This window comes from Pogona vitticeps, chromosome 6, assembly GCF_051106095.1.
Source record: "Pogona vitticeps strain Pit_001003342236 chromosome 6, PviZW2.1, whole genome shotgun sequence".
NCBI lineage: Eukaryota > Metazoa > Chordata > Lepidosauria > Squamata > Agamidae > Pogona > Pogona vitticeps.
Genome location: NC_135788.1, coordinates 54,453,383 through 54,525,471, shown reverse-complemented (window position 1 = coordinate 54,525,471; position 72,089 = coordinate 54,453,383). Strand labels below are relative to the sequence as shown.

The window sequence follows — 72,089 nt, the reverse complement described above, 5'->3', positions numbered from 1 at the left end:
CCATTTTAGCGTGTGCAAACTCCTGATTACTCTCTGTCCAGGCTTACGCAGATGTTTTCGAACGCCGTGTTTGCTTACACTGAGTTCAATGGAACCCACTTTCAGACATGCCTCATGAACCTGACCGTGAGATTCTATTAGTAGATTGTTTGGGGTAACTATGTTTTTAAAAATTCAGAGTACAGTGATACTTTATCCTAGGACCAGTGAAATGTTACAAAAACGCTGCAAAGGTGGCACAAGCGATGAAGCATGATGCCAAAAAAATTTAGGGGATTTGGAAAAAATAAATTGTTCACAAATTTAGCATGATGCACTGGTACTGTTGCGTTTCTGTACCTGCAAGATGATGAATGGAGGCTCTGTGAAAAGTAAAGGTACAGAAAAATAACTTTTGCAGCTTGTGGGGATGCAAACTGTCAATCTCACACTGAACAGACTGGCTGGGAGCTTCATGAGACAAGACACTGATCCTTTATCTATAAGCAGTACTCCATCAAGTGGTAAAAGACATCCGATTATAAAAGCATGTTAAAAGAAGCAGGAGATTGGTCATTGGAATGTTAATACTGGCCCCCTTGCCAGTCTAATTGCTGAAATACCCATAACAAAGGAGATGACACTGCTGGAAGGAAAAACTTTAAAAAGCAGGAAAAGCAACTTTTGCTGAACATGTGCTTTTACTCTGCGAAAAGGAACTGCCCATTGTCTTCTTCAAAGCCACAAGCATCAGGTTAGACTTAGAAAAGCTGCATAGAAAATATTATTTGTAAATCAATTGAGCTGGAGATTAAATTTCAGTGTTACACTGGATTGTTTTAAAAACATTACCTTGTCACCTAAAGATTGTTGGATCGCTCACAATTGTGCAAACCCCCTTGGTTGCTGATCTTCCTTACCCTGAGTGTACATTTCTTTTCAGTCCAAATAATAGAGAAAAGAGATGGAAGCAGGGACTTGCGTGAGTGCGCGCACAAACACATGCACACATATACACACACATCCCTCCATGAGACATTATGCATTTTTCTGTCTATGCCTGTGTGCTCTTACAATCAATTCTTGCACATCAAAATGTACTATGTGTGTGTTCTGTGCTGTCAAGTTAGAACTGACCTATAGTGACCCTAATAGGGTTTTCAAGCTAAGTGAGATATTTAAGGAATAGTTTTACCAGTTCCACACCCCCAGTGAGTTTCCATAGCCAAACAAGATTCAGACCTTGTTCTCCAGAGTCCTAGTCCATCACTCTATCCACTACACCACACTGGGAATCACAACATTTACTACGCCACTGTCATTTTCACCTCTAAAAAAATGAAGGAACTACACTGACCTCTCCGCCATTTTGCGAAGTCATCATGGTGAGGAGGCTTTGCTCTCCCACCCAGAAAGTGGTGTCACGGTTGAATGATACCACTTTCTGTGTGGGAGGAGGGAGAGAACCTTTAATAAGGCATGTTCCCATCCATCAGCTGTTTCTTCAGCATCGAATTTTGGTCACATATTGGTGTGACCCAGTGTCATGTTCCCGGGGTTACAATAGCCGAAGTCCGATAAACCAGTCCAGGGTCAGAGATATCAAGAATGCAAAGCCAAAGTCCAGAAACCAACTTACAGAATGAAGTCCAATGTCAAAGTCCAGGGTCCGATACACAGTGTAGTTCAGGGTCAGAGTCCAGAGTCCAATACTAGCATAGTCCAGGGCCAAAGTCCAGAGTCCAATACCAGCGCAGTCCAGGGTCAAAGTCCGCGGTTCAGAGACAGGTTCGATGCAAGAAACGTGGATGCAAGCCAAGGTTTTGACTCCTTGCTTTCACGAAGTTTCTGGCTTCACTGGAAGCTTGTTTTATAATGAAACAGCTCCTTGAGCTGCTGGAAAGCTTTCTATTCTGCTAATACTCAGGACTAGATGAACGTAGGTCTCTGTGGAAAGCCTTTGAGCGATCCTCTGATCTTCTTGTCCTAAGTCTTTCCCGAAGCCTGCCCCGAAGCCTGTCTGCTGTGGAGGGAGAATCTGGAGGCGGTTCAGATGTTTCTGATCTCTCCACATTCTCCTCAGCCACAGTTAACCCTTCTGGGTCCAGGTCTTCGGAAGCACTCATGACACTATCCCCCTCCCCAGGACTCCCGCTTTCAGATGGGCCGGGATGATCGGGGTAGGTAGCATGGAACTGCTGTATTAATTCAGGGCCGTGTAAATTACTGGTTGGTTCCCACGATCGATCCTCAGGACCATAACCCTTCCAATCCACAAAATACTGCAGACCCCCTCGGTGGATTCGGGAGTCTAGGACCTGATGGACCTCATATTCTTCCTCGCCATCGACCAAAACAGGTGAAGGTGGAGCTGGGGTGAAGGTCGAGCAGTGTCTGGGGCTGAGACAGGTTCAAGGAGGGATCGATGGAAAACCGGGTGGACACGGAGAGTATCTGGAAGTCGTAGCCAGAAAGCAACAGGGTTGATTTGTTCCGTGATCTCATAGGGTCCTATAAACAGAGGGTCCAACTTACGGGTTCGGCCAGGTCGGTGAAGGTGACAGGTAGAAAGCCAGACCTGGTCTCCTGGTTTGAGAGGTGGCCTGTCTTGTCGCTTCCGGTCGGCCGCTGTTTTATAAGCTTCTTTAGCCTGCTGAAGCTGTTCTCGGAGCAAGTCTTGAAGGACCTGCAACTCGTGTATGTGGGCATTGGCAGCAGGAACCATGTTCGAGGGTAGAGTAGCCAGAAAAAAACGAGAATGGTACCCATAGTTGGCTTTGAAGGGTGTCTGTTCAGTAGATGTATGTATCGCATTATTGTAAGCAAATTCCGCCAGAGGTAACAGGGTAGCCCAATTATCTTGCTGGTAACAGGTGTAACAATGAAGATACTGTTCCAGGGTGGCATTGGTAAGCTCAGTCTGTCCATCTGTTTGAGGGTGATAGGCTGACGACAAGTGCACATGGGTGCCCAAACTGGAGTGCAGGGCTTTCCAGAACCGGAAAGTGAACTGGGAACCACGATCAGAGATTAGGTGCATCGGGAGACCATGTAAACGGAAAACATGCTGGAGATAGAGTTGAGTGGTGTCAGGAGCTGTGGGAGGTTTGGAACATGGGACAGAATGAGCCATCTTGGTAAACAGGTCCACAATCACTAAGATACAGGTATACCCTTGTGACCGCGGGAGATCTGTGATGAAATCCAAGGATACTGTGTCCCAAGGGCCGGCCGGTACAGGTAAAGGTTGCAGCAGACCTGAAGGTTTAGCTGGTATGTCCTTGGCTCGACGGCAAACCTCACAGGATCCAACATATTGGGCGACATCAGCTCGAACCTGGGGCCACCAGAACTCTCGTGTGAGCAAGTGCAGGGTTTTGTATTGACCAAAATGTCCTGCTGGAGGGGAGTCATGGGTCAGATGGAGGACCTGAGCTCGGAGGGGTCCCAGAGGGATATATACACGTCCACGATGTAATAGGAGGCCCTGGTGGTTGGTAAAGTAATTGTCTGAGCCCTCTTGAAGTTCCTGCAGACGTTGCTTGGCCCAGGAATCTCGAGCTTGGCTGGCTCGAATCTCGTCGGCCAGGGAGCGAGTGGTTACGGCTGCAAAGACTGAGGGAGGCAGGATTGGTGAAATCGGGGTTTCTTCAGAAGCCGGAACAGCGTATTCTGGTTTGCGGGACAAGGCGTCAGCTTTCCGATTCTGGGTATGCGGGACATAAGTAATATGGAAGTCAAACCGGGAGAAGAAGAGACTCCATCAGATTTGGCGTTGGTTAAGGCGTCGGGCTGTTTGTAATTGTTCCAGGTTTCAATGATCCGTCAAAACTTGGACTGGGTGATGGGCCCCTTCGAGGTAATGCCTCCAAACCTCAAACGCCGTTTTGATGGCCAAAAGTTCTCGCTCCCAGATGGTGTAGTTACGCTCCGAGGGCGTGAACTGCCGGGAGTAGAACGCACAGGGCTGTAGTGGCTGTGAGGGGTCCTCCCGCTGGGACAGTATCGCCCCCAGGGCAACACTGGAGGCATGTTTCCACGGTAAATGGAAGCCGGGGATCCGGATAGCGTAGGATGGGCTCAGTGGTAAAACGAGTCTTTAGGGTGGTAAAGGCATGATCTGCCTCCAGAGTCCAAAGGAACGGCTCCTTGGGCCGGAGGGGACGGGACAATGGCGTGGTTACATCCGCGTAAGATGGTATAAACTGACGATAATAATTTGCAAAGCCAAGAAACCGTTGCACATCCTTACAATTCCGAGGTTTCTGCCAGTTTAATACCGTCTCAATCTTCTTTGGGTCCATCTGGATTCCTTGGGGAGACACAATGTGACCCAGGAACTCGACTTCTCGCAGGTTAAATTCACATTTCTCCAGCTTGGCGTAGAGTTGATGTTCCCGTAATCGCTGTAAAACCTGGCGAACATGTTCCATATGCCGAGCGGGGTCTCGGGAATAAATCGGAATGTCGTCCAGGTAAACAATTACTAAGCGATCGAGCAAGTCCCGAAAGATGACATTCATGAATCGCTGGAACACCACTGGAGCGTTAGTTAATCCAAAAGGCATGACTAGATATTCATACTGGCCATAACGTGTTCCAAAAGCCGTCTTCCACTCGTCACCATCACGAATTTGTACCAGATTATAGGTGCCATGAAGATCCAACTTGGTATAGACTTGGGCCCCTTTAAGGCGATCCAGAAGCTCACCAATCAAGGGTAAAGGGTAGCGGTCTCTAACAGTTATCTTATTCAAAGCCCTGTAGTCATTGCAGGGGTGGAGCTCCCCACCATTCTTTTTAACAAAGATGACAGGGGCAGACAGAGGTGACGTGGTTGGCCGGATGAATCCCCGTTTCAGGTTTTTATCCAGAAAGGCCCTCAAGGCTGCGAGTTTGGGTTCCGACATGGGGTAGATCCGTGCCACAGGAAGGGGTGCCCCAGACACCAAATTAATAGCACAGTCAAAGGGTCGGTGTGGAGGTAGTTGGTCAGCCCTCTTCTCCTCAAAGACATCAGCAAACTCCTCATACTCCGAGGGTATTGCGGACTTATCTGCTGACCCTGCTGCGGCCAAGGTAGCTGGTGGATCCAGATGCGGACACGGATCCCTGAAGCTTAACTCTCCTGGTGTCCAGTCTATTAGGGGATTATGGGTTCTGAGCCAGGTAAAGGTAAAGGTAAAGGTTCCCCTTGACAATTTTGTCCAGTCGTGTTCGACTCTAGGGGGCGGTGCTCATCCCCGTTTCCAAGCCATAGAGCCAGCGTTTTGTCCAAAGACAATCTTCCGTGATCACATGGCCAGTGCGACTTAGACACGGAACGCTGTTACCTTCCCACCAAGGTGGTCCCTATTAATCTACTCGCATTTGCATGCTTTCGAACTGCTAGGTTGGTGGGAGCTGGGACAAAGTGACGGGAGCTCACTCCGTCGCGTGGATTCGATCTTGCGACTGCTGGTCTTCTGACCCTGCAGCACAGGCTTCTGCGGTTTAGCCCGCAGCGCCACCACATCCCTACAGGAAAGTCCCAAAATAAGTTGAAAATGGGGCAAACGGGCAATGTTGAATTGTAGCTGTTCCTGATGTTGTTGAACCTGGAGGATGACCAGTTGGGTTTCTTGGGTCACAGGACCGGAACGGAGGAGACATCCATCTATGGATTTGACTAGGGTCGGAGTTTCTTTAACTTGTACCGGGATCCAGTGCTGTTTCACAAAAGCGGTGTCGATAAAACAGCGATCCGCCCCAGAATCAACCATGGTGTGAACGAACAACCAACGTCCATCTGGCAGGCAGAGTTTAACGGGTACAAGGAATGGTCCTGGGATGTTAAGGTATGGTTCAGGGGACCCGGCTAAGTGCCCCACATCTGAGAGCCCATTCAGACATGAGGCAATTCTTTTAACGGTTTCACAGAGTCAAGGTTATGCCGCTTAACCAGACAGCCCGAAGCAAAGTGTCCTGCTCCCCCACAGTACAGACAAAGATTCTGGGAGCGGCGTCGTGTCTTTTCCTCAGGGCTGAGGCGGGGCCAAGCTCCTCCCAATTGCATAGGTTCAGAGTCCTCTGGTCTGTTATTGGAAGCTAGCAAGGGTGACTGCAGGAGATGGGGACCACCCTGTGCTAAGCGTCGGCTCTCCAAGCGGCCATCAATGCGTAAGCATAGAGTAATTAGCTCTTGCAACGTGTTGGGTCGATCTACACGTGCCAGCTCATCCAGGATCCTATCAGCTAACTCCTCCATATATTGGTCCATAAGAGCTGTCTCATTCCAGAGTAAGTCTTGAGCCAGGAGTCTGAACTCGGTAGAATACTGAGAAACTGAAGCCTTTCCCTGCTTCAGGGCCCGAATCTTTCTGTTAGCTGTGGCAGCTTGCAAGGGATTAGCAAAAGCGGCTGAGATATATTCCAGAAAACCCTGGTAATTAGTTAACAGGGGTGAAGGAGCAAGAAGCAAAGGAGTAGCCCATTTTGCTGCCTGACCCTTGAGTAACCTGATTATAAAGCATACCTTGGTTTTGTCTGTGGGAAAGTCTCTGGTGCGCAGCTCAATGTACAGCTTACACTGTGCCAAGAATGCTGGAAACTCCTCCACATTGCCTCCAAATTTTTCAGGAGGAAACACAGGACATTTAGCCTGAGAAGCGGCATCAGTTTGTAATTGTATTTGTTGCTGTTGAAGCTGGCCGACTGCCTGAGTAAGGAACTGCACCTGAGCAAGCACAGCATTCAGCGGACCTGAGTCTTTGTTTGCTTTTCCCTCCATGTTGGGAAAAGTGTGGGGGTGGAAGCAATCTGTCATGTTCCCGGGGGTTACAATAGCCGAAGTCTGATAAACCAGTCCAGGGTCAGAGATATCAAGAATGCAAAGCCAAAGTCCAGAAACCAACTTACAGAATGAAGTCCAATGTCAAAGTCCAGGGTCCGATACACAGTGTAGTTCAGGGTCAGAGTCCAGAGTCCAATACCAGCGCAGTCCAGGGTCAAAGTCCGGGGTTCAGAGACAGGAACACGATGCAAGAAACGTGGATGCAAGCCAAGGTTTTGACTCCTTGCTTTCACGAAGTTTCTGGCTTCACTGGAAGCTTGTTTTATAATGAAACAGCTCCTTGAGCTGCTGGAAAGCTTTCTATTCTGCTAATACTCAGGACTAGATGAACGTAGGTCTCTGAGGAAAGCCTTTGAGCGATCCTCTGATCTTCTTGTCCTAAGTCTTTCCCGAAGCCTGCCCCGAAGCCTGTCTGCTGTGGAGGGAGAATCTGGAGGCGGTTCAGGTGTTTCTGATCTCTCCACATTCTCCTCAGCCACAGTTAACCCTTCTGGGTCCAGGTCTTCGGAAGCACTCATGACACCCAGCTGGTTTCCTCTTTATTAATTTGCTCAGAAAGAGCTTTCTTTTTAAATTACTTATAATTGTTGCTGTGTAGCTAATTATAATTAAGGGTTTTTTTGTGGATGATTGCTCCCCTTTCCCTCCCCCGGTTTATCCATTTGCCTTTGGTTATTCTGTGGTGTCGGGAGTTTACTGGTGGGGATGGGTTCATATTGAAAGCTTAGGGCAATTTTGGTTATATATGTTTTGCTGTGTTTTCTTTGTCAACTGGATTGTTTGCTTGAATTATTATAAGCAATAGTAATTTATATAAAAATAGAAACCCTAGCAACTTTAATTAATAATAGTACTTGTGGATTAACAGGGTTTATCAACGCTAGGTTGGGTGCTGATTTTTTTTATAATTTGGTTTCCTGTTACCCCCCCCCATGCCTATCCTCCCTCTTTTAAAAAAAAGAGAGAGGGAAGAGGGAACTGGAACATTGGTGGTTCGCCATCTGCTAGTGGCCAATTGGACATAGACAGACAGACAGACAGACAGACAGACAAGTGAACTCATAGGCTGCAACTGCGCCACCTGCTGGGCTGCATTTTGGTACAAAAACAGCACATAGGGGAGAAAGGAAATTAGTTATTGTGTGGGCTGTTGGGTATCAACTCACAAAATTTTTTGAAAAGAGAATAATAAGAAAAGTAAAAGAGTTTCTACTTAAATTTGAAATTTAAAAAAAGAGAAAAAAAGAAGAGTCATATTTAGATACATATATAACGCCAATATATAACGGTAGGGTCAGTGCCCCCCCTTTTTTGCTTTTTTGGGGAGTGGGTTGGTATTAAAAAAAGAGATAGGAAATATATGAGAAAAGGAAGAAATTAATTAGGTGAATAATTCAGAATAATTACTGAAGGAATATAACCCAGTTCATACAGCTGTTTCTATTCCATTTGGTGAGATACCATTATTGTTATGGGGCCTAAGAAGGGCCAGGGTGCTAAGAAGGGCAAGCAGCCTGAAAAGCATAAGGTTCCAGCTAGGGTACAGCCTTCAATTTTGTCTTCAGATGAGGAGTGGCCAGATTACAGTTCAATACTGAACTTGATCAGAAAAGGGCCATGGCTAGACAGGCTTCTGATGCTGCTACTCCAAGATGGTCAAACAGAGAATCAAAAGCACATAGGCTGGCAGAGTTGAAGCAGCTTGGTGATGTTATGATGCCACAAATTGCTCATTTATAGGAGTGCTCTGCAGCTACAGGGGCAGTGTCTAGTGCCACGGTTGAGGTGTGCCACCAGCCAATTCCTGTCAAGGCGGAGACTGAGGAACTGCAAGAGCCTTGGAGAGATCCAACCGGTGATGCAGGACTTCAGATGGAGGATCAATCATCTCATATGGGAGCAGCCTTTTTGGCTGGAGGGCAATCGGGTCCTTACTTCGCTTCTACCAGTTCCAGCCAGCAAAGGACTGAGATGCATTGGGCCAGCTCAGCACTGCTGACGCTGATGGCTCCAGGTGAATCTGCATCCACACACAACATGCAACCCAGGGCACGCACATGGCCTTGGGGGGAGATCAATCCCCCAGTTTTTTCTCCTCCTTCCCCAATTTAATGCCCAATAATTATGGCATTAGCTCCCCAATTCAAATTGGTCCCAGACCAGCTTCAAAGCCTTGGATGGCACCATGCCTGCAGTGGTCTTCTCCTAGTCAGATGCCAGAGTTCATGGAAGATTTGCAACAGCATAACTATAAGCAGGATGGATGAAAGAATCAATGAAACAAACACAAAGCTGATTTATCTGGAAGACAATTCCAGAAAGTCCAAGATTAAAATAATGAATTTTCAATTGCAACATGGACAAGACAATGGGTACACAACACTTGGAGGTACAGGACATAGAAAGAGCTTATCTTGTTGGTATTCCTAAAAGCCTAAGAACAAGACCAGTGGTGGTGAAGTTTTTTAATTATACAAAGAAAGAACTGACCTCCAAATGGGACACAAGGTCTACAGAAAACCCACCCACACAGACAGGTACCTACACAAAACCTCCAACCACCACCCACAGTAAAAAGAGGCATAATCAAAACAGTGGTAGACAATGCAAATCGGAACTGTGACGCTCAGTTTCTCAGCACTGCACTCAACCACCGGAAATGGGCCCTACAGGCAAATGGCTACTCCAAAAATGAAATCACAAGAGCCATCAAACCAAGAAAACAACACCAAACTGAAGAAGAAAAACAGCCACCCACAAATAAAGTATTTCTACCATACATCAAAGGGGTCACGGACTGCATGGGGAAACTTTTGAAAAAACACAATCTACAAACAGTATTCAAGCCCACCACAAAAATACAATAAATGTTACGGTCAGCAAAGGACAGAAGGGACCCCCCTCATCACTGCAGGAGTATACCGGATACCTTGCAGTTGTGGCCAGGTATATATTGGAACCACAAAATGAAGCATCCACACCAGAATCAAAGAACATGAGAGACACTGCAGACTAAAACAACCAGAAAAACCTGCAGTAGCTGAACATGCCCTAAAACAAACTGGACATGAAATTCTATTTCAAAATACTGAAATACTGGAGAACACCAGCAATCACTACGTCATACTGCACAGGGAAGCCATTGAAATCCACAAGCACCAGCAGAACAACAAAAAAAGAGGAACGTTTGAAACTCAACAAAACTTGGCTCCCAGCTCTCAAAAATACAGCATGCAAAAGGTCAACGAACTCTACCCAGCCACAAGGACAGGGGATCACTACACACAAAAGACCAGCTAATGACACCCATCAATCACAGTGACAGATAATCTCTTCTCCTTAGCACAGCAATACACCCACAACAAGACACACTAATTACCCATCTCCAGAAAAGGACAAAAGCCTATCTCACAGCCATAAATACTGCACTCCCAAGCCAACTACACCAGAGCACAGAGTGCTGTCCTCTGAAGATGCCGGCCACAGAGACTGGCGAAACGTTAGAAAGAACATCCTTCAGAACACGGCCAAAGAGCCTGAAAAACCCACAATAACCAAAAGAAAGAACAATTTATAAGAGAACTTAAACAAAAACAAGACCAACTGGTCTACAGGGGCACTAAGCTACAGATTTTCCAAGATTTAAGCAGTGATTCTTTGAATTGGAGAAAATCTATGAAGTCTGTTACAGCAGTATTGATCAAAAATAGCCTCAAATACCAATAGGGTCATCCTGTTTTTTTGAAAATTTGGAAAAACCAGGTTCTGTTTCAAATCTACTCTTGTGAAGAAGGTAAAGACCTGTTGAAGGCGTGGAAACTCTGGCAGGAGGAAGAGGGAGGTCAGGAGTTAACCCTGACATCAAGCAAAAAACAGAGGGTTGAAGCAGAAAGGACCAGATTGCTCAAGGGCTAAAAGATGGTCCAACTGTTGTCTCCCCACTTCCAAATCTTATAATTCTCTTTACTTTTACTTTTCTTCTCTCCTTCCTTTATTCATTCATAGCGATTTCTTTCTTTCTAGTTTTTAGCAATAATTATACTAATTATATTAATAGTACAGTAATAATAAAACTAAAATTATTAATAATTCTGGATTTTAATTGTTTCTTTACTTATAATTACAGGGTGGAGAGGGTGGAGAAGGGGGCTTCAGGGTTAACAAATATTAAGAAGAAATGAGAAAATGTAATAAAAAGAGCAGAGGCGAGGTTCTGATTGCAGTACTGCTGGATGGTGGTGCCATCCCCTCCACCTTGTGCCCTCACTAGTAGTTATGGTGGGGAAATATGGTGGGGTGGTGTGAGGAGGAGAATAGAGAGACCACTAAGAGTGAGCCGTCCCCTCAGGTAATTGAGGTAGAATCAGAAAAACCAAAGAAACCCGAGGCAAAAAGACAAGCAGAAGAGGTAGAGGAAAGTCGCGAGACGAAAGTAGAAAGAGCTCGAGAGGAAGGAGCGCGCGCAAAAGAAAAGCAGTTGAGACCGTTAGATAGACCAGAGGGAGGAGACAGGAGACCGGTTCATGGTGAAAGGGAGAAGAAACCAGTAGAAAGACCTGAGGTGTTAAAAGAGAGAGAGAAGATAGATGTATTCTTAACAACTGAAGAAGGAAGCGTTTCTAAAGAGATGGAGAAAGTGTCTGTCTTTAGAGAGAGCGAATCCGGGAAAACAGAGAGAGATGTCCAAGTCTTTTCAGTTCCAGTTAAAAAACCCTCAGTGAATCTAACGAGTGAAGAGGAAGAAAACCGAGCTAGCAGTGAGATAAGACCCATCATCCCTGGTTTGAGTCTGGAGGAATGGAAGGTGCTGGTGTACCCAATGAAACAAGGTCCAGCACGTCTGGTACATCATATCCCACCAGAATTAGAGGAAAGAGTCCAGAGAGAGGGAGATTGGGCCCGCCACCCTTGTTGCGGGACCCTGTGTGCAGTACGAAACAACTTCATGAGGCAACCAACGGAGGAGGAGGAAAAAGCAAGAATTTACTATTAAAAGATTTGAATGAAGAAAAATCCATGTTATGGTTTTGGGAGAGTTCTCCTCCGCAGTTATCAGTTCAAAGTTCTGTTGTTTGTAACCAAGAAGAAGAAGTGAACCCAATAGTGAACCCAATTGTTAATAAAAAATACTTTAATTTTCAATTCTGACTCCTCTTTTGTCTCCCCGGGAAGAATTACTCCTCAAGGAAATAGAGAACCCACTCACAGGTGGGAAAAAAGATAAACGTTCACTGGGTTGTTAGGGGTAAAGTATTGTATGTTTGGGTTATGTTGAGTTTAAGTTTTGGTGTATTTTTGTTAGTTCATTGGGGAAGGGGTTGCACACGGGGCCTGTTAGGAGGAGAGATCGTGAACTCAAATGGGCAAGAGAATAAGACTAGCCACTTTAAACGTGAAAGGCCTGGGATCAATAGTGAAAAGAAGAATACGTTGAAGCATTATTGAAAAAAAATAAGGTGGACATTGCCTTTTTGCAAAAGACATCAGTCAGAAGATGGAGTCAATGAACTTAAGATGAATAATATAGACATTTATGAAAAAATTTTAGAACGTCTAAATCTAGAGGTGAGGCAATCATAATTTTTAAAAATTGTGAATTTATAGTGAAACAGGTAGTAAAAGACTGTAATGGTAGATTTATAATACTACAGGGTAAAATGGGTTTGGAAGAATATACTTTAATGCACCTAATAATAAACAAGGACATTTTTATGACATAGTTATTAAAGAAATGGAGAAGGTAAAGAAGGGTTATGTTATTATGGCAGGGGATTTTAATATGGTTATGGATAAGATAAAGGATAAAACTTTTTATGATCAGAATGATGTTCTTCAAAGAATATTGAGCAGGAAGGTAAAAATAATCACTTGAAGGATATTTGGAGGGTAATGAAAAGTGATGAAAGAAATACTTATTTTTCAGCAGTATACAATAGTTACTCAAGAATAGATTTTATATTCACATCTCAAGATTTAATTCCTAAAATAATTAATACTGAGATTACGAGGGGGTGCTGATAAGTATTGAGCCTTTCCCAGACAAAAATTGAGTTAAGAAGCTATAAATTGCAGGATGTATTGGCCAATTTGTCTGTGTTCAATGGTGCAAAATCAACTACCTATGATTTTAACTTATCTTTCACGGTCAGGTCCAAAGTGAACATGGCAGCATCTCCAGAAAAGTTCAATGTGGAAGAGCATAAGACCATAATCAAGTTCCTTTTTCTCCAAGGGAAAGGTGCAAAGCAGATCCATGATGAAATGTCATAAAGTATGGGTGACAGTGGCCCTTCATATGCAACAGTTAAACGTTGGGTTGTCAATTTTAAAACTGGCCATTTTAGTGTTGAAAATGAGAAACCCAGTGGAAGGCCTATTTCTGTCCCTGTGCCTGCAAATGTGAAATCCATCCATGACATGATCATGGAGGACCGCCGAATATCAGCCAAAAGTATTGCTATATATCTGGGAATATCACGTGAGAGACTTGGTGCCATTATCCACAACAACTTGGAAATGTGAAAGCTGGCAGCAAAGTGGATCCCCAAACTTTTGACAACCAAACAAAAGAGGAAATGTGTGGAGTCATCGGTGGCTATTTTGGAACATTTTGCAAGAAATGAGTCATATTTCCTGGGCAAACTGGTAACTGGTGATGAGACATGGATCTACTGTTATGATCCTGAGATAAAGGAACAGTCTAAGGAATAGAGGCAGTGGTTCCCCCAGGCCAAAGAAGTTCCGAGTGCAAAGGTTGGTGCAGAAGCAAATGGCAACAGTTTTTTGGGATAAGAAGGGGGTTCTGTTGGTAGACTACCTCCAACAGGGTGCAATCATCAATGCAAAATATTACTGTGCTTTATTGATGAAGTTGAGGCAAAACATCAAGGAAAAACGTCGATGAAAGCTCTCCAAAGGTGTCATCCTGTTGTATGACAACACCTCGTCACACACTGCAGGTGAAACAATGGCAAAACTGACGTCTTTAAGCTTTCAAGTGATGCCCCTAAAAGGTGGAGAATGGATATTAATATTTTCAGGGTTATACTGGGGTTCACCCCTTCCTTCCCAATACTGTAATTCAGGTTTTTCATTGGGCTTTTCCCTGATGGCATACAAAGCAAAATTTTCCTCCTATAATATGGCTTAAACATATTTATGTGCACAACCTTTTTGCCTTCTTCTCCCTCCTCTTGAAGTACATAATTCACGTCACTCATTTTAGAGATCACTCTAAATGGACGTGACCATGCTAATTGGAGTTTATTTCCTTTAATGGGTCTCAGCATTAACACTTCGTCTCCAGGATTAAATACTCTTTCCCTGGCCCTCTTGTCATACCAATGTTTTTGCTTTCCCTGATTGCTCTTTAAGTTCTCTGCTGCTAACTCCAGAGACTGTTGCAAGGAGTTCATCAGTTCATCAATGTATTGGACAACTGACTCAGGATCATCCGCTCTATGTTCCTCCCAGTTTTGATGGAGTAGATCTAGGGGTCCCCTAGCTTTCCTTCCAAACAATAATTCAAAAAGGCTAAATCCTGTACTTTCCTGGGGTACAGATCTATAGGTGTATAACAATGGTAATCTATGGTACCAGTCATTTGGATTCTCAGCTGTATATGCTCGAATCATCCTCATTAGGGTACCATTGAATTTCTCAACGAAACCATTGGTCTGGAGATGATAAGGGGATGACATGACGTGAGTAATGCCACAGACTTGCCACGATCTTTTCATTAATTTGGAAGTAAATGAAGTCCCCAAATTGGTAATTATCTTGGAAATGAAGCCCATGCGACACGTATCATTTATTAGTGCATCTGCCACTGTCTCTGTTTCAGTATTCAGCAAAGGTACAACTTCCAGATACATTGTGGCATAATCAATTATTGATAAAATAAATCTATTCCCATGCTTGGTAACTTTGGGTAGGGGTCCCACTATGTCTAGGTCTATTCGTTGAAAAGGGGTCGAGATCAGTGGTGGGATTCAGCCGGTTTGCACCTATCAGTTCTGCAGAACCGTTTGCTGGCCTGCTGAATTCCACCACTGAATACAGGTATAGAGATATCTTGCGGGGGGGGAGAGAGAAATAAAGGCGGCTGGGGATTACTCTTCTGCTTGTCATCCAGGCTCGCCTGCCCTCCATGTCAGTCTTTAAAGGAAAATTTCTCCTCCTGCAGAGGGAAGCCCCTGGTTGGGAAGCCCTGCCCAGCTTTGCTCGTCCACCAGCGGTGGGTACTCAAGCAGGGGTGCAGCGCCATGGTCCCCACAAGCCGCAGCCCCCCCCGCTGTTCTGCAGCTCACTGGAGCTCCATCGCCAGCCCGTGGCTTTTAGCGTGGGTCTCCCCAGCAGACGCAGCTCGGTCCAAGGCTCCGCGGAGCATCCCCCAGCACTGCCTCCAGGCGTGGACGTGGTGGCGCCTCCACTGCCACCTTCACCTTCACTTGCTGCTCCTGCTGCCACCATCAACCCATTGGGTCAAAATCTGCAGCTCCTCCGGCTCAGGATTGGCATCCCGGCATCTCTGCCTTCCCGCCTTGCCTCCGCTTCTGCAGCTCTCGCTGTGCACCCAGAGCAGGCTTGCGTGCTCGCCTACCGAGCCCAGCCTGGGCATTCCTCAACTGCGCCCTGGCGCCACGTCCCGAGCAAGTCGGAGCTCTCAGCTGAGTGACCTCGATCTCCCTGCCTCCTTCCCCCCTTCACACATGGCCCATCATCATCATCATGACCTCCCTCCCCTGCCTGGCTCACGCGCTCGCCCCAAACTGCAGCTGTTCCGAAGCTCCGGATGCTTCCTCCCAAACCCATATGGGAATGCTGAGTATTGTAGTTTTCTACATCTTTACTCTCCCACTCTTCAGAAGGAAACATTTCAATTTTTGGTAGTCTTTTGCAGACTGTGCCTCTTTCCATTTCAGCCTGGCCTGGGAACTTGCCCTGAGACTCTGAGACTTTAATAATGCCTAAAAACTTGGCGGGGGACAACTACCCACCAGAACTTGGTGTACAGCCTGAAGAAGTGGAATTATCTTTGAAAGCATGTTGGTGGTGGTTTGTTTCTTTTTCCTTTTTTTTTCTCTTGCCAGGGCACCACAGTTTAGAGGACACTGTAATTTAGGAGGGAATCTAGTGTGTGTGTGTGTGTGTGTGTGTGTGTTTCATGCCATCAAATCAGAACCTGTACTAGGGGTTTCAAGGAGTGGTTTTATCAGTTCCACTTCCTCTGGTGAATTTCCACGGCTGAGCAGGGATTTGAACCCTAGTCCACTACACACCAACACCGTGAACTCCATAGCAACTGGTGGACAGAAAACCCTAATTCTAACCCAGAAAAGAAACAACAACCTATCTGAACTCTCTTGAATTCTTTTTTGCTGGAAGGATGAAACTGCCGGATGGCTCCATGATTTAGTTATGGTTGGGAGTTCGATTCCGCAGTGTGCTTCCTTTGACGGGCTGGACTCATGGGGTCCCTTCTAGCTCTGCATTTCTAAGATGATGATGATGAAGTTTTTCTTTCTTTAGAGGTCAGGGCCATCACATTTTTCTCCTCCTTTTTCATGACAGCTCTGTTAAGATCGCACCAAAAGTGTTATTTCTGAGGATCAGGTAGTTCTCACATTGCCGGGGGGGGGGGGAACAAACCATCCACAGTGTTGTGGGCAGGATTCCACCCTTAAAGTGAGTAAAGTGGTGATCTTTTGAGCATGTCGGATAAATTAAACAGACCCACCCATTCAATAACTCCATAGGGCTGCTCATGAGGAATAGCTTGAATAACCCAGTCTTCTCCAGACTAAAACTGTTCCAATCTCTTGGACTATAAAATCCCATGATCTGAAGGTAGCTAACCTGTCTAGAAGGGTCCAGGTTCAGGCAGGCTGGAAAAAATTGGTCACATCAATGAGGGCAAGCTTTTCAAGCCAGGAAGGCGGAAAAAAATAAGAAAAAACTTTCATGGTGAGAACAAAAATAAACTTTTTATGGAGAGCCCAAGATCAGCAACACTGGAGAATCACAGAATAATTCAGCTGAAAGGGACCTACAAGGCCATCAAATCTCAATGCATAAATCCACATAAAAGCAGACCTGAGATATTTTCTTTTGAAGGCCTCCAGCGTTGGAGCGCTCACCACCTCCTGAAGTCATGGGTTCCATTGTCATACTGCTCTAACAGTTGTAAAGTTTTTTTTCTGATATTCAGCCGAAATCTGGCTTCCTGACGCTTGAGCTCATTGTTACGTGTCCTGCACTCTGGGATGATGGAGGACAGATCCTGCCCATCCTCTGCCATCTCATAGAGCGAGTTGTCACAAAAACACTCTGCAAATGCTCAGCTAAATCTAGGCCGACTAACCATGGGGCAGGAATTTGATAAGATATGGCCACCTTCCAAACTCCTGACCATCCCTTATATCTTATGGGAATTTTTACCATAGGCAACACCACTATTTCAGAACCAATCCTTTTAATAGAATGTGGGGTTCCACAGGGGTCGATCATCTCCCCAATGCTGTTTAACATCTATATGAGGCCGCTGGGTGGGGTCATCAGGGGATGTGGAGCATCGTGTCATCAATATGCTGATGACATCCAGCTCTACATCTCCTTTTTACCAACTGCAAGTGATGCCGTCCTGTCCCTCCAGCGCTGCCTGGGGGCCATACTGCAATGGATGCAGGAGAACAGGCTAAGGCTGAACCCAGACAAGACGGAAGTTCTGAGGGTGGGTGGCCCTGTGGATGGTGGCTTGGGAAACTCCCTCATGTTTGGGGGGGTGGCCCTGGCCGCAAAGAGTGGGGTCCACAGCCTGGGAGTACACCTGGACCTGACGCTCATCATGGAAACACAGGTGGCGTCGGTAGTCTGCTCCGCCTTTTTCCACCTTTGGCGGATTGCCCGGCTGTGACCTTACCTAGACACGGGGGCGCTCACTACCTTAGTACATGCACTTGTAATCTCTAGATTAGACTACTGTAACATGCTCTACGTGGGGCTCCCTTTGAAGCTGATGCGGAAACTTCAGGTGGTGCAGAATGCGGCGGCCAGACTCCTCACTGGAGTGAGAAAATGCCAACATATCTCTCCTACTCTGGCCATGCTGCATTGGCTGCCCATCCGTTTCCGCATTGGCTTCAAAGTGTTAATGCTTACATATAAGGCCCTAAACGGTTTAGGACCTCGATACTTTATGGAACGCCTGCTTCCACCTAGATCTACTTGGATCACCCGCATGAGCCAGGAGGTGAGGCTGAGGAGCCTAACGACGAGGGAGGCCCAGAAAGAAAGGACACGAAACCGGGCCTTCTCGGCGGCGGCTCCTCGCCTCTGGCACAATCTCCCTCCTGAGAGCCGCGCGGCCCCCACTTTGGACACTTTTAAAAGTCAATTAAAAACATGGCTATACATTCAGGCCTTCCCTCCAGTTAATATCTGACTTTTCTTTATTCTCTCCTTATGTATTTTCTATTCTATTGTTGTATTCTGTTTATTACAATATGATTTATGTAATTGTGTGTGTTTTTTATATTATTTCACTGTTTTTACTATATTGGAAGCCGCCTAGAGTGATCTTTCAGACGAGATGGGCGGGGTATAAATCAAATAATTAATTAATTAATTAATTAATTAATTAATTAATTAATTAATTAATTAATTAATTAATTAAATAAATAAATAAATAAATAAATAAATAAATAAATAAATAAATAAATAAATAAATAATATTTTCATATTCTAACATATTTTCCTTAGGGACTATATCCGGGTGACATATTGTAACTGTGAGCAAGAATCTTTTAGTGCAAGATACTTATTATTATCAACATAAATAACATGGTCTGAGCTACGTAGAAGATTCCGGTTGTTTAGTCATTTATTTATGTCTGACTCTTCGTGACCCCATGGACCAGAGAACATCAGACCCTCCTGTCTTCCACTGCCTCCTGGAGTTTGGTCGGATTCATATTCGTAGTTCCAAGACACCGTCCAACCATCTCATCCTCTGTCTTCTCCTTCTTCACTTGCCTTCACACGTTCCCAACATCAGGGTCTTTTGCAAAGAGTCTTCTCTTCTCATCAGATGGCCAAAGTATTGCAGCCTCAGCTTCGTCCTTCCAGTGAGCACTCAGGGTTGATTTCCTTTAGAATGGATAGGTTTGTTCTCCTTGCAGTCCAGGGGACTCTCAATAACCTCCTCCAGCACCACAATTCAAAAGCATAAATTCTTCAGCAGTCAGCTTTCTTTATGATCCATCTCTCGCTTCCATACATCCCTACTGGAAAAAACAGCTTTGATTATGTGGACCTTTGTCGGCAAGGTGATGTCTCTGCTTTTTAAGATGCTGTCGAGGTTTGTCATCGCTTTCCTCCCAAGAAGCAGGTGCCTTAATTTCGTGGCTGCTGTCACCATCTGCAGTGATCATGGAGCCCAGGAAAGTAAAAACTGTCACTTCCTCCATATCTTCCGCTTCTATTTGCCAGGAGGTAATGGGATCAGTGGCCATGATCTGTTTTTGATGTTGAGCTTCAAACCATTTTTTGCGCTCTCCTCTTTCACCCTCATTACAAGGTTCTTTAAATCCTCCTCACTTTCTGACATCAGAGTGGTATCATCTGCATATTGGAGGTTGTTGATATTTCTTCCGGCAATCTTAATTCCGGTTTGGGATTCATCCAGTCCTGCCTTTCGCATGATGTATTCTGCATAGTTAAATAAGCTGAGGGGACAATATACAGCCTTGTCGTACTCCTTTCCCAATTTTGAATAAATCAGTGTTTTTATATCCACTTCTAACTATTTCTTCCTGTCCCACGTATAGGTTTCTCAGGAGATATATATAAGGTGGTCAGGTACTCCCATGTCTTTAAGAACTTGCCATAGTTTGCTGTGGTCCACACCGTCAAAGGCTTTTGCATAGTCAGTGATGCAGAAGTAGATGTTTTTCCAGAATTCTCTGGCTTTCTCCATAATCCAGGGCATGTTGGCAATTTGGTCTCTAATTCCTCTGCCCCCTTGAAATCCAGCTTCTACTTCTGGGAGTTCTCGGCCCACATACTGCTTAAGCCTACCATGGAGGATTTTGAGCACAACCTTGCTAGCGTGTGAAATGAGTGCAATTGTATGGTAGTTGGAGCATTCTTTGACAGTGCCCTTCTTTGGGATTCTCATGTAGACTGATCATTTCCAACCCCTTGGCCACTGTTGAGTTTTCCAAACTTGCTGGCATATTGAGTGTAGCACCTTAGCAGCCTCATCTTTTAAGATTTTAAATAGTTTGACTGGAATGCCATCACCTCCACTGGCCTTCTTGTTAGACATGCTTTCTAAGGCCCACTTGACTTCACTCTCCAGGATGTCTGGCTCAAGGTCAGCAATCACAGTATCTGGGTTGTCCAGGACACCCAGATCTTTCTGGTATAATTCCTCTGTGAATTCTTGCCACCTCTTCTTGATGTCTTCTGCTTCTGTTGGGTCCCTACCATTTTTGTCCTTTATCATCTCCATCTTTGCACAAAATGTTCCTTTAATATCTCCAGTTTTATTGAACAGATCTCTGGTTTTTCCCTTTCTATTATTTTCCTCTATTTCTTTGCACTGTTCATTTAAGAAGGCCCTCTTGTCTCCCCTTGCTATTCTTTGGAAGTCTGTGTTCAGTTTTCTATAACTTTCCCTTTCTCCCTTGCATTTTGTTTCCCTTCTCTTCTCTGCTATTTGTAAGGCCTCCTTGGATAGCCACTTTGCTTACTTGCATTTCCTTTTCTTTGGGATGGTTTTTGTTGCTGCATCCCATACAATGTTACGAGCCTCCATCCAGAATTCTTCAGGCACTCTGTCTACCATCTTTGGCTGCGGAGAATATAATCAATCTGATTACGGTATTGCCCATCTGGTGATGTTGATGTGTAGTCGCCTCTTGTGTTGTTGGAAAAGAGTGTTTGTGATGACCAGCTTGTTCTCTTGATAAAACTCTATTAGCCTTTGCCCTGCTTCATTTTGAACTCCAAGGCCAAACTTACCTGTTGTTCCTTTTATCTCTTCACTCCCTACTTTAGCATTCCAGTCCCCTATAATGACAAGAACATCTTTCTTTAGTGTCAGTTCTAGAAAGTGCTGTAAGTCTTCATAGAATTGGTCAATTTCAGCCTCTTCAGCATTGGTGGTTGGTGCATAAACTTGGATTACTGTGATGTTGAAAGGTCTGCCTTGGATTCGTATTGAAATCATTCTATCATTTTTGAGATTATATCCCAGTACAGCTTTTCCCACTCTTTTGTTGACTATGAGGGATACTCCATTTCTACTACGGGATTCTTGCTCACAATAGTAGATATAATAATTCGCCCATTCCCTTTCACTTCAGTTCACTGACGTCCAGGATGTCAATGTTTATTCTTGCCATCTCCTGTTTGACTACATCCAGTTTACCAAAGTTCAGAGATCTTACATTCCAGGTTCCTATGCAATGTTTTTCTTTGCAGCGTTTTTCTTTGCAGCATCGGACTTTCCTTTCACTTCCACGCACGTCCACAGCTGAGCATTTTTCCGGCTTTGGCCCAAGCACTTCATTAGCTCTGGAGCTACTTGTACTTGTCCTCAGCTCTTCCTCAGTAGCATGTTGGATGCCTTCTGACCTGAGGGGCCATCTTCCAGCATCATATCTTTTAGCCTTTTGTTTCGAATCATGGGGTTTTCTTGGCAAAGATACTGGAGTGGCTTGCCAATGCCTGCTCCAGGTGGATCGTGTTTAGTCAGTACTCTCCACTATGACCTGTCCATCATGGGTGTCCCTGCACAACATAGCCCATAGCTTCTCTGAATTACTCAATCCCCTTTGCCACGATAAGGCAGCAATCCGTGAAGGGGAGAAGATTCTTGTTACATTCTATCAAAAAGCATTGGACGACCCTAGCCACAGGAAGCTCTTGGCTCTCTGACCTCTCTGTTACTTGTGTTGCCATGGTAACTGCTTCATTAGTTGCTCCATTATCTCTACATAAAATACCTTCTTTGGCTGACTGGAATTTCCCCCTTTTTGCTGTTTAACATTCCTAATCTTTTGGGTCTGATACACATAACATTGTTTACTGGCTCTGGGTTTGAAATACAGGGCCTTGCCAACCTTTCCCTCAGAGCTATTATGTTTCAGGTGACTCAGCTCTGTGGATTAGGGCCACACTTTCCCACCAATTTTTACCTCAGAGAACCTGGGGTTTCTAATCTCACTTATGAAATCCGCATTTTTACTTGCTTTCAGTAGATTTTTAGGATTTTTGTCTCTTACTAAATAATGCAATAGAATAAAATTGCTCCAATCCAATCACATTTTTCATTTGTTCTATAGAAGTGACATTCTCACGCTCCATCCATTTTTCCAAATAGAGACTAAGCTTAGCCCTTACTTGAGAATAAGATTCCTCATGCTTTGTAGTAATGAAATGAAATTTTTGCCTGAGGTGTTCTGCATTGATGCCAAATCTAGAACATACCAAATTTTTGTAAGCCTCAAAGTTTCTGGCCTGCTCTAGAAGCATCTGAGAATAGAGCTCAGATAAATCTCCACTTATTTGCAATCTCAGAACTATCATCCTTTCATTATCCTGAATTTTTAAGTCCCAGCATGCTCTTTCAAATGATATCAGGAAATATTCTTGGCAGTCACCTCTTCTATATTGGGGAAATTTCTTTAGATCTATTTTTGAGAATTTCCCTCATTAGCACTGTTGTTATTATTGCTATTATTGTTTTGAGCTGCCAATTCTAATCTTTCCATTTCCATTTGAAATTCCATTTGTCTTTTTTCTTGCTCCAATGCCATTTCTCTCTCTCTTTATTCTATTTGTCTGTCTTCAGCTCTCTCCTTTTCTCTAATTTCTAATTCCTTGAGTTGTAGTTCCTGAGCTTTTTCCTCAGCTCTGAGTTGTAATTCCTGAGCTTTTCCCTCAGCCCTGGCTTTTTCTCTAATTTCTAATTCTTTAAGCTTGAATTCCTGTTGTAACCTCCATTTTTCAAACTCTTGGGAGCTTAGATCACTTTCTCTCCCTGAGGCACCCTTTTGAGTCTCTTCCTGTTCCACAGATAGAGGAACTCCATTTCTCTCCACTTCCTGAGGTAAATCGTGTGCCTCTTGAGGACCAATTACCTCCATTACTAGCTTTTTACTTCTTTTAGGTGGCATACGTATGTGTATTTCTTTGGATAATAGCTGGTTTATATTGCAGAGATAGTCAGGCCTCTTTTTAAAACACTTTTTCCCCTGAGATATTATGTAGCTCTCCCTCAGCAGCTAAGGATAACTACACTTTTTCTGGCACCACGGCAGCTACAATGTTCCTTGGTCTGAGACAATCTTCTTGCCTCCAGAGACAAAACAAATTCTGACTTTTTTCAAACCTCTGTTCCTATTCCCTCAGACCTGTTTTGACCCCAGCTTACACTTTTTATCCACCAGCACTCTCTTAACTCTTGGAGCCTTGGATTCTAAGCTAGCCCACTGGGTCTGTTCAAATCCTGAGGTAACCTCAAACAAAATTTTTCCCTCAGAGTCGTTCCCTATCTTTAGTCCCCCTCAAGATCTGTGTTCAGAAACCCCACCACTAAGCTTTTCCACAAAAGCTCTAGCAAGTCACCCACTTCTTCATTACAGACTTCTGACTAAAAGGCACTCTTGATTCAGAAAAAATCACTTTAAACTTTGGCTTTACTGGAATCTTTTTGTATCCCACCGCTGGATACCAATTGTGACATTTACATGTGCCCCCTGCTTGTTTCATCAAACATAGAGCTCACTCTATGTCATCCCATCAGCTGACACCAATTGTGACGTTCACTCCTTTGATGCACCTATGCATTGTTTCTTCACAAAGGGTTCAGTCTTCTCTTGCCCTCCATGTCACCAGTGGATTTCCTTTATCCACAATATAAAAGACTTTAGACAAACACTTGTCTGGTAACTGTCAACAGAACCTATTTATTGAAGTGTATCAAATTTAACCATAATCACAGATGTTCTTCAGATATTCATTGTACACAATCAAATCACTAAAATACCATACATCTTGCCACATAACCAATCACCACCTGCCCTATCTATTTATCTTGACCAGCTTATCTCTATTAGTATCTGTTCCTTCTCTCTCTTCTCTCACTATCTCTCTGACTCTCTGCAAATTCTATCTCTCTCTTATCTTTCTCTTTTATCCACTGACTCCACCCCTCCAATCCTCTCATAGGCTCATGCAAATGAGATCCTGACTATGAGTGACAGGAGCCACATGGGGCAATTGTCACAAATGGGAATATTGAAAAATATTTGCTTAAATGTAGTAAAAAGAAATATAAGAAAGCAGGTGAACAACCCTTTTTAAAGATATTCTAAATATCTGGAACAGAAATAAAAAGAAGTTATGTCCCTTTACTTCACCACTAAAATTAGTGACTGAAATAAATTTCCAAGCAAATTTGAATGGTTTAGCTGATTTGTTTAAGGATAAAAAAGTTGCCAGATTGAAGGACTGATGATCGAAGGATCAGATTGTAGTTAAACTTCAACTAATAAACTATCATGGTATAATTATATCCAACTAGATAGTTGGACAAATGAATGGTTGAAAACTAATGGCAAATGTAGAGAATGTACTAAATAATTTCTATCATCACATGAAGACATGAAGAAAGATGCTTTGAGGAAGGGAGTAGTAACTAGAATGTATAATCTAATTTTGAAACAAGAGGGAAAAGAGACAGAAATAGAATATTTGAAATCAATTTGGGAACATGATTTAAAGAAAGAAATTAAAACTGAGGAATGGACAAAAATTTGGAAGATTAATGTTTTAAGATTAATGTGGTAAGAATAAAGGGATTTTTAAAAAAATTAGTTTAAGGTGGTATGTGAATCCAGTGAAATTGAATATAATAAATTCAAACTATTCTAAGGTCTGTTGGAAACATGATGAAGAAATTGGCACATATTATATGTGGTGGGAGTGTAAATGGATTCAGAAATTTTGGAAACTTATTTTTAAGGAAATATGTGATATATTTGGAAAAGATATAGAATTCAATTCTAAAATTGCTTTGTTCTCAGTTTTTATAAGATAGAACTTGATTATTGCTCAAAGGAATTGATTTCCAATTTAATGACAAGTGCTAGAATATTAATAGCTAGATTCTGGAAAGATAAAAATGGTATTAAATTAGAATATTGGTATAATGAAGTATGGGACATTGAATTAAATGACAAATTAACTACTGAACTTAAAATGAAAAGAGGGAAAATATGTTCAAATATTTTTATGCTATTTGGGGTAGATTTATTGAATTTGTATTAGTGAAAGGGGAAAGGAAAAGAGGTTCATATTAAAAACATTGCTCCAAAGGGTCCCGTGGGTATGGGTTTGTGGTTTAGATTGTATTAGGAAGCATTTTGTATTCTTGTATTTGTTTTTGTTTTGGAAATTTAAAAAAATAAAAAATAAAATAAAAAAAGAATTATTGGCACAGATAATTAGAGATGATAAAGAGATTGTAGAGATAGAACATAAAATAAATTTGTTTGCTGATGACACATTATTAATAGTTAAAAATCTAATAGAAACAACAGAAAATCACATTTGGAAGAATTCGAGGGTATAATGGGATTAAAAGTAAATTGGGGAAAGTCAGAATGTTTATTGTTAAACCACTCGGATGAGGAGAAAATAAGAATGAAAACAATGGTTGTTGTGGCTTTTTCGGGCTCTTTGCCCGTGTTCTGAAGGTTGTTCTTCCTAAGAAAAACCCACAAAAATCATTAGATCCTGACCATGAAAGCCTTCGCAAATACAATGAAAACAATATTTGAAGGTAAAGTGGAAAATGCTATTAAATATTTAGGGATTAACATTGCTTGGATCTTACAGGATATAATTAAAATAAATTTGGATAGATTGAAAAAAAGAGATAACTGGAAGGATAAAAGATTATCAGAAATTAAAGATTTCCTGGTTTGGTAGAGTGACATTATGCAAAATGAAAATTATTTCTAAATTAAATTTTATATTTTGGATGCTTCCTATAAAGATTACAGAAAAACAACTGAAAGAATGGCAGATAATGATACATTGTTATTGTAATGGAAATAAACAAGTGAGGATTTATAAGAAATTATGGTATATAACACAAAAAGGAAGGACTTGGATTACCCAATTTAAAATTATATTATACAGCAAATCGGCTCAGATGTATTCCAGATATTATTAAAGGTAACAAAAATTTAATTTGGACAGAAATAGAAACACAGGGTAAGTAAGAAAGAATTGAAAGCATATTGTTTAAGGAAAAAATTGGAGAAGAGAGTAAAAAGATTACTAACCCTTTCCTTTAAAATATGTTGGAAAATTGGAAAAAGTTTAGAGGTATATTAAGCCCATCAATCTCTCCTTTATCCCAGGTGGTGGATTTAAAGAATTTTCCAGAAAATCTTTTTTAAAAACTCTTAGGAATATATTAAAAGATAAAGGGATAAACAGGATAAAAGACTGGATGGAGAAGATGAAAGATAAAGGAAACATAAAAGAGACTTTGAGAGGAGATGGGATTTCTTGGTTTAATATGATTCAAATAGAAAGGTGGACAAGGGAATGGAATAGTAAGGAAGGGAAAAGTAGAAAAATGATAAAATTTGAAGAGATTATTGAAAAAGGATTGAAATTAGAGGAAAAGACAGAAAGAAAGGGAACTGTAAGTCAAATGTATAAATTATTAATTCAGGCCAAACAGGATACAAAAGAATTTAAAATACAGTGGCAACATGATTTGGATAAAGAAGCAATAGGAGAAGAATGGGATAAAATGTGGGACCAAAGAATTATGAAGAACATGTCTGTAAGGATAAAGGAAAATTGTTATAAGGTAATATGGAGTGGTATTTAATGCCAGTAAAACTGAATATAATAAATAAAAATGTATCATCACTGTGCTGGAGGTGCAAAAAAGAGAAGGAACGTATATACATATGTGGTGGTTTATGTGAAGTAAAAAAGCAAGAATGGAAGCAATTTTTTTTTAAAAAATAAGGGAAATAACTGGATTAAATATTCAAATGTCCCTGTCAATGGCTTTATTAAATATGGTCAAGAAAGATCAATTGTTGAAAGAAAATAAGGACTTAATAGTATTAATGGTTACGGCAGCAAGGTTAATTTTTGCAAGAAACTGGAAAAATGATAGCCAACTCAGTTTAGAGGAATGATATACAGAATTATGGAATATGGCAATTAATGATAAACTGACATGTGATATGAAAATAAGAAGAGGCCCATCAAAAAAATAATGATTTATGGAATTCACTTGACTTTTGTCCCAGCTGTCAACACACTTCCACACCCTTACTCTTTAGTAATCCAAAACAAGCCACACTCTGGCACCTCAGGAGCCAATGGTGGATTCTACCTGTTGGAGTATGCAGATCAATTGTATCCCAGTATGCAGTGGGTGATTCTGCCAATCACTCAGTTCTACCCTGCTATTGGGGTGTTATTGTGCATTGAGCACTTCCTGCCTCTCCTTTCTCTTGTGTGCCTTCTCCCTTGAAGAAGGACTTTTTCCAGATGGAGATTGCCTGAGCACATGCTACCTGATTGCTCTCTCTCCATCCACACTTGCATCCATGCCATCCAGCTTTAGGGGGTGGTTTAGCCAGTTTAGAAACATTTATCAAAGCTGAAGAAACTTCCCTGGAATATGTAAGACAAACAACCTTCTTTGTTTTTCACTCAAATGCCATATTTTGACATTAACTGCTAAAATACAGTGGTGCCTCACTTGGCGAGCACTCCGTTTAGTGACAAAATCGCTTTGCAATGAACTTTTTGTGATCGCTTTTGCGATCGCTTTACGATGTTCCCTATGGGGTATTTTCGCTTTGCAATGATCGGTTCCCTGCTTCGGGAACCGATCATCGCAAAGCGACCATTTTTGCACAGCTGATCGGCAGTTTCAAAATGGCCGCCAGGAAAACAAAATGACCGCCCGCTCCTTTCTGGGACGGATTCCTCGCTTAACAGGCAGCGAAAATGGCAGTGCTATGGAGGATCTTCGCTGAACAGTGAGTTTGAAGCCCCTAGGAACGCATTAATCAGATTTTAATGTGTTTCTATGGGCTTTTTAATATCGCATTACGACGTTTTCGTTCAACAGCAATTTCGCTGGAACGAAATAACATCGCAATGCGAGGCACCACTGTACTAAAGTTAATAAATCTTTTCTAAAGTTATTACAAGTTAACCCTGTCATGGTTTAGGTTATTGAAGCTAGAATGTAATTTCTAAATGGGATTTGTAGTCATGGAATTGTGTAGAAGGAATCCATCCTAGTCTGTGTGTCATGAACTAGATGCCTCGAGAAGCTGGTTTTTTCTTAGAGCTAGTTGGAATTTTCCACGTACAGTAGCAGCCTTGGCCAGAGACGATAAGGACCAAAGACATAACTTCGAGGAGGAATGTCAACAACACCTGCAATCCCATGAGAAAAGGACGTGGAGAGAGACGAGCAGTCCTTCGTCCTGATTGGTTGATGTCAGTGGAGAGTAAAGAAGGAGGGTGTTCCAGCATGAGAAGAAAATGGAGATGCTGACACAGAGAGAACCTTTTTTGAGCCTTTTTGATTTTTAGATTTTACTTGGATTATGGATTTTTAAATGGACTATGGAGTTCCCATTGCTATAGCTAGGATGTAATTCATATCAGAGAATAGAGAGGGGGGGCTTAGCCTTACCCACCTTTCTAGCTAGTAGAGTTTTCTTATTTTATTTTTATAGCTGGGATTTGCTGGATTTCTAACTACATTAGCTTTTGGTAATGTACTTGAATGCTATGTTTTGCAACAGAGTACAGTGGTGCCTCACTTAACGGGTGCCCCGTTTAACAATGAATCCGCATAGCGATTAAGATTTTGCAATTGCCATCATCCCGAAGCCCCGCCGATCACCTGGGCAAAAATGATGGGGGGGAAGTGCTTCCCCCCATCATCCTGAAGCCCTGCCGATCAGCTGTGCGAAAACGGGGCGTTTGCGATGATCACGCGGAAGCGATCATTGCAACGCCCCCATTTTCGCACAGCTGATCGGCGGTTCCAAAATGGCCACTGCTGTTTTGCCTTGCTTTAGAGGCACCGAAAATGGCCACCCCTATGGAGGATTTTCGCTTAAGGTCAGTTTTTAAGCCCATAGGGACGCATTAAACACATTTTAATGCGTTTCTATGGGCTTTTAAAAATCGCTTAGTGACGAATGTGATGAAGTGTATTTTTCTAATTAGAGATGGGTTATGTAGTCATGTTTTAACCATAGAGAAATCCATTTTGAGTCTGACACAGGCTAAGTTCTGGAAAATTACTAGTAGTTATTTTCAGCTTCATGTCGCCAACCTTATCGCTGCAGCTGGAGAGAAAAACACAGCAGAGTCAAAATATCTCTAACCTGAATTATAAACAATTCTTTGGTGTTGGTGGGAAAGTAGGGCGTACCCTATGCTAATTCTTTCCTCCGTGATTGGTCGAATATGTCAGGAAGGGGCAGGTTGGAGAAATTTACAAGAGGTTGGAAAAAGGAACTCTGAGAGAGAGAGAAGGGAAGAAGAGAGTTTTGGGTATCTGAAAACATGGCATTGAATATCTTTGATCCAGACGAAGGAACCTGATTTAACAATATGGACTGCGTAAGAATATCATTTGTTTTCCTTAGTTTATAGTTTAGATTTTGTTTTGTTCAATAGTTAATTTTTATAGAAGGTGCTGAAACGTTATGCTGTTGCTTAGAAATGAAACTGTAGAGAAATGTTTTCTTTGTTCGCTTAAATAAACTCATGTTGTTTAATAATTGGCCTTTCTAGTCCTTTGAACAGAACAGTTTCCCTATAGATAATGAATTTGGCCTTACGTTACCAAGATTGAGTCATTGAACAGTAAAGATAAGTATTAAGTGGTTTCTTTTTAGTAAAATCGAAACAGACTTAAATACAGGTTTCCCAAGAGTTCATGTCCCGGAACTGTGTTTGACTCAAGCAGTTCACTTCAGTCGGGAGTGAAGGAAGCCTGGATTTTCCTGTTTCGTGGTTTTTGTTCTCATTTATGAGACCAATTACTGACAACGAAATCCCTTAACGACGTTTTTCCTGGAACGGATTAACGTCGCTAAGCGAGGCACCACTGTATCTCAAATTCTTTATTTTTCTAATAAAACAATAATACTTAAAAACTTATGTTTGGTCTCTTGAGCAGACATCCTGCTTAATTACTTTAATTCTATTTAGGCCACAAGTATGCTACTGAGTCCAATTAATTACTTGAGTTTTGCTGGTCTTGACAGACTCTGAGACTCATGGTTTTATCTTTGGTTTTCTCAGTTAATTGTTAAATGGGAGTAGACTTGGGAAAAGAGTACCAGGTGTGACAGCCTAGTTGAGAAAAGGACTCATCTCAACTTAAATAGGGGTACACTGGACTCTAGAACCCCTCTATTCTGACCCCCAGCATTCTCTTAGGAGGGCTGAGTGCTTACAAACCCCATGTTTTTGATTCTGTACGTAATTTAGCTCATTGAAGATAATTGGTCAGAACACACAATGATATCTAACATGGTAGCAGAGGATGGTTCGTTGTGATCCAATTACTCTTCCATTGCTGAGCTACTAAGAGTCATTAAACTTCAAGGGTAAGCAATTAGAGTAAAGTGCTATTGGGGTCACAGAGAAGATTTAGACTGAAAAGAAAGGTTCTTAGTCATTCTAAATTTGAGAAAAAATGCTTGAGATAAAATATTCCATGCCAAAGTTCCAGCTTGCTAATTTCCAAAACTGGTTATTTTGCCTAGAGAATCTGTGTGAAATCCAGGGAGTGCTTGAGGTTTTAACAGAAGATGAAACTGATGTAACACATAACCAATATGCAGATTGGAAACTGAAGAATGCGAAAGCAAAGGGTCTCACAATTCACTCTTTAACAGAAGAGAAATTGATTCAAATCAGGCATGAGAAAGCAGCCAAGAGTATGCTTGCCAAGTTAAAATCACTATACCAAGCTGATCAAGGACAGAGTGTTGCAAATTTACTAAAACAAGCAACACAGTTCAAATGGCATGAGAAATCAGAATCATTGGATCAATATATTCTGAGAATGCAAGCAATATATGATAAATTGGCTGTGGCAGGTGAAACTTTAAGCAAAAGGATGCAAGTTATTCTGATAATTCAATGCCTCCACAATTCAGTTCTTTTTCTGGGACATATAAGGAGCATAAGGAAGGGTTGTATAATCTGATCCCTTGCTTGCAAGAAGAGCATATCAGACAACTGAGCTCAAGTTACCAAACTGGTCCTGCTGCTTTTACAGTTGATAGCTTCTTCAAACAGTCAAAAAGAAATCTCAGCCAGAAGGAGAAGAAGGAAACTGATAGCAATCACAAAAAGGAACAGTTGGTTTGCTGTCTCTGCAAAAGAAAAGGACATTTTGCTAGAAACTGCAGGAGCAAAGCCAGAAAAGCCTAACCAAAATGATAATAATGAAAAAAAGACAGCCATGCATGTGTATAGTCTTTAAAAAGTCAGCAGACTTCAAGCTTCTATCTTGATACAGGAGCTAATCAGCATCTAATTAAAGATGCTGATTTGATCACTGAACTCAATCCAAGTCCAGTGAAACATATACAGTAATGTGTGCAAGTGGCCAGCAAGTAGCAGTACATGGTGAAGGAAATGTTTTGCTCAGATGCAAAAATAAAAACTATTAACTATCAGAAGACCAAGATAGTCGCCTTTGGACAGAGACCCAAGATTCGGTCATGGCAAATAAATGGACACAGTATCGAGCAGGTGAACAACTTCAAGTATCTGGGGGTAGTACTACAGGCCTCGGGATCTAGGCTTCAGCATAGTAAATTTGTGGCAGATCAGGGAGAAAGATCGGCAAATAATATAGTAAAATTCCATCTCTCCCAAGGAGGGTCCTTTACACCAGCAGCCCTCAAATGGTATAAAGCAAAGGCGTTAGCTCAGCTTCTGTACGGCTCATTCATGGGGCCACCCAGCTCTCACTTTGCACCACAAGAAATAGTTCAATCCAAATTTCTAAGATCTATACTCCAGGTCCCGAGATGTGTGTCAAATGCAAGGATAAGGCTAGAAACAGGATGCCTTAAAGTAGAAGCCTGGATTAGGATTCAATCTACATATATGTGGCTAAAGGGATCGTCGTCGTTTAGTCATTTAGTCGTGTCCGACTCTTCGTGACCCCATGGACCAGAGCACGCCAGGCCCTCCTATCTTCCACTGCCTCCCGGAGCTGGGTCAATTTCATGTTGGTTGCTTCGCAGACACTGTCCAGCCATCTCATCCTCGGTCGTCCCCTTCTCCTCTTGCCGTCACACTTTCCCAACATCAAGGTTTTTTTCCAAGGAGTCTTCTCTTCTCAAGAGATGGCCAAAATACTGGAGCCTCAGCTAAAGGGATAGTTAAACCCAAAAGGCCTATTTTCCTTGATATTTAATGATAATTATCAATCCAAGTGGGTTAAATTAGTCCAGGGCTACTTGGGGAAAATTGGCCTCTCACCTCAGGCACTTATATCTTCTGGAATAGAGCAGGCAAAACAAATAGTGAAACAAAGAATAGAGGACATTGAATATCAAACAGACCTCTCTAGTATTCAAAACATGGCAGCAAGGATTTATATCAAAAACTCTATGGAACTGGCCAAATACCTAACGTCTTTGGAAATTAAAGGAACTAGAAGAGCCTTTACTTTGGCAATGTGTTTGGCCCTCCCCTCTGCTGTACTAGAAGGGAAGTACAAAAATACCCCTTTTGCTGCCACCTGAGGGAGATCGAGACCATACAGCATATGTTCTTCACCTGCCCATTGAATGAAGCAGTGCGAAAAGAGACTACAACCCCCTTAATAGATAGATTCCCAGGACGCTCAGAGGAAAATAGGCATGAGTTCCTTCTCTCAGATGTTGATGTGCAGATCACCTGTCGGGTTGCGAGGTTCTGTGTAGCAATACTTCGACTACGGAAGTTAAATACCAATTAGATTGCAGTTCCCAGTTGCATGTATGCCAACATGTTCTAATGGAATATTGAAAGTTAGAAATTTTAATGTTTTATAAGGTTTTATACTTATGTGACTGGTCTAAGGACCGTAAATAAACTATATGGGATACCAAATTTTCTGAAACAAAGACCTGGGAAACTTGAGCTTCTGCTTGCTGTGTCAAACCAAGACTGTCTTGCGAAGAGCTGCACAGAGATCTCCTTTGGCAACACAGCCCACTCCTCCTTTGCTAGTCTTCTGGACCTGAGAAACTTGAGCTTCTGCTTGCTGTGTCAAACCAAGACTGTCTTTCCAGAGCGCTGTGTCAAACCAAGACTGTTTTTCCGGAGAGCATTATGTCATGACAGATCCTTCCAAGATTCTCTCAATTCTGCACACTAATCTAGGAGGAAACTTCCTAGGAAACATGAAGCTGAATCATACTAGGTTTTTTACATATGCAAGAGGAGCATATTGAAGCTGTGTGCTCATAGTGAAAAGTGCCAGGTGTGCAATGGGCTTGCCATGAGGCACTCACCTGACCTGAGACTAGCAACTCATCCATTAATAGCTGCAGCTTCTGTGATTCCTCTTGTGCATGCATACAATCCCAGGAGTCTATCTAGAATAATGTTTCTTTGCTTTTCTACTGGAAGCAGACTTTCAGGTCACACTAAATGTTTATTTGGATATTGTTATGAAGGCTGGCTGGATAGCTCTGTAGTTTAGGTATCTGGCTGTGGAGGCTAGAAATTTGATTCCCACTGTGCCTTTACTGAGAAGAGTCAGCCTGTGTAGCCTTGGGCAAGCTAATCACATGCCAAGCAGAGCTTGATAAATTTGCTTTCTTGGACTGCAGTTCTCATCATTTGCCTAGCCAGTATAGCCAAAATCTTCTGATGTCAGAATGAGGTCACAAGCTGGAGGGGTTGTTTCTCTGCAAACTGACAGACAGTTAACAGTCAGACTGAGCCTTCAACTGGTCAGGATGGATCTTCCTAGTAGGTCAAGAGTTGGAGGTGAGCTTTACTCTTTGACAGCTACGGTGGCATAGTGCAGAGTGTCAGGTAGGGATTCAGACACCTGAAGGAGTTGAATTCAGTCCTAGGCCACAGAAACTCTCTGGGAAGTGGCAAAGACAAACCTGTCCAGGAACATCTGTACCACAAAATCCCTATTAGGGCTGCAGGAAGTCATAGATGACTTCAGGGTCCAGGACAGTGATACAAACCCTTCCTAAATACGGAATAGTTTTAAAAGAACATGTCAAGATTTTCATTGTGCTTTTCTGCCTGAGTAAGGCAGCCAATTTGAAGTCTCCTTCAAGAACTACACCATATTTTATGTTTAATCTTAGCTCCCAGAGAGGTTTGTGTGGGTAGGATTTTCCATCTCAAAGGCAGTGTCATAGCATGGTGGGCATAGGGGCTGTGGCCCTGGGCATCAAATTTTTAGGAGGTACATAATTTGTCTTGTTCTGGGTCCTGGCAGCTTTTGCTAAGCCACTGAGCTCAGAGTTCACTTTGGATTTTGCAATAAATAAATAAAAATCCTTATGTGTAGAAGCCATTTTCATCATCACAGGCTAGCTCCAAACATCAGAGGCTGGTACAGAATGGTGGCCTGAAAAAAGAGGATAGGGCTACCTAACACAGGGATGAAATTATATTCAGTCCCTCAAAACGGGTTTTGTGGCCACTGGCCCAGGGGCATTGGACTTTCCTACTGGGCCGCTGGTACCCTCCCATGGTTTTCCCCAGTTGTACCAGAGGGAGAACTGCCTGTCCTGGAAGGCTCCAGGAGCCTAACTCCTTTCTTGAATAGACTGCTGCTCCACCATGCTTGCAGTTTCATACAAATGCACATGTGGGCAAAAATCCTTTTTTCAAAACTGGAAATAGACTTGCAGCCACCTGTGGTTGAATTTCTTTCCAGGGTTTTCAATTTCTGGCACCCCATGCCCACCTCAAGTCTCCACGATCAGAAAACCGAGCCCCAGACCTGCTGACCTTGCTTTATAGGTGCGCAAGAGAGGGACTTCTTTGTGACTCCACCAGCTAGATTTCGCTGTTCGTCACACGCATTAACGGTAGAAGAGCCCTACCGCTTTTCTGGCCATTTCTAGGGCCGAGAAACATAGGCTGCATTGACAGAACAGGATCCCTGGCTACCTCATGTAGCAGCGAGGTCCAGGCCTTTTTAGTCCGAAACTCACTCTTGTTTAGAGTGATACTATGGAGGATCCATACAAAGACGGAGAGGAGAGCGGTGGTATGTCTATCGGCCCAAGAAATTTGGCTGTGTGTAAACACAAAATGTTTGTTGACATTGATTCTCCGTAGTGTGTGAGCTACAATATCTGCTTCCCGCCCTGTTGTATATGTTTTTCGGCCCGCACGTCCAAAGATGATGAAGCAAGCTGCTCCCCCCCGCCGCCGCTTTCTGGAGTGGGGGTGCCATCTCTGCGTCGCACCTCCACCTCACTTGGCAGCTGACTGTGTCACCGGAGATTTTCGGACGCACGGAAGAAAAAGAGGGGCTACAACGAGACGGAGCGAGTGGGGGCAAGTGGTCCGCTGAGTCTATCGGGAGTTGTAGTTCATCTTCTGTGTTTCCTTCCACGCTGACCACTAGAGGGACTCCGTGTCCCAGAATCCGATGGGAAGCCTACTGCAATCACGTGGCCTCATCTTGGACGAAAGAGAGCCGAAATAGGAGGTACCGGCCATTTTCTGAGGGACTGTCGCTGGTGCTGCCGCTGTAGCTGCCGTCTGCTCGCCCCAGAATTGGGTGTCCTCCGCCGTCGAGGCCTCACCAGTTGTTTGCATTTCTTTCTTTCCTCTATCCCACTGCCGAACCTGAGAGAGCCCCGGGCGAACCCAGCCGCGGCCTTTTCCCCCCGAGCAGCGCCCAGCCACAGAATCGCATGTCCACTATCCAGAACCTCCAATCTTTCGGTAAGAAAGAACTCCTCCCCCCCTTTGCCCCATGTCTCTGCACGCGAAATAAGATTGGGTCCCGCCGTGTCTGCGATTCTCAGTCCAGGTCCGTCAAAGGAGGTAGAAATGGTCCAAGGCCTGCCTCTGTAAACCTTCCTGTGCTGACCCCCTTTACCTTTCGACTGCCCCTCGGTTCTTCCTCGGGTCTTGCGGTCCTTTGTTTAAAGCCTGGCATTGGGACGGTGCTGGCATTGACATGCCGCTGTTGTGGCTTTTATTCTTTATGTCACCCGTGGTGAAAAACAGGCTGCAATTAGTGGGTCCGCTTTCTGCTTCTCTTTCTGTTTCACTCCTTTATGTATGTAGTATGTAGTTATGTGCCGTCAAGTCGCACCCGTCTTACCGCGACTCAATAGGGTTTTCAAGGTAAGTAAAATATTTAAGGGTCCAGGTGGAGCAGGAATTTGAACCCAGGCCTTCTGAATCCTAGCTCTTAGCTCTATCCACTATATCATATTGCTTCATATTTCAGTTTAAGCTTCTTCAGACTTTGCTTTCTGGCCTGCTTGGCATTAGCAGAGAGTTCTCTCCCTCCCACCTTGGCCCAGAAGCCTTTTGTTGAAAGCTGGAATGGGCAAAAGGCTGTTTTTGGAGCTCCTAGCCCTCCCACAAATCCTTTTTCACTAGGAAGGATGAGAATCTCACCTCCAGTAATAGTGATTTGCCTTTAAATATGTCACAGATAGTATAGCATCAATCGTTTTTTGAAAGAAAAAAAAACAAGTAGACATTCAACTACTGTTAGTCTCCCCCCCCCCATTTTGGGCAGTCTCCAACCTCCAGAGCATCCTGAGATCCAAAATTGGTACCTAGGGCCATTGAATTTGGACCATGGTTTAATATTATTCCTTTTGCCTTTTATTCTGTAAAAGACTGGAAGCTGTTAGGCTTGGATCTTCCTGTTCCACTGCTTGAATTCTTTAAGAGAACATTAATAGAAATATCATACAGAACTCTTCCCTATTTTCTACCTCCACCTTTTCCCCTTACACAAAGTCAGGATCTGTGCCTATATGTCTGAAAGATTTGTGGTTGTCTTGCACTTATATATTACCTGAAAATGTGGATGTTTCAAGAATGTAATCACTATGTGCCTCATTGGGCTTTGTCTCTATTGATAAACAACAGGGCTGATGCCTTCTTAGAAAAATAAACTATATTGTCTATGTTGGGCTGTTTGATCTGGCATCGATGGTGTTAATGCTTAAGGTCTGTTTTCCTGAACTGATGGTCTAGATGAGATTGCTTAATGTCAGCCTTGAAATATGTGGTCAGATATGTAGATTATATTTGCCAGTGTGCTGACTGCTTAGTCTTTGTTCTCCTGGATACAATTTTTTAGAATATTCTTGGATAAGATGCAGTCCCATTATCTCCACATATTAGCTAATTGAATAGGACTGTGGTTCCGAACCTTGGATAACACAGGTGTTCTCAGATTGCAGTTCCCAGAAGCCTTCACCACTGGCTGTGCTGGCCAGGGTTTCTGGGAATTGCAGTCCAAGGACATCTTGATTTCCCAAGGTTGGGACCTGCTTGTTTAGGTTGTTGCCCACTGATTGTATACTATCGGAATTTCACTCAATAAGTGGCTCTTTCCGTTTCACTGGTATTGGGAAACGTCTTGTGGTAATAACAATTGCCAGCTTCATAAAACTTTTAATCCTCTATAGATCCTCCATGAGTAAATCTTTCTAATGGTGTATTGGAGAGCCTTGGTATAGGTTTGCAAGTTGGCCAGTTCACAGTTGAAATCATGGCTTAGGGAACACACGCTGTATTTTTTGTGAAGAAGCTGCATTGGGGTGGCTGTTCCTCCTTTTCTTTTAAGGGAGTCTTCCTTTTCAGCTTCCTTTGAAGGATCAGTGTGCATTTTTTACATAATTCTCCTCAGCTTTGGATAAGTTGCACAGCCCCAGAGTGCTGCCAGGTGACTTCTGAGTACTCTAAAAAGCCTGGAAAAGGTTGCCATAAGTTGGAATCAACTTGATGGCATTTAATTATTAATTATTCTTAGATAATGGATCAAAATCTTATTGACATTTTAGACCTAAATCAAGGTTTTACCATTTCACATTTCAGTTTTGGATTCTAATAATTCTCTTTCATACCAAAATTTTAAAAGAAATGTGTTCATATAATATTAACAAGCTAGGGAAAGGGCTGTGCTTATCTCTGACATGGTTTTGATCTGGATGCAAGATTAGTGCCTTAGAAGAGCTGCCTTATGTTGCTGTCACCTTTGACATTATGCTTCCGATATATTCAGAGAACATTTATCTTGGAAGCAGAATGTTCCTGCAATATCTAGCATCAGCATCTCCTCTAAAATACTATTTTTTTTGTTTTGCCTTGTATACTCAAACTTCTTATACACTTCCAAACAAATAAGTTTTTCGTTTCTCTGAATTGTGACGTTGCAATTTAGTTTGTAGGGGGAGGCAGGAAGTTACCTTTATTTTCTTCAGGGTGCATTTCACTGCCTACTGTCTTGAACATAGAGAATCAGATAGTTTTGATGATTTGAAAACTGCTTGGCTCAGTCTGTGAAGCAGAACCTGTTGCCCTCCAGGTGGTCTTCTAACTGCTGTCAGCCCCAACCAGTGTGATCATGGGAGTTGAAGTTCACGGGCTCATGCTTTCTGTAACTGATCAACAGTTTAAATTTTTCTGTTCTGCACAAAATATATTCCTACTCTAAAGCCTAGTTTTAATGAATTGATATAATAAGTACGTGTCAATGGCTAAAATCCTGTTTGTGTAAATTATGGCATAAGGGCGATGGTGTCATCAGTCTACTGAATGAAATCATTTTCATGAGGCATTAGTATTCTGTGGTGTAATGGTGATGGTGTCATCAATGGGCATTTAAAAAAAATTAAGGAGTTTCCCCTCACGTTCTGATGCCCCTAGGGGTCCCAAGTACTCTCTCTCGTAAAAATGCCCTGGTTGATGATATCATCACCATTTTGCCACAGAATACCTCAGTGCCTCAGAAGAAGATTTCAGCCAGTGCAACATAAAAACCCTAGATTGTCAATGAGAAGATTCTAGTCTAATCTCATTTGCTGTTAGAAACGTAACAGTTCCAAATGAAGGCTTAGTACCTCTTAAGAGCTTTGATATACAGTATTTAAATCTTTGAATAAGTCAATATGATTTTTGTTGCAACCCAGATATGATTAAAGAACTGCATGGCTGCAATGCAATCTGAATATCACAACCATTGGAAATTCAGACATTTAGAACAGGTTTTACACTGATTCTGCAGCTTGTACTGGATGTTACCCTCACCATTGCAACCCCTTGTTAGTTTGGCAAAGCTTTACCCTCTAGGTTTAGTTGCAGAACAGCTTCTATATGTCACTGGATAAGTCCGACAGACTTCTGGGGTGTTTCATAAATGTATGTGTGTGGAATTGGTCCCAAACACCACTACTACAATATACAAGATCTGCTGAAGTAGAAGGAGATAGTTGGAATTTGAATGATCTGGATAGTTGGTGGGCTTCAACTTTGGAACAGGCAGGAAACAGACCTTCACACCAAAAAGATAGAAATGTGGTGAGTTTAAAGGGGAGAATTGCAGTACAAGGGCAATATTGTTAAACATCCCTCTCATTGTCAAAGTGTCAAATGGACTGTTAGCTGGTACTGTTTTCTAGTCTGTTTTTCCCTTATCAGTGATGGTAAGTCCTAAAAATAATGGTTAAAAAATTATTGTGGCGATCATTGAGGTGAGAATAAAATTTGAGTTCATTTGTAGCAAATTATTAAAAAGGATGGGTCTAGTATGCATCTCTTGGAGGGAAAAATTGACCCAAATCCACAAATACATTGATTACCTTACATGATGTTAAACCTACAATTGTATGGATAAGTATAATAAGGAGCTGCTATTGCTTGAATAAGGTAGGTCAGTATATTAAGGCAGTATCTGCCATTTAGGAGTGGGAATTTGACGATTTGCATTAGGCTAACTTGTGTGAATTTCCCAATTCCCAGACCCCTTTGCTGATGCAACTAAGGGTGACGACTTACTCCCGGCAGGGACTGAGGACTACATCCATATAAGGATCCAGCAACGAAACGGCAGAAAGACACTAACTACTGTTCAAGGAATTGCAGATGACTATGACAAAAAGAAGCTTGTGAAAGCCTTCAAAAAGGTAGATCTATTGTTTGTTAGGTCTTGAAGAGTTTGAGCTAGAAGCATCAGCATCTGAGAGTTGTGGCTTCAGTGTAGACGTACCAGTGAAAATGTGATGGTTGTAAGTTTTATAAGAAGAGCTGAGCTAGATCAGCCCAAAGATCTGTCTCATATTATATAAACCATAGCCAGTGTTTTGGACTTCATCTCCTTTCAGTCCTAGCCAGCATAGGCAGTGATGAGCAGTGCTGAGTTGCAGTCCAGCAACTTTGCTCATCCCTGCTTTCAAGTGAATCCAAGCTACACAGGCAGGTACACTTTTGCACAAGACAGTTAACATTTAGTGGCAATTTGTTGCTTAAAGAAATACCTCAGTATGTTATGGACTAATCTTTGACAATACCACTTATGTGGCAAAAACATGGATTTGAAACATCAAATAAGAATTTTTAGTATTCATTTCTGCATTTTTAGCAATGTAGTGAATAGAAGAAGTGATGAACATCGACTAATGAATGAGTTATGAGAGTATAGCATAAAGGGAACGTTGGCAAAAAGGTACTACACATACAGTGGACCCTTAACTTACAGACGGCTTGACTTGCAGACTTTTTGAGTTACAGACTTCTCTGGCTGCAAAATTTAGGTTTGACTTGCAGCCTGAGAATTGACTTACAGACCAGAAAAAAACCAAAATGGAACAAAAACGGCCTGTTACGGGATTAATCGGTTTTCAATGCACTGTAGGTCAATGGAGACTTGACCTACAGACTTTTTGACTTGAGAACCGCCTTCCAATACGGATTAAGTTCTCAAGTCAAGACCCCACTATATCCAGTTAAGTAGTGGTGAGATCTGAGAGAAATGTGTGGAGTGATAATTATTTGGAAAATGGGAAGCTGGGCTAAGAAGCCCCCGGGTCCTATAATTTACATAGGTAAATTGCTGATCTTAGTTCTGTGAGTGCCAGGAGCTGTTGTCCAAACATCTAGGAACATCTCCTTGAAAAGTTCTTGGGGGGGGGGACTACAATTTTCACCTGTTCTGGAAGCTGTGGTTCCCCCCACCAGAGGGGGGGGGGGAAACCCTTCTAAGCACTGCTAAGTCAGTGTTTGAAGTTTGGTCTGTTTCAAACACAAAGTTAGCCCAAGTATTGGGTATTTTTAATGTGCAAGTGATCCAAACATAATTTGCTATTGCTCAGTGTATGAAATATTTATCTACAGAAATTTGCCTGTAATGGTACTGTGATTGAACATCCTGAATACGGGGAAGTGATCCAGTTACAAGGTGACCAGAGGAAGAACATTTGCCAGTTCCTCCTGGAGGTGAGTCCCTGCAGCCTTAGCAGTACAGCCTGCTAGCTCAGATGTTAAAATATACAAGAAGCTTGTTTAAATTAAACCAGTATTGTGAACACTTTGGCCCTGAACATGGTGACATGACAGGATTGAATGAGTCACTAACCCAGTTATGAGCAGTACTGCTGCACTGACTAAACTGATAATAGTTGCAAGCTGAATCATCAGGCTGGGGAAAGGGAATGAATATAACAAGCTTGACTTTGGCAGCCTTGCCTGATTACATTCGCAAGTGAATCGATATATATATCTGAGTGGCTGGATTTATATAAGGCAGCATTTAAGCCATCTGACTTTCTTTAGTGTAATATAAAAAGCTGCTGCAGATGATTTTTAATAGTCTCTAATCATTGCCTGCTGACTCCCACCCACCCCCATTCTTGTAGGCTGTGATAAATTCATGTGTTCATTTCTGCATTGATAAGAATGAGGCTCTAACTACAGAAGGTCTTGCTGTCATCTGTTTATTTTCTACAGGTTGGCATTGTTAAGGAGGAGCAGCTGAAAGTTCACGGCTTCTAAAATGTGTGTGCTTATATGAAAAACTCTGCAAGTTTTGTTCTTATCCAAGCTGGTCAATCTGTGAAATATGATTATTTGCAGTAAATGGACTTCCCTTTCAAAATCTGGTTTGCTTTTGCATGAGTGCAGAAAACATATGGAGTGTAAACTAGAAACACATAAGAAAACTGCAGTAAGATGGTAATACAAGGTCCTCAAGAATTTTAACACATTTCCAATGGAAATGTTCTACTGCTGATAGTTCAGTGTATTACTTTTCACCTGATTTAAATGTTGTATTGAAACCATGTGTGTTGCAGATTAAATAAAATGTCTCTTATCTTAATCTCTTGAGCATTTATGATTTATTAATTGTGAGCCATCAAAAATGTTAAAATTAGTCACAGCCTTTAGGTCATCTGGGAAACCAGGAAGAATTTCAGACAAACTATCTATACAGCAGCATTGACTGCAAGCTTTCACAAGGATTTCACAAGAATCTGAGGTTCTGTGAAATAGGATTCTGTGAAATAGGTTTATATGGCAAATACAGCTGCCTAACTGGGTAAAGTGTAACTGACATCTAGGAAATGTATGCCATTGTTGGCCTTGGGTGGAGGTCAGTTCCTGTTCTGGTACTAAAATACTCTATTGCTGAGCATGCTTCTCAAACCTATGGTGTAATGATGCAAACATCTTCATAACCATTTGTAGTGTTCGTAGTAGAAATGTTATTGATTGCTCTAGTGAGGGCAGCTGTTGTTACTTTATGAAGCTGTTTGTGATGTGCCCCTCATGTGTCCCCAGGTGGTTTCACTAGCCTGAGGCCCACGACACGTTCTTTACGCTGCCACCAGATGACCTCTGAACACCCTTTAATTAGAAAGATTGAGGTCAAAGCTGAGTATAAAGTTGAACAACACAGGTTTATTGATTACAGTTTGCTTAAACAGGTTCTTCACAGACATTAATATATTCATTAGATTACTGTGTTGCCCCAAAAATGAGACAGGGTTTTATATTATTTTTTGTGCCAAAAAACTCATTAGGGCTTATTTTCAGGGGATGTTTTATTTTTTTTTTCATATACAACAACCTACATTTATTCAAATACAGTCATGGCATCTTCTGGTTGCTGCACAATGGTGGAAGGCTGAGTTTCACTTAACTGGGGTTTATTTTTGGGGTAGGGCTTATATTACAAGCATCCTGAAAAATCATACTAGGGCTTATTTTTAGGTTAGTCCTTATTTTCGGGGAAATAGGCTAGTAATATCTTCTTTCACTATTAACTCTCTTAGCTCTCTATAAGTTCCACACTCTTAACACCTAACTGACACACTCTCTAACTCCCACAGACAAACTCTTACTTCATACTCTCTGACTTTCCCTGACTGAACTCCTCAGACTCTGACTCCCAACAGCTCCAATTAGTGTATGCACATAACCTACTACATGAGCCAAAGCAGGGTGATCACCACACTGTTCCTTTCTGGCTTTGTAAAGGGTGAATTGTATCAGTGAGAAGCGCCTGCTCCTTGACTACAGACACCAAAGATTAAAAGAGTGTTGACATTTGAATGTATAAAATGCAGTCACTGATTTCCAGGTACACATCATGTCCCATGAAGTTGTAGGGAACCTGAACTGGTTCTTCACCTGGTTGTCTACCCATTCCAAGACTTTGGAAGATTTACAATATATTCTTATGAATTTATGTGATTCAGTGTAGCTGGATTCAATGATGGTGCTACATGCATACTACATGCTTGCATATATAGCTGACCCAAGTGGACAGCTAGATTAAAATTCACAGTAAATTAATGTATTCTCCTGGATCTAAAGATAATTACTATTTGAAATGCATTCTGCTTTTGGCAAGGGCAGGTACCATCTTTTAGCCACTTCAGAAAAAAATTCTTTGTGAGCAGCCTTTGTTGGTCAAGTACTGCAAACTGGGTTTGGCAGATAATCACAGGCAAACTATTCATACTACTTCTGGAAAGTCCTTTACTGTCAGTTTTTGGATATAGTCCACCCCCCCCAATCACCTTAGCTCCAAGCAGGCAACTGTGATACATGATCATCTTGAGCTGATTATGTGTCAAGTGAGCTTACATGTCAATACTGCTAGTTCATTGCTGGAATTTGGTTTATTTGGGGGTGATACTTGTTTGAGAAGTATGTAAGCAATTACACAAATTGTTGCAGTTTTTTTCATATTAAAATTACAACTGAGTCATAATTTTTCATGCATGAATAGACTGGAGGGTCGGGGGGGTAGCCATTGTTTACAAATCCATCTTGGAGGTTACTAGGCACTCCTCTGTGGTAAAGCCGGGTCTAGAGGCTCTCCACATGTCGATTGGGGCCAGGGATGGTATTGGGATCTTGCTGGGTTACCGCGCTCCCCACAACCCAGCCATTTCCCTACTGGAGCTGGTGGACTTTGTCTCCGCGGCACTGTTGGGATCCCCGAAGCTATTGGTTTGGGGGGATTTCAACGTGCACACGGGGGCAGAGACTTCCGGGCCAGCTCTTGAGTTCTTGGAGACCATGGCCTTCTTGAACATATCCCAACATGTCAATGGCCCCACCCACGTGGGCGGCCACACACTTGACCTGGTTTTTTCCTCCAGTTGAAGCGAGAGTGGTCCGATGGTGAGTGACCTCGAGTTGGTCCTCTTGTCATGGTCTGATTACCACCTAATAAAATGCACCCTCAAAATGGCTCTCCCCCCTCGCAGGGAGCAGGGACCCATTGTCATGGTCCGCCCTCGAAGGCTACTGGATCTGGCTGGATTCCAGGATGCTATGAGAGGTGTTACAGCTGACCTGGCTGGCGCTCCTGTCGAGGCTCTGGTTGACGGCTGGTTTGCCGCCGCAGCTAGGGCTGTAAGACACGATCGCACCTAAATGCCCTCTCCAACGCAGAGCCCGCCTGGCGCCCTGGTTTAACCAGGATCTCCGGGTGTTGAAGCGGTTTAGGAGACGGCTAGAGCGCAAATGGAGAAAGGACCCGACGAATTATAACTGGATAGCTTTCAAGGTCGCTACTAACCTTTACCTGGCTAAGGTAAAGGCTGCTAGTCGAGCATACTTCGCTAACCGGATAAGCGAAGCGTCCAACCAGCAGGCGGAATTATTCCGTATAGTGTGCGACCTATCCGGAATTGGTCTGAGTGACGGGCCTCCCCTAGTTTTTCACCAGACCAATTTGCAGCATTTTTAAAATCTAAAGTGGAGGCCATCCGCCGGGACCTCTCTCCTTTTTTGAACACAGTGAGTCGAGCAGAGATGTCCAGATGTCTTGCCTGGTAACTTTTTACTCCTTTCAGCCTGTTACGCCTGATTCTGTGGCCAGGGTGCTTGATTGCTGCCGTGCCACCACCTCCTCCCTTGACCCTTGCCCGGCCTGGCTAATCAAAGCAGCCAGGCCTACAACAACGGAATGGGCCATTGTAATAATTAATGGGTCTTTCCTTGAGGGCAGGTTTCCATCTGCCCTCAAGGAGACACTCATTAGGCCCATTAGGAAGAAACCCAGTTTGGCGGCGGACGAAATTGGCAACTATAGGCCCGTCGCCAATGTTTCTTTCTTAAGCAAGGTAGTTGAGAGGGTATTGGCCGACCAGCTCCAAGCTCACTTGGATGAAACAGATGCCCTGGATCCATTTCAGTCGGGCTTCAGGCTGTGCCATGGTACAGAAATGGCATAGGTCGCCCTGTGTGATGACCTATTGAGGGAGGCTGACAGGGGCAAAGTGTCTCTTCTGGTCCTCCTTGACATCTCAGCAGCCTTTGATACCATTGACCACGGTATCCTCCTGGGGAGGCTCTCTGAGCTGGGAGTTGGTGGCCTGGCACTGGCCTGGCTCCGTTCCTTCTTGGAGGACCGCCTCCAGAGAGTACAGCTTGGGGAGAGTGTTTTGGCCCCGTGGAGTCTCAATTGTGGGGTTCCACAGGGGTCAATTATCTCCCCAATGCTGTTCAACATCTATATGAGGCCGTTGGGTGGGGTCATCAGGGGGTGTGGAGCCTTGTGTCATCAGTATGCTGATGACACTCAGCTTTACATCTTTTCACCAACCGCAGGAGATGCCGTTCTGTTCCTTCAGCGCTGCCTGGGGACGGTACTGCAATGGATGCAGGAGAACGGGCTGAGGCTGAACTCGGACAAGACGGAGGTACTGAGAGTGGGCGCCCCCACAGTTGGGGGCCTAGGAAACTCCCTCTCTTTTGGGGGGGTGACTCTTCCTGCCAAGGATGGGGTCCACAGCTTGGGGATCCATCTGGACCCAGCGCTCACTATGGAAACTCAGGTGGCGTCGGTGGTCCTTACTGCCTTTTTTCATCTTAGGTGGATAGCCCAGCTGCGGTCCTATCTCGATGTTGGGGCGCTCACTACCTTGGTGCATGCGTTCGTAATCTCGAGATTAGATCACTGTAATGCGCTCTACATGAGGCTGCCATTGAGGCTGTTGCGGAAACTCCAGGTGGTGCAGAATGCAGTGGCCAGACTACTTAGTGGAGTGAAAAAATACCAACACATCTCACCCACTCTGGCCGCATTGCATTGGCTGCCGATCCATTTCTGCATCGACTTCAAAGTGTTGATGCTTGCGTACAAAGCCCTAAACGGTTTAGGGCCTCGATACTTGACGGAATGCCTACTACCACCAAGATCTACCCGTGTCACTCGTGCGAGCCAGGAGGTGAGGCTGCGGAGCCTAATGCCGAGGGAGGCCCGGAAGGAAAAGACAAGAAATTGGGCCTTCTCGGCAGTGGCTCCTCGCCTCTGGAATAACCTACCTCCTGAGATTCGTGTGGCTCCCTCGTTGGGTATCTTTAAAAATCAACTAAAAACATGGATGTTTCGGCAGGCCTCCCCTCCAATCAATTCCTGATGTCCCCCTTTTCTTCTCTCCCCCATTGTTTGCCCCCATCTTGTTGAAATATCTTCTACTATTTAAAAACTTTTATATGTATATTCCAATTGTGTATTTTTATGCTGTAAGCCGCCTAGAGTGGTCTTAACCGACCAGATAAGCGGGATATAAATAAAATAAAATAAATAAAAATAAATAAATAAATGAATTTCTTTTTACATGAATTCATGGTGGAAAGCAGGACTAGTGGCTGTGCTTTCAGATATGTACTGGGCAATCTTAAAACATTTTCACCAGACTATACTTTTCTAAATATCTGTTTTCTGGTCTTGTGTGCTGCCATGTGCTATTCTGACCATTACTACTCTGGCTGAGGTAGTAGTTCAAGTCCAAGAAGCTAGACTGCCAGTATTTTAATTATTCTTTTGCATTTGGGGAATTCACATTTAGATTATGTTAGGAAAGTGAGAAACTGAATAACTGCCTGGGAAATTGTAAATCTGCCTAGTTGCAAGGATTAAAGTTGGGGAAATAGATACATAACACAAACAAGGGCAATTTGACTTGATGGCCCCAGAAAACTACTTCCCCTGAGCACCTGTTTCTAAAGGCTGTGGGTCCTCCAGTCCTGCTTTTCCTCTTCTTCTGCAGTCATTTACCACTAATGAGGTTTTGCTGATTCCTTCATGCAGGTCAATGCATGAAAAATTCTCAGGAAAGTCCTGGCAAAATTTAAGGAGTGGATTCTAGACATAAGTCTTGGGTTGTGAAATTAGCTCTTAATGACTTCTGACGGTGTGGAGAATGTGTGCTCTTCACATGTTGTTGGACTGCTAGTCCTAGCCACCAGAAACAACTGTGAGAGGTAATGGGAATTACAGTAAAACAGCATCTAAAAGGTTTCTGTCCTACACTTAGACAAGAAGAGCATTTATTATTTGTCATCTTTTTAAAACATGAAATGCAGTTTTACATATGCTGAAAGACGTCCATGACAATGAACCATCTATATTGAAAAAGTGGTAATTTGTTTTTTTAATGGTTATATGATACCCATTTAGCTTACTGAAAAAACAATATGCAAAAAAATATTTAGAAACAGCAAGTTTGTTTATATAATAGTCTACAACAATGACTAGTGTCTAAAGCTGTTCACTAGGCAATTTGAAGTAGGAATAATTTCAGCCTATGTGATTACATGATATAGGCCTCTTTTTAGATTGTAAATAAAATTGGAAACTACCACTCACATTGTGGCATTATTCAAAAAGAACAGATTTTGAGGTGGGGAGGTGGAAGTCATGGATGACTTAATAATCACCACAACCTTTTTTACAAGGTTTGAAACATATACCTCTTCAAGAGACAGTATGAGCTTTCTTTGAAAATAATTAGATTTAGGTTGGTAGTTGCTAGTCTCTTATCTATCCTACCCATGTTCAGCTCTTACTAGCCTGCTTGGTCTCAAACAGTGCTACATAACTGATGACACCCTTGACTGAAGACAACTGGCACATGAATTATCATTCTCAAATTAGACATCACCTTCTTTCACCCACTGCTAGAAATGGATAGAGTAGGAGGATTCTCATCTCTAACCCTTCACTGCCTTCTGGGCAGAGTGGAATCAGCTAAAGCCCTACATTTGCAATGCTGTCTCTTCTTTCCTGTCTGATTTCAAGCCTCAAATAACTCCTTCGTTTGTCTCGTTAATATCTGGAGGACTAGAGAGCAAAGGGGAAGGAAGGTTTGTAGTTTCCAGTTTTAAAAATGCATTGCATTCTTGAACAGCTGGAGTGTCTTGACATCTTGTTTTTTTCCAGTGGAGGCATAAACAACATTTCACTGAACATAAATGGAGGCATGCCTTTGTACAGCTGCCCACATTTTTTCCTCAGCTGAAACAGCTGATGTTGTTACAGCAATAAACATCAATGTGGATCTGATTTGTCAAAGCAAGGGCTAAATGGACTCCTTCATAGTAGAATGTTTCTTTTCATATATTTTTGTTGTCGCCCATCAGATTGCATTATGTACCTGCTATATTAAGAGTTCACATGGGGAGGAGATTTAGTTTCGCTTTTGAGGCAGACTGATAAGATAGGCTCACCGCTGCTTTTCTTCTTTCAGTCAAATATTTTCATTCTTATTTTCAGCTTAATGAGGCTGTTTCATAAATCAAGGGCTTCGGCTTACTTAGTTGTTATATATTTTAAGCTTATATTGATTGTTCTCCTCTCCCCCGGTAAAGGGTTACTCACGACTCAGTGCCAACAATATGGCTCCCTGCCTCCAGTCCATGCACGGTGATTTCTTCAGAGGGAAGAAGTCCGGGTCTGCCTCCCATTCTTCTCCTTCTGCTGCTCACCATCTGCTTCAGAGAGCCTTCTCCTAGTCTCCCCTTCGATCTCCATTTCAAAAGGGGGATCCCGGACTGGACGGTTCCAGTTTTTTCCAGAGAGCTCTTCTCTGGAGTTACTGGCAGCACCGCAACAAAGCCCCCCCACCAGCTTGTTCTCTTGACAAAACTCTATTAGCCTTTGCCCTGCTTCGTTTTGAATTCCAAGATCAAACGTTCCTGTTGTTCCCTTTATCTCTTGACTCCTGACTTTAGTTCTAGAAGGTTTTGTAAATCTTCATTAAACTGGTCAATTTCAGTCTCCTCAGCATTGGTGGTTGGTGCATTAACTTGGATTACTGTGATGTTGAAAGGTCTGCCTTGGATTCGTATTGACATCATTCTATCATTTTTGAGATTATATCCCATTACAGCTTTTCCCACTCTTTTGTTGACTATGAGGACTACTCCATTCCTTCTACGGGCTTCTTGTCCACAATAGTAGATATGATAATCATCTGAATCAAATCCACCCATTCCTGTCCATTTTAGTTCACTGACGCCCAGGATGTCAGTGTTTATTCTTGCCATCTTCTGTTTCACCACATCCAGCTTACTAAGATTCATAGATCTTACATTCCAGGTTCCTACGCGGTATTTTTCTTTGCACCATCAGACTTTCCTTTCACTTCCAGGCACGTCCACAGCTGAGCGTCCTTTCGGCTGTGGCCCAATCACTTCATTAGCTCTGGAGCTACTTGTAGTTGTCCTCTGCTCTTCCTCAGTAGCATGTTGGATGCCTTTCCGACCTGAGGGGCCCATCTTCCAGTGTCATATCTTTTAGCCTTTTGTTTCTGATCATGGGGCATGCTTGGCAAAGATACTGGAGTGTCATTGCCAATTCCTACTCCAGGTGGATCGCGTTTAGTCGGAACTCTCCACTATGACCTGTCCATCTTGGGTGTCCCTGCACGGCATAGCCCATAGCTTCTCTGAGTTACTCAAGCCCCTTCGCCATGACAAGTCAGCAGTCCATGAAGGGGAGTACATGTAATAGACGGGAGCTTATCCTGGAAAAAATGATTTACATCAGGGAAAGCTGTGTAACATAAATTTCTGTTGCTGCTGGATAATTGAAGAAGTCAGTGTTAAAAGCAACTTTGTCTCGCCATGGGAATATGTTCTGAACCAGCCATGTGTTGCCAGAGTATCTTCCATGTGTGAGATTTGTAAAAAGAACTTGAGAAAACTTTGAACTTTGCTTTGTTCATTCTCCTGTAATTTTTATCAGGTCAGGCTGCTTTGTTCATGTTTTATTTCCCTCTGTAATTTCTTATCATGTTGATAAGGGATCCCCAGTGATTTAAATGGCCATACCCAAAGTGTGCTAGAGAACCTTTTCCTAAGAGACATGTCCCCACTCCTATGTGTTTGTTCCACTGAATAATGGATGATTTGAAAAAAAGGGAATAGTCAGGTAAATAGTGTCAGCTGATGTAAATTTCACAAGCAAGGGGAGGTACATGTAATCCAAGATGGAGAAAAGTAGACAACTCCCCCCCCCCCGTAGCAACAGAGGAGGAGAATATTGGGGATGGAGAGGTGATGAAAATGGAACCAGAATTTTATGAGGAGGCTAAAACTCAATAAAGGAAATAAAGCAAGTAAATCATTTCAAAATATTCATTGATAAGATATATACTATTTTTCATCAATCCAATAAGGACCAGATTGAACTTACCAAAATATGGAACAACTTTGAACTGAAATTATAAAGATTGGTAGAGTTTTGGAACCAAGATGGGCTGCCTGTAGTTTAAGGTCAACCCTAGCTGTGTGGTGCGCTTATCCTGTGCTACATCACTATTTTTCTTCAAATGCAAAGTACTTGGGTGTGGCTACCCATCTTAAAAATATTTTTTTCCACTGATTTGGCATTGATGATTTATATTTTAAACGAAATTTCTCTGCTTTCCAATGCACTGCAAGCAAGAAATACAGACATAATAAAGGCTGAAAAACGTGTGATATGATCTATTAAAGCATTTTAAATGCTTGACAAAGAAAAGGGTCCATACGAAAAAAAGTTAATGAATTAATTACTTCAGAAAGCTACAAAAATACAGATTTTGTAGACAATTATCGATTTGTTGGCCTTCCTCGGGAAACACTTTTAGAAGGCATTGTAACGAATTTGAAAAAAAGATTAATGGATTGTGGACATTTAAAAGCAAGTTGTAGCCAATTTGATGATAGTAATACATTACAATTTCTCACTTTTTGGAGCCAAATTACTGGAATATTGAAGATGTAATAGTTCCATGGAAAGCAGCTGAAGAGCAATTGCATGTATTTAATACATTTTTCAATTACCAAATTGATATTAATGAGTATCGAGATTTTGTGGAAAATGTTTTAAAAACTACCAGAACTATTCAATTCCTGAAAGTGTTCAAAGAGCTAAAAATACTTGTCAGAACAATTGCTGTAAGTTTAGCAGAAGCAGAAAGGGGTTTTTCAAAGATGAACATTATATGTTCTGAGAAGAGAAGTTGCCTAACTGTTTCCAATATATCAAACATAATGATTATCAGTCTAATCGGCCTACTGCTAAAAGAATGGAATCCTACTCCTACAGTGCAAAGATGATGCTTGGATAAAAGCAAAGAAACTTGCAAGTGAGGACGCCAATCAAACAGCAATATGGAAATACCTTCAATAACTGTTTGTCAGGTATTTAATATTAAAAATCTTCCTTTAAACATAATCTAGTTGTCTGTACTTCTTTTATTGTTCTTATTGCAGTATTTAATGTGTGAGTTATTAAACTACCTTTCAGTATATCTTTTGGTATAGTTAAAATGGTCATTAGGACATAGAACCTGTTGTTAATTTATTTGAATCCCACCACTGACTTAAGAGGTGGTTTTCCTTTGCAACCCCACCCTCTATGAGTTTCCATGACTAAGCAGGGTTTCAGAGCTAGGTCTCTTAGTCCTAGTCTATTACTCTCCCTTATACCAGACAGGTGCTCAGCACATTGGTGACATATTATTTGGGTTTTTAATTGGCACAAACTAAACTTAGTGAACAGTAGCTAGTTGCTTACCTACCTGCCAAAACAGTTTCAGATGTGTTACCTTGTCTTTACTGGGTTGGTTTACCTCTCTTCTCTTTTATAGGAGTGCTGTGTATTTTTGAGTGCAGCTCTATCCTAATACTACTAAATAATGCCACCCCGCCACCATTCCCATTATATAAAAGTGGAAAGCTGTATTTTTAAACACAAAACACTGCAGTAAACCACTTAAGAAAGCAGTACCTTTCTTAGGACAAAAATACTGGCTCCTGCACTGTTTCAGTAATGTGACAAGTAATGTTCCAGCCCACATAGCCCTTTTTTCACCTTGCAAGGCCTTTGTGGGGTTCCATCTAGAGCATTCCAGTTGTGGTTCTGGAAACTATAATGCAAATCACAGCAGGATGAGAATGCTAATGTTAAGAGAAACTCTTACATGATGTCAGTACAGAGATCCTACCCTGTCTCCTGTTGTTTCCTCAGGATTGAGGGCAATATTCTCGTTGGAAAATAGATGCACTGAATTTTCCCAAATACAGTGGTGCCCCGCATAGCGACGATAATCTGTTCCGGATAAATCGTCGCTATCTGGAAATGTCGCTATGCGAGTGGGAAAACCCCATAGGAACATATTAAACCCTGTTTAATGCGTTCCTATGGGGAAAAAACTCACCGCTATGCAAAGATTCCCCATACGGCCGCCATTTTCGCCGCCTCGGTAAGCGAGGGCAGGGCACAAAAACGCTGTGGCCAACCATTTTCTTCATCCAGCGACCATTTTGGAACTGCCGATCAGCTGTTGGGGAAACATTGCAATGCGAAGATCAGTAAGCAAAACGCTTACCGATCATCGCAATGCAATTTTCGCCCATTCAAAACGTCGCAATGTGATCGCTTTTGTGATCACTAAATCTGCATCGCTATGCAGATTCGTTGTTAAACGGGGCGCTCGCTATGCGAGGCACCACTGTAACATTTTTTTCCTGTTGTCTTTTGCCTAAATACATTTGGACTTCGAAAACACGGGTTGCTTTTCAGAAGAAAATGAATAAAGCTCAATTTACTGCATGTATGATGTTTCCTAAAAGCTGGAAGTGGGGAATTGCAGTCTTAACTGCATGGACTTTTAAGATTATTATTTTTTTGGGGGGAGGATGTTGCAGCATATGAGGCTCCTACGTTTAAGGATTTCAGTCAACTTTACCTATAGACAGATAAAGCAGCTTCTTCAGGCATAGCCATTGAGCTCTAAAGACATATGCTTCAACTGCAGCAGGCATAGAACAAACAGGCTCAGCACACTGTCTTAGACAGGGTTATAAGAATAAGAATAAGAATAAGAATAAGAATAATAATAATAATAATAATAATAATAATAATAATAATAATAATAAGAAGAAGAAGAAGAAGAAGAAGAAGAAGAAGAAGAAGAAGAAGAAGAAGAAGAAGAACCTTTGAAGTGCAGAGCTGGAAGGGACCTTATGGATCAAGTCCAGCCCATTCTAAGGAGGACAAGTGGGGAATTGAACTCCCAACCAGAGACCTAAGCCATTGAGCTGTCCAAGGATGGCAACTTGGAACCCTCTAGGGTTTCATCTATAATTTCCACCAGCCCTACAATATGGGAATTCTAGCTCAAAATATCTGGAAGTCACCAGTTTGCTAAATTGTTGTCCTCGGGTGTAGTGGAGGCCATTGGCTTGTTAGCAGTGTAGAAATAAGTCTTGTCAGCAGACATGGAATCTTACAGGCTTTAGGAGTGAGGAGAAATCACCATGTTGCCAATTGTCTCAAACAACAAAATGTTTAGGATAACTGTCCTTGTTAAGGACTGCACAATCAATGTGTTAGGGCAGGAGCAACCAACACTGGTGAATTTAAGGACCAAAGGTATGCCCTGGGATGCTCAAGTATTGCACAGACCACTAAAATGTGGTGAGGTGTTTGAACTGCACCTCTGGTTTTGAAAAATAAGAGGTTTTATTGTAAGGGAGCTACAACATATTTCAGGCATGATTTAGCACTCCTTAAGGCTTCTAGAAGTAGCAATTATTATTAGTTTAGTTTATTTCACTTTTTTTCCTCTGGACAATTTGCACCCCCAGAGCCACCCTTTGCTGTTCACATGTTATGGCAAAGCCACACATTATATTAACATAGTCTGAAGCTTTTTTAAAAAAATGAAAATTGAGGGTGATTGGAGGGTGAGAATTGTTGGGATTATATTAGACATGGGTGGGGGGATTTAACCATTTGGTCCACTGCCAGAGCTGTAAATAATATTTTTTGTGCTCAGTGCTCTGCTAGCCCCTTGGTTAAGAACAGGTTCCATGAAATTTGCATCAATGGACAGAGGATAGAAGAATGGAGAACAATACCTGGAGTTGAGAGTGTAATGGTTGTATTTGTTCTGCCTTGAGCCCACCTGTTTTGTTTCCTTCTGCCCAGGAAGTAAACAAAATGGGTCAGATCTGATTCCTCTCAAAAGCAAATTTTCCTGTTACCTAAATTTTGATGCCACGCCTCAATCATCCCACCCTGCTTTCAGCTCTGTTGCCAAGTGCACACCCAATGAAAATACCTCTAGTGACTTGCAGTGAAACTGCTTATTTGCTTTTTGAGGAAATTCCCACAAGGATACAGCGAGAGATTTCACCTTCAGCACAAGATGGAGAAAAGGATTAAATTCTCTCACCATGTTTGATGTAGTCACAGTAATTATTATACCCTCAGCTCATGCCATGTGCATGTGTGTTTTTAAAAGTGGCATTAATTAGAATGTCAGGTTTGGCTCTGAGTCTCATTTTTTTTAAGTTTCTCTGTGCACATTTTCTGCACATTTCTGCACCCTTCCTCAGGGAGCAGAGATGGGGAGGCATCCGGCAGGTGTGACGTGCATAGCCCAAGAGAACTGTGTGACATGCAGCTTCATTTGCACCCACAGACCAGCCTGCTGCCTTTGAGTGAGATGCGGGTGTTCTGTTCCTGTTCTTATTGTGCAAAATGCCAGTCTAATCAGATGTTGTACAGGGTATGAGAATAGGCTGACATTTTGGTCTTTCCTTTGGCACTAGACTGATTTGTGTCGTCTCTGCTCAGCCCCAACACACAGCTCAATATGTAGTTTTGTCTCTTTTGCTGAAATTATTTGGAGAAAAAGTTGTGTCCTGCAGAATTCTTCAGGAGTGCTGGAATACCTAGGATTGACATCAGACATTTATGTGAGGGAGTGCAATGACAAATAGACATAATGGGTGTCTTGGGGTTTGTTGATTTCATTACATCAGAAATGCTCTCATGTGTGCACCTTAGTCCTTTTTAAGTGCCACTAGAGGGTGCCATGTGTCTGTTTCAAGATTGCCTTACAAATCTGAAAGCAAGGGCAGAGACCTGAGAGCTGAGCTTGAAACAAGTTTGAAGTACCATCTCCCAAGTTGCCAAGAAGTGACATTGGCCAGCCTCATGCCCTTCTGTCTCTTTAAAGTCAGATAGAGATATACAGTACTTTGGATTTGGAACTGATTTGGAAAACAAAGCAATTTGAAGTGAAGAGTGAGGAATCTCAAAGTGACACTCGGTAAATCTAGGACTTTCTGAAGTGCTTGGGAGGTCAAAAATCCAGAGCAGCAATTTTTGTTTCAGAGGATCAAAGGGCGATTGGCAGCCAGGCAACAGTGCCTGACCAAAGCTTGGTGGATTCATGGAAGGGAGGGAGCTGGACAAAGAGTAAATTGCATAGGTAGGTAGGTAGGTAGGTAGGTAGGTAGGTAGGTAGGTAGGTAGGTAGGTAGGTAGGTAGGTAGGTAGGTAGGTCGGTCGGTCGGTCGGTCGGTCGGTCGGTCGGTCGGTCGGTCGGTCGGTCGGTCGGTCGGTCGGTCGGTCCGTCGGTCCGTCGGTCTGTCTGTCGGTCGGAAGGAAGGAAGGAAGGAAATCATTGGGTTTCACTCCTCATCCATGCAAACACTTTAAAACATTTGGATGCAAATTGAAGCAACTGAAGGACCAAAGATTCCCCACCAGTGATCTATCGTCACGTCAGGCAAGGAAATAACTTGCTGACAAAAAGAAAAAGAAAAAGAAAAAATGTTGCCCCTTTATCCCAGGATTCTTATTTATTGAAGCATGACTTTCAAATAAATTGTTTCTAATGATAATTTAGAAATGAACTTTTTCGTCTATGTGGCTTTCAGAATCTTTTCACAGTGTGTTCAGTACCTGCAGACCACTTGATGACTAAATCGGAAATTTCCTTTAGAGTAACTGAGATCAGAACATTTTTTTAAAAAAATAAACACCTGGAGATCTTCCTGACATAGGCAGGTCTGTCCTCTAAATCTGAAATAGTTCTTTCTTCCGAAGATTCTTTTGGGTTTCCCCTCACCTCAAGAATGAAACCACAGCTAGTTGCAAAAATGCTATGTAGCCATTACATTTCTGGACAATCACCTAGGAACTTGTCCTATTACCCAAAATCTCTTGCTCGCTCGCTCTCCTTCTCCCTCCCCCCCTTTTTCTGTTTCCAAGCAAGTCTTCTGTTCCTTTCCATTCATCCACTGAGAATGTGAACATTTAATACATAATTAAATAAAAGGACTTCTGGGGTCTCAGCAATGTCTTGTTAATTCCCTGTATGCCTCATTGGAATTTTTCAATACTGATTCAGGTAATAAATTTGGATGCCACATTTTTCTGGAATGGGAAGTGACAGCATGTCAAGTTCATTCTAGACATGACCACATTTGATTGCATTGAGTAGGGCAACAGACACCAGACAGCTACTGGAATGTTCCTGTTGCTACCCAGCTTCATGGCTGAAAGAAAGGCAGGTTATGTATGGTAGCCTAGCTGCAGAGCTTGAAAAAAACTTTTCTGGACAATAACTCATAGAAATTCCCTGTCCAGCATGGGTGTGCTTGTTGGTGGGCTCTGGGAATTGAAGTCCAAAAAGTAATATTTCCATGTTGTATCTAATAGGTTCCTCATTTCTACTGGCAAGCAAACAGATGCACAAATGGAAGTGAACCATCCTGTGCTGACATCTAAGGGTGACTTTGCTTCATAACTATTTGTTGGGGCTATGTTGTTGTTACCAAATCTTTGTGTGAAACAGCACACTTTCCAGTCCTTTTATATGTTGCCATTTTTAATGAAAAAAATAGTGCCTGTAAGGCAGATAACCTATGGCTGTTCAACAACAGCTCCCATTAGCCACTATCTGCATGGGTAATGGCCAGGGATGCTGCCCTTTGGAGTCCAACAACATCTGGAAGGTTTCATGTTGCTCAACAAAGCTGCATGTCTGCTGCATTCAGGTTGAACATTTCCAGTACCAATTGAAGTCATATCAGGTATACACTTTCCAATGTTATATGTAGGCCTTTATGCACCTGCTAAAATTTCTTCTCTTCAGTTATTCAGTCATGCTTCCTGCTGAGGTCATTTTAGCAAAAGAAGACATTCTCATATACATTTTAATGGAAGCAGAAGCCCCAAAGCATTTAAGGTTGAAGTTGTGTAATATTTCTGATATTTAGTTTCAAAATAATCTCTGCCAGATCAGAAGTAATATTTTCATTGATTACTCCATTTATAGTTTTTTTAAAAAGAAGAAGGAAATGAAAAAAAGGATAAGGTTTATGTCATGATAGAAATTACATGTTTCTCAGACACCCATAACAGCTGATTCGTTCTCTCTCTAACCCTAAACAACCCCAAGCTCTCAACTGCCAAGTTATAAATAAAGTCTTTAGGGCAAGGTGGGGGGTCATAATGCTGGTTTTTGTTCAGAACTGAAACATTGTTATTAAAACAAGCACATTAGGGGAACAGATCTAGCTCAAGATATTTTGCTGCTTAAAGCAATGGACAAAATGGGGCCTTTCCTTCAGTGTTCAAAAGGCAGACTGACAGTGGAGGTTTAGTCCATCCATGGCAAAGGGACAGCATCCTCCATCACTGAACATGAAAGCTTTAGAGGTTGTACTCCAGCATCTTACCACTGCTTCCTGACACCACCTCCACCCTGCAACTGCTGGACATGACAGCTGCTTCACTTCTCCAGCCCTTTAATAGGGAATAATAGGAAGATATTGAAGGGCTCACCTTCCGTCTCCACTATAATTAATTGAGAAATTATGTAGTTCCAGAACATAAATAAAGTACTTCTTTATTCAGGAGAGTACTTTCTAAAAATAGTAAAGCCAGTCAGGGAACACTGGTGGCTCTAAGATTGATGGAGTGATGAGTATTCTTCAGGACTTGTTTTGAACTTTAAAGGAGCTATCCTAGGTGCTGGAGCTATTTTAGGTACAATGGTCAGCAGCACCTGTTAGTTTCATTCTGAAACTCAGAGCAGATTCACTGCTTCATGGACCTATTGAAGCAAGCACCCTGCAATGATAACAGTCGTTGGTTGGCTTTCTTTTTTACTTTCAATGGTTTATATCACTACTCATTCTATTTAGAAATCCTGGGTGGTGGACCATCAGTTATCACAACATTAATGCAATCTTGAAAGAGCAAGTAAGGTCTTGAAAGTAACCCACAAGCTCTAATGCATGAAAGGGACAAAAATAGTTTCAGCCTGACACCAAAAATTGAATATTTGGTAGTGGAAGTGTGGGCACCATTCCTACAACAATAATCCCCTCCATGGGCACAGGCCTTGTCGAGGCGGAGAGGCTTCCATGCTTCAGTGAGGTTGAGAGCTATGCTGAAGGGTCTCCCAAGTCAGACAGCTAAGCCAGACCAACTGCGTCCATCTACCATCAATTATGATGAGAGCAATTAAACAGAAATCCATACCAGATCAGTCATTGCCCGGGTCAACAAGGACCACGTCAGATGCTATAACCCCTGGACATCTAATGATAAATGGGCTACAGGGCTCAGCAGACCCCGTTGAGGAATCAGGACAGGCTGCTGCAAAGCTATTGGAACAATGTAAATAAAAAACTTGAACTCTTCCCGAAAACTGAGAAATTATGAAATGTTATTACAAGGAAAACCCAACGGCTGTTGTTTTCAAAAAAAAGAATGATGGAAAATTGGAAAAGAAAACACCCAGGTAGTGACATAACTGAAGAACAATTAATGGACCAGAGAAGGTTTATTATTTGGAGTAAAGTGTTTTCAGAACTGGAATTGCAAGCACTAGAAAAGATGTCAAAAGAAAAACCACAGAACAATGACTACTGTATGAAAGACAAATGGAAGGGTAGAGGAAGACACAAAAGTGAAAGAAAATATATCAATAGAGGAACAACTTATGGAACAATCCAGAAATTATCAGCTGACAGAATGGCAGACATCACTGAGGGAAAAAATAGTAACCCATATTGGCCAGAACACAGAAAGACAAAGACTCCTCAATTAGTGGCAATTACAAACTAAACCAGTAAAAGATCTACTGAATGATGCAAATGTAGTCATCAGAACAATCCCAATCAACATGCTAAAAGAAACAGACCAGCTCATGTATAACACAGCTACCATAATAACCGTGGAACTTGGTTAGAAGCTGCAAAACCCCCAGAAAACTCCTGGCATTCCAAAATGGAAAATTTGGCTGGAAAGAAAAATAAATAAATTACTTGCACACATTAAGCAACTTAAAACACTTGAAAAATTCAAAACTTAAAAATGAAAAAGTAAAAGCCAGACTATGCAAAATATATGACATAGAAAGGAAAACAATAATTGAATCTTATGACATAGAAAGGAAAACAATAATTGAATCTATCAAAAAATTAAAACATCAGGTAACAGCTAAAGCAAAGAAAATGGAAAGATATGATGGTGGCTTGAAACAATAGAGAGAAAACACACAATTTCAAAATAACCAACTATTATTCTATACATCACTAGGAGAAAATACAGAGCAAAAGAAATTAGGCCCATGTAATAATGGTTCTCTAAAATTTTGGAAAGAAATGTGGGAAAGCCCAAACGGACATAACAAAAATGACATAGGAAGAAGAGGAAAGCCTGACCCAAGCCATCCCCCGTTTGGGCAGGCTCTAGCAAGCTGCCTGAAGGCAAAATCCCTCTCTGCTTATGCCCCTGAGGAACAGCTGATCTGTGGGGGCATAAGCAGATAGGGAACAAAGGGACAAATGGATTATATTCGCTGCTTTGTATTCATTGGACTCCAAAAATACAAAGCAATGAATATCTTGATGAATCAGGGATATTTGTTGAATATCCTGATTTGTTTTTATATTCGCCCCATGTCTAGTTAAAACTTGTATCTGTTATATAATACCAGTCAATGGTTTTATAATTTTGATTGTGCCTGGTGTTTTTAAATAATAATAATCATGATGATGATGATGATGCATTGCATACATTGACAAATGCACACTTTAGCAGATCTTAAAACTTAGGTGAGCATGAAGTGCTCCTTCAGGTATTTGGGCTTCAAGCCATTAGGGCTTTACATGTAAATGATAGCAACTTGGCCAACAAGTAAAGATATAGTGGGATTCTTCTGAAACTAGCATAATATGCAGATACTTTGCTGTCCCAGTCCAGCTTCTATATTTTGTCCCAGTTGCCTGGATAGCTCAGTGGTTTAGGTATCTGGCTGCAGAGCCAGAGTCTGGGGATTTTTATTCTGTGATTGTGCTTCCTGGGAAAAGAGCCAGCCTATGTGGCCTTGGACAAGGTTCACAGTTCCAGGGCACCACGAAGAGAAGGGAATGACAAACGACTTCTGAGTATTCTCTCCCTGGAAAACCCTGAGAAGGATCACTATAAGTCAGAACTGCCTTGATGGCACATGATGATTATTACATTTTGTCCCAGTTGAGTGTTTCCAAAAAGCACAAATAGTCAGGTACCAATTGATGTGCCCTTATTCAGTGGGAGCAGTGCATAATTCTACTGTTTGTTGCTACATAATCAATGAGTAACATTTTTAGCACCATAGTTTCTGTGAGGTACAAACTCAACATGCCCATTCTTGCCCAGTTTCTGTTTTACACCTGGCTAATTATCATTGTCAGGCCTTCCAGCAACCAGTAGATGGCAGCACCAGATCTGTTTTATTCCAAACTACCCAATGACTGGTTAAAATTAGTCTTTTTCAAGGTATGCCATGGAGGGGTATCTATCACACAAAGATCACAAATATACACAGAGGATGAAATCTGGTAGTAAGTTGCAACTAGAGTAGGCTGATTAAATCAGCAGTGATCTGATGAGTCAGCTCCTCTATAAGTTCCATTGATTCAGTGGGCTTACTCTAGTCACCACTTACTGCTGGATTTCAGCCACTATTCACTTTTGGAGAAGTAACTCATTTGAAATAGTCACTCAAATACAAATATTACTTACAAGTTCTAATTGGGAATCTATTGCTCCATTTTCAACAGAGAATCCTATGCAGGTGTGGTGCTGCAAAATGAGCACAAAAAAATTAAGGAAATCCACACACTGGATGGTTCCTTTAGATTGTTCAAATAGTGAGAAGAGCCACTATGCTTTCATTTTCATGTTAGAGGTGCCTTTGGAAGCGGGGAAAGAATCTCTCCTTACGCAGTGCATAATATTCACATGAGCAACAGTCAAAATCATGAAAATGTTTAAGTGTCAAACCAACAAGAAGCAAAGCATTCCTCACTTTGATCAGAAGAGGGCTAGGATTCCACATATTTGTGACGAACTTGTAGGAGAATTGGTACTGGCTTCAATTTATTCAGATCTACTAAATTTTATGATACAGATCACCTTGGCACTATTTTGTAATTCTTTGGGGGCAGAAGATTTTTAGTGATGTCAATGTCATGGGTCACAGGAACGGCAATTCCACAACACAAGAGCAGTTGCCTCTTTCTGTGGCAGCCTATGGATATATACAGTAAATTTACCCTTTGGGTAAATCCAAATTTAAGCTGAGCGTAGTATTGCACACAGAACTTGCTCTATATCAGTACCACAAAGTTTTCCCTCTGTCTGTCTCTGGGCTGAACCATGAGTGGAGCACTCACTCTTCTCCACTGTGAACAGCTCCATTTATCAGGAGTTTCTATCCAAGTTTAGAATACAGTGGTGCCTCACATTACGAATGCTCAGTTTTACGACGAAATCGCTTTACGTTGAAGGTTTTGCGATCGCAAAAGCAATCGCAAAACAATGTTTCCTATGGGGGAGTTTCGCTTTGTGATGATCAGTTCCCTGCTTCGGGAACCGATTCTCGCAAAGCAATGATTTTCGGCCAGCTGATCGGCGGTTTCAAAATGGCTGCTGGGTAAAAAACATGCCTCCCCGCTGTTTTCTGGGACAGATTCCTCACTGCACAGGCAGCGAAAATGGCCGCGCTATGGAGGATCTTCGCTGGACGGTGAGTTCCAGGCCCCTAGGAACACATTAATCGGGTTTTAATGCGTTTCTATGGGCTTTTTAATATCGCATTACGACATTTTCATTCTACAGCGATTTCGCTGGAACGAATTAATGTCGTAATGCGAGGCACCACTGTAGTTGCAATTTGCACCTGTACCTCCCAGAAACTCTCAGTCAGCATCACCTCATTCTGGCTAGGTGACTGTGGGAATTATAGTTCAAAGAAGGAACTCACCAAAGTTCTCACTGAAATGCGGAAAGGACTGGCACCAGGTTGACCACCATCACATTGTCCAAGCAAAGGGAATGCATTTGCAAAAAGAACTTTTAAAAGTACACACACTGGCATAAAATGTGCACATGCTAATTTATATAGAGATGCAGTTTTGAAGTTGTTTCTACTTTTCAGGTAGAAATGCAATAGATCACCAAAAACATTAACAACTGTTGGGGAGTTAATGGTATAGTGAAACTTAAAATTCCTTGTTTTCTTACATAGTTGTGTCCTCTGAGTATTCATAAACTGCTTTCATCTAAAGATTACAATGTACTAAAATCTACAATGTCATAAAACATACAATGCAAACCAGTGCATAAAGTCAACATACAATGACCACATTATCCAGAAGTGTAAAATATAGCTAGGTTGAACTACCCAAGGAAGAGCTGCAAAAATAGTTACACCTTTAGCTTGCCCCTAAAAATATGAATTGTTGGAATATGTCTAATATTAGATGAAGTGAATAGATTAGAAAAAGTAAATGCCGTAGCACTAAAGGGAGTCCAGGAGCAGGTAGCACCACCAAGACCTCCCATTTGACCTCAAAGACAGAAGGGGTTTATAAAGGAGGAGTCCTTCAAATAGCAGTTTCCCAAGTTATTTAGGGCTTTTTGTACTAACAATAAGATATTTGGGTCTTTTCCTTAATATTGGATTTGGACTGGATAGTCTGATCTGGACTGGATGGTTCTTCAAGCAGGGGATGCCTTCAAAGAGAGACTCATTCTCTGATAGCCCCTCAGAACAGAGGTATGCCAATGTGGCATCCACCACTACTTTTATGCTCACAAAGAAAATATGTTATCAATGAACTGTAGTATACGAAAGGCTCAGTAGGAATTCCACTTGATACAGTAGATCCATCATTACAAGAAAATAAGAAAAGGAAAATCATGCTCAAATGTGGCCAGATCATTAGTGAATAAATAGAACATAATTATGCATCAGATTTATAATTTGTCCTTTTCTGCAGTAGTTTTCTACTTCCAATTTCCATGGTTTATCTAACATCTGCTGGTACCCATAGCTTATCTCGTATGGATTGAGCTATTCTTGTATGCTAGCTAATCTGGCAGTAAATATCACACACATTCCCAGCAGATATTTCAGACCATCTGCTGCATAAGCAGGAAGGTTAACACTCCACAGAAAAACAGAAGCAACTCAGGGAGCAGCTGAACACCAAGACGCTGCTAAATTTGAGCCAAGTGAACAAAATGGTTGATTCCAGCATGGGTGCAGTTGATAAAATTAATGTTTCTCCTCCTTATTTGCAAAAAAGATGAGGCCACAGATTTATTTGAGCCACAAACATTCTGTTGTCCACACCTGAAAATTGTATGTCTACTTCTGCTTTCCTTGCAGCATTCAGGAAAAGAGGCATAAATATGCTTTGGGTATACATACTATGCTTAACCTATGGAGAACAAAACAGCACATGAGCCTTTTCTTTCTAAGCGGTGAATGGATGAATGATGAATAGTGTCTTCTACCAGGACAAGACTCTAGCTGGACCATTTGGAAGTCACTTAATGGAGTCCAAAGTGAAATAGGAAGATCAAAGAATAATTAAATAAAATGAGACTACTTGGATACAGAATAATTGTTTGTGACTGCAGAGAATTTCAATCAATGCAGCACTTATGTACATACAATTTATGCCCCAACACATGCACAAAAGAAGATCTAGAATATGGCTGAGATAATGCTATTGAAGTAGCCCACTTCTAGTGAAAAACAATCTAATTATTTTAATATTTTAATTTGTTTTGAATGTTATATATATTTTATATATGTTCATAATTTTAAATAGTACAATGCACTGATATGAATAAAGAAAAAAATTCTCCCTCATCCCAGATGTTTTCTTAAGGTATAATGCTTTGGCATTGAGTAGCAATAGTTTTAGAGAACCTTCATTTTTGATACTTCTTGTTTTGGTTGCCTGGGCAAATAGGTTTCACAAGTTCTGGAATTATTCCAAAGACCTGCAAAGCCTGTTTACAAGTAATGAGACCAGAGGCACTAATTCTTTAACTGTTATGGCTTCAACACTGGGGAGGCTGCAATCTGTCTCATTTATATTCTCCCCACCAATACCTAGACACTCAGCAGTTGTATCATAAGCTATATACCTCTCAGACATCTTTGATGTCTCTTGGAATAAAGTCTAGGATAACATTTTACTCAGTCTTAATAGTTTCCTCAATAAACAAACAGGGCAAATGTTCTCTTATAGTAGAAAAGAAAAGGAATCAGGAATCTGTGATGTACCATGGGCACTGGAGTCACAGACTTCAGTGCAGGTAGAAATACAGGGTTGGATACAGAATGGTGCTATTTAAGAGCTGACTCATTGAAATTAATAGTACTTTAGTTAGGCCATGAACTAGTTCACTGTCTCAGATTTATAGATACACTGTGTTTGTACAAGTGCTTCTGTTTTCATTTACTCTGCACAGGCAAATACAGTTCATATAACAAGCAGGATTGGATCACGGGTTGGAGTTAGAATATTGATTTATGAGCATCTCTTGATTGGATGATGTATGAACCAACATGAAAGTCAATAGCAGTAGCAAAATGTATGAATTTGTGATAAACTGCAGTGGGAAGGTAAAATCAATATCAGCCATGTTGGCTAAAGAACACAAAAAATTGATCCTTTAAGGAAAGGAAATAAAAGTTCGATAAGTCAGGTCCCTGGCATACACCTTGTGCAAATGATGGGGAAGGACAATTCTGTGTGAAATGGACCACTATGTGTGTGGTAAAAACAAACAGGATTTTGGACAAGGAAACTTAATTGCCCTCTTAGCACCACACTACTCCAAAATGCTTTGCATTATAATAAGCTCAGAAGAATTTGATTCTTTAAAAAAACCCTCCAATTTATGAATGTGGGATATTTTGCTTCTGTTGTTGTTTAGTCATTGAGTCGTGTCTGACTCTTCATGACCCCATGGACCAGAGCATGCCAGGCCCTCCTATCTTCTACTGCCTCCCGGAGTTGGGTCAAATTCATGTTGGTAGCTTCAATGACACTGTCCAACCATATTGTCCTCTGTCGTCCCCTTCTCCTCTTGCCTTCACACTAACATCAGGGTCTTTTCCAGGGAGTCTTTTTTCAGAGAAGGCCAAAAGTATTGGAGCCTCAGCTTCAGGATCTGTCCTTCCAGTGAGCACTCACGGTAGATTTCACTCAAAATAAATAGGTTTGTTCTCTTTGCAGTCCAGGAGACTCTCAAGAGTCTCCTCCAGAAACACAATTCAAAAGCATCAATTCTTTGGTGCACTGCCTTCTTTATGGTCCAGCTCTCACTTCCATAATCGCTACTGAAAAAACCATAGCTTTGACTATGCAGACCTTTGTCAGCAAGGTGATGTCGGTTTTTTAAGATGCTGTCGACGTTTGTCATCGCTCTCCTCCTAAGAAGCAGATGTCTTTTAATTTTGTTGCTGCTGTCACCATCTGCAGTGATCTTGGAGACCAAGAAAGTAAAATCTCTCACTGCCTCCATATCTTCCCTTTCTATTTGCCAGGAGGTGATGGGACCAGTAGCTATGATCTTAGTTTTTTTTATGTTGAGCTTCAGACCATTTTTGCACTCTCCTCTTTCACCCTCATTACAAGGTTCCTTAAGTCCTCCTCACTTTCTGCCATCAGAGTAGTATCATCTGCATGTCTGAAGTAGTTGATATTTCTTCCAGCAATCTTAATTCCAGCTTGGGATTCCTCCAGTCTGGCTTTTTGCATGATGTATTCTGCATATAAGTTAAATAAGCAGGGGGACAATATACAGCCTTGCCGTACTCCTTTCCCAATTTTGAACCAATAGTGTTTCCATATCCAGTTCCAACTGTTGCTTCCTGTCCCATGTATAGGTTGCCCAGGAGATAGATAAGGTGGTCAGGCACTCCCATTTCTTTAAGAATTTGCCATAGTTTGCTGTAAATAGTTCCACTGGAATGCCATCACCTCCACTGGCCTTGTTGTTTGCCAAGCTTTCTAAGACCCACTTGACTTCACTCTCCAGAATGTCTGGCTCAAGGTCCACAATCACAGTATCTGGGTTGTCTGGGACATCCAAATCTTTCTGGTATAATTCCTTTGTGTATTCTTGCCATCTCTTCTTGATGTCTTCTGCTTCTGTTGGGTCTCTCCCATTTTTGTCCTTTATCATGTCCATCTTTGCACAAAATGTTCCTTTAATATCTCCAATTTTCCTGAACAGATCTCTGGTTTTTCCTTTTCTATTATTTTCCTCTATTTGTTTGCACTGTTCAATTAACAAGGCGCTCTTGTCTCTCCTTTCTATTCTTTGGAATTCTGCATTCAATTTTCTGTAACTTTCTCTATCTCCCTTGCATTTTCTCTCCCTTCTCTTCTCTGCTATTTGTAAGGCCTCGTTGGACTGGCACTTTGCTTTCTTGCCTTTCCCTTTCTTTGAGATGGTTTTTGTTGCTGCCTCCTGTACAATGTTATGAGCCTCCGTCCATAGTTCTTCCGGCACTCTGTCCACCAAATTGAGTTCCTTAAATCCGTTCTTCTCTTCCACTGTGAAGTGGAAGGGATTTGGTTTAGATCATACCTGATGAGCCCAGTGGTTTTTCCTACTCTCTTCAGTTTAAGCTTGAATTTTGCTCTAAGAAGCTGATGATCAGAGCCAGAATCAGCTCCAGGTCTTCTTTTTTCTGACTGTATAGAGCTTCTCCAACTTTGGCTGCAGAGAATATAATCAATCTGATTACGGTATTGCCCATCTGGTGATTTCCATGTTTAGAGTTGCCTCTTGTGTTGGTGGAAAAGAGTGTTTGTGATGACCAGCTTGTTCTCTTGACAAAACTGTATTAGCCTTTTCCCTGCTTCGTTTTGAACTCCAAGGCCAAACTAACTTGTTGTTCCTTTTATCTCTTGACTCCCTACTTTAGCATTCCAATCCCCTAGAATGAGAAGAACATCTTTCTTTGATGTCAGTTCTAGAAGGTGTTGTAAGTCTTCATAGAATTGGTCAATTTCAGCCTCCTCAGCATTGGTGGTTGGTGCATGAACTTGGATTATTGTGATGTTGAAAGGTCTGCTTTGGATTCGTATTGAAACCATTCTATCATTTTTGAGATTATATCTCATTACAACTTTTCCCTCTCTTTTGTTGACTATGAGGGCTACTCCATTCCTTCTACAGGCTTCTTGCCCACCCTAGTAGATATGGTAATAATCTGAATTGAATTCGCCCATTCCTGTCCATTTTAGTTCACTGACGCCCAGGATGTCAATGTTTATTCTTGCTATCTCCTGTTTGACCACATCCGGCTTCCCAAGGTTCATAGATCTTACATTCCAGGTTCCTATGCAGTATTTTTCTTTGCAGCATCGGACTTTCCTTTCACTTCCAGGCACGTCCACAGCTGAGCATCCTTTTGGCTTTGGCCCAACCACTTCATTAGCGCTGGAGCTACTTGTACTTGTCCTCCACTCTTCCTCAGTAGCATGTTGGATGCCTTCAGACCTGAGGGTCCCATCTTCCACCATCATATCTTTTAGCTTTTTTTTCTGTTCATGGGGTATTCTTGGCAAAGATACTGAAGTGGCATTACCAATTCCTACTCCAGGTGGACTGCATTTAGTCGAAACTCTCCACTGTGACCTGTCTGTCTTGGGTGTCCCTGCATGGCATAGCCCATAGTTTCTCTGAATTACTCAAGCCCCTTCTCCACGCCATGGAGGGAGAGGAAAATAATAGAAAGGGAAAAACCAGAGATCTGTTCAATAAAACTGGAGATATTAAAGGAACATTTTGTGCAAAGATGGAGATGATAAAGGACAAAAATTGTAGGGACCCAACAGAAGCAGAAGACATCAAGAAGAGGTGGCAAGAATTCACAGAGGAATTATACCAGAAAGATCTGGGTGTCCTGGACAACCCAGATACTGTGATTGCTGACCTTGAGCCAGACATCCTGGAGAGTGAAGTCAAGTGGGCCTTAGAAAGCATGGCTAACAAGAAGGCCAGTGGAGGTGATGGCATTCCAGTTGAACTATTTAAAATCTTAAAAGATGCTGCTGCTAAGGTGCTACACTCAATATGCCAGCAAGTTTGGAAAACTCAACAGTGGCCAAGGGGTTGGAAATGATCAGTCTACATGAGAATCCCAAAGAAGGGCACTGTCAAAGAATGCTCCAACTACCGTACAATTGCACTCATTTCACACGCTAGCAACGTTGTGCTCAAAATCCTCCATGGTAGGCTTCAGCAGTATGTGGACCAAGAACTCCCAGAAGTAGAAGCTGGATTTCAAGGGGGCAGAGGAACTAGAGACCACATTGCTAACATGCGCTAGATTATGGAGAAAGGTAGAGAGTTCCAGAAAAACATCTACTTCTGCTTCATTGACTACGCAAAAACCTTTGACTGTGCTAATGATGTATATAAAATCTTTTCCTGTCTTTTCCTCACTTATAAGAATAAAAAACAAATGCTCCATAGCAAAATGGCCGGATATATGTTTCTGTTAAGCTCTCAGATCTCATGAGGATTTTTATGTTTCTCAGAACATTTATGAGCAAATTGCATAAAATGTGCAATTATGGAGCTATACTACAATAGCTACTGCCTTTTTGCATGGATTTTTTAGAGGACAGAATTATTGAGTGGGTTGTTTGCATCTTTTTGATCAATCAGCTGAGCCTTTTGCACTTGTACTTACTTTCTCTATGTATATGCTTTGGTTCATAAATGGAAAAGCTATCAAGTTTGTACAGAGAAATTTTGTACAAACTGTGGAAAGTTTAATTTTAAAAAGCTCTCATTTAAAAAGCTCTCATCTTGCACTCTCAACGGATTGTCTCAAGAACAATTAATTTAATTTATGCTGCTGTTCTCCTCCTTCCCACCACACTGGGTTTTCTATGGCAAGGGAAAAGATTCAGCACTATGAAAACATTGATTAATATTAGAGAACAATGTCATATGGATGCACCTTCCTGGCAGTAAAAGTTTTGCTGAGATGAACCCTTAATAATAATGATCTCTGCTAGGTGCTAAGAAGATTACAGGTTGCTACTGCCTGGAACAAAATTAATGGCCACTCCTTCTTTTAATAAAATAAATATCTAGCAGTTGCTCAGCTGCTCTGAACTGAGCAGAACACAGAATTAAGGTGAATTCAGAAGTAAAGAGAAATGCTCTAGTCTTCAACTGGCAATCAAGAAACATGGTAGTTTTCATCCTTGTCTTAATGAACATAAGAACATAAGAAGAGCTCTGCTGGATCAGGTGAGTGGCCTATATAGTCCAGATTCCTGTATCTCACAGTGCCCCCACTACACGCCTCTGGGAGCACACGAGACAACTAGATATCTGTCTCCTGATACCACTTCCCTGCATCTGGCATTTTGAGGTACCTTTCTTCTAACCCTGGATATTATACATCCTCATCATGGCTTGTAACCTGAGATGGATTTTTCCTCCAGGAATCTGTCCAATCCCCTGGCCAGATGCCATCACCAATCTTGTGGCAAGAAGTTCCACAGACTAACTCCATGCTGGGTAAAGAAATATTTTCTTTTGTCTGTTCTCACTCTCCCAACACTCATTTGGAGTGGATGTCCCCTGGTTTTGGTATTGCGTGAGAGGGAAAGGAGCTTCCCTCTATCCACATTATCCAACCCTTACATAATTTTATACATCTTAATTTTGTCCTCCCTCAGGTGCCTTTTCTCTAGAATAAAGAGCCACAAACGCTGTAGCCTTTCCTCATACAGGAGGTGTCCCAGCCCAGTCATCATTTTAGTCACTCTCTTCTGCACCTTATCCAGTTTCACTATGTCTTTTCTGAGGTGTGGTGACCAGAACTGTATGCAAATACTTGCCAGCATTTTGTACAATGGCATCATAATGTTGGCTGTTTTATTTTCAATCCCCTTTTAAATGATACCTAGCATGCAATTGGCCGTCTTCACTGCCGCCACACACTGGCTTGACACTTTCATCAAGCTGTCCACCAGCACACCAAGATCTCTTTCCTGACCCTTCATAGACAGCTCAGAAGTCAGGACCCAGTTAACTGATAACTAAATTCAGGACCCAGTTAACTGATAACTAAAGTCTTGATTTTTTGCCCCAGTGTGCATAACTTTACATTTTCTCATATTGAAATACATTTGCCATTTTGCTGCCCATTCTTCCAGTTTGGAGACATCCTTCTGGAGCTCTTCACAATCCCTTCTGGTCTTCACCACCTGGAAAAATTTCATGTCATCTGCAAACTTGGCCACCTCGCTGCTTATCCCTGTCTCCAGGTCATTTATGAACAGGTTGAAAAGCACCAGTCTCAGGACAGATCCCCGGGGCACACCACTCTTCACCTCTCTCCATTGTGAAAATTGCCCATTGACACCTACTCTCTGTTTCCTAGTTCTCAACCAATTCTCATTCCATAAGAGGACCTGCCCTCTTATCCCCTGACTGTGGAGTTTTCTCAGCAGCCTTTGGTGATGGACCGTGTCAAACGCCTTCTGAAAATCCAGATAGACAATATCCACAGGTTCACCCACATCCACATGCCTGCTGAACTTTTCAAAGAACTCTAAAAGGTTTGTGAGGCAAGACTTACCCATACAGAAGTCATGCTGATTTTCCCTTAGCAAGGCTTGTTCTTCCAAGAGTGACCTACGATGCCTTGCTGCTTAAAGCATAAGACAAAACAACATAACCCTCATTCCACATATAGTATCAGATCAAATTGGCAGTTGACTCTTCTATGAACAGGACATGGGACTTCATCACAATAGAGAAAAGCAGACACACCTTTGGGATTGCCTAATGGGCTGTCTTAAGGGATTCTGGTTATGAGGGAAGCAGGAAGCTACTGCTACTGTCTCACCACTCACTATTTGCTATATGAAGCAGTTTCCTCACTTTGCCTTAATGATATAGTGATAACTTGGAGGTGAGGTCCTCATCATGATAATCTCCATAGCCAATCTCTTCTAAGGAAAGTCCAAAGTGTAAGCAGATGGATCAATTCACATGCACAAATAAGTGACTTGTAAAACCAGTTGCTCTTAATTGCCCATTCAAGAATGTTGTTGTTGTTTAGTCGTTAAGTCATGTCCGACTCTTTGTGACCCCATGGACTAGAGCACACCAGTAGTAGTAGAAGAAGAAATAAGTGGCCAGATGAGAGGAGAAGACATTTATACAGTGTACAATTGTGTGTTGTTGTTTTTAAAGTAAGTAGCAGGAGGTAAAGGTAAAGGT

The 72,089-nt window shown here is 42.0% G+C and overlaps 1 protein-coding gene across 1 annotated transcript; it reads left to right on the top strand.

The window, feature by feature from the left end:
• The first annotated feature begins 17,791 nt into the window (after positions 1-17,791).
• Positions 17,792-42,242, top strand: EIF1B (eukaryotic translation initiation factor 1B). The gene is made up of 4 exons (XM_020778374.3): positions 17,792-35,842; positions 39,890-40,053; positions 41,261-41,362; positions 41,873-42,242. The coding sequence occupies exons 1-4, from the start codon at positions 35,812-35,814 to the stop codon at positions 41,915-41,917; spliced, it is 342 nt and encodes a 113-aa protein (XP_020634033.1). The 5' UTR covers positions 17,792-35,811; the 3' UTR covers positions 41,918-42,242.
• Positions 42,243-72,089: the final 29,847 nt, after the last annotated feature.

Coding starts and splice junctions, on each gene's coding strand:
- EIF1B (XM_020778374.3), top strand. CDS start 35,812: ATGTCCACTATCCAGAACCTCCAATCTTTCG. Junction 35,843..39,889: donor CCAGAACCTCCAATCTTTCG/GTAAGAAAGAAC, acceptor CCCAATTCCCAG/ACCCCTTTGCTGATGCAACT. Junction 40,054..41,260: donor TTGTGAAAGCCTTCAAAAAG/GTAGATCTATTG, acceptor ATTTATCTACAG/AAATTTGCCTGTAATGGTAC.